The sequence below is a fragment of the Elephas maximus genome, chromosome 4 (assembly GCF_024166365.1).
Source record: "Elephas maximus indicus isolate mEleMax1 chromosome 4, mEleMax1 primary haplotype, whole genome shotgun sequence".
Taxonomy (NCBI): Eukaryota; Metazoa; Chordata; class Mammalia; order Proboscidea; family Elephantidae; genus Elephas; species Elephas maximus.
Genome location: NC_064822.1, coordinates 107,740,352 through 107,803,127, shown reverse-complemented (window position 1 = coordinate 107,803,127; position 62,776 = coordinate 107,740,352). Strand labels below are relative to the sequence as shown.

Here is a 62,776-nt window from a genome sequence, read left to right as displayed (position 1 = left end):
ATGACATAATTTTTTTTAGACATAGGCAAAACATTGGCTTAAGCAGAATCAATCTTCCTAACTTCCTGATGGAAGCTGGCTTATACCTTTCTTAGAAGGTAGAAGGGGAAGAAAGGCACTCAAGTGTTTTGGTTCAAAAGCCTCTACTTGTAGCTGAGCCTGACTGAGCATGAGAAGGGGATCACAGCCTTGCCCTTACAGCTTCTATCAAGTTAGAGGAGAAGTGACAGTCAGTAAAAGAGAGAACAATGTCAACACGTGGTTGGACTTCATCCTTAGCCATCTGAATAACTGGTCAACATGTGGGTGGCCCTTTCGAGCACTTCAATTGCCATTTCTTTACCCCTGTGAATCTAGGTGCGATTCCTGGAGCAGCAGAATAAGCTCCTAGAGACCAAGTGGAGCTTCCTCCAAGAGCAGAAATGCACCAGGAGCAACCTGGAGCCCCTCTTCGAGAGTTATATCAACAACCTGCGGAGGCAGCTTGACGCAGCGGCCAGTGACCAGGCTCGGTTAGAGGCTGAGAGGAACAACTTGCAGGATGTCCTTGAAGGCTTCAAGAAGAAGTGAGTGTCATCTCGACTGCACATTCTGAGGATGGTAGTGAGCTAGCCCCAAAAGCAGCAGCCACACTCAGATGAGAGCAGCTAGAAGGATCAGGGTTGAATGTGGGTTACAATACCCCGCCTGGGGGCAGGCAGGGGATTGGGACAGTGACATGTAACGTGGGAGGGGGAGGCTCTTGAGAAATAAGAAGACTTGAAATTGGGGGTGGGTATCCATTGCCGAGTCAGAATCGACTTGAAGGCAATGATTTTTGTTCTGGCCCATAGTTCTACCTGTGGGAATAGGTGAATTGATCCCAGAAGTAGGTGGCCTCTGATTTTGAAAACAGTGATCAGGTTCAGCCTTAAGTTGAGTCCTCTTTCCTCATTGGTCAAGTGAAATGACCATAAGTATTTTCTAACTGAGGAGCATAGCAGTGATCCAGACTTTCAGATCCCAAATCCCAATTTGAGGAAGTAAAAGGGATTTGGATAAACTGAGGGCTACTGGCTTATAAAAAGTCCTGAAGGTGGGAGAGAGAGGATGACAGCATGTGGGTGGCAGCAGAAAGCCATGCTTCTGGTTGGACCAAAGAGGTCTTAAAGGCCCACTGGGAAGTCAGAAATAATTGAGTCTCAGTTCAGAGTGAGAACTCACCGCCTCCCCCCCGCCCCAACCCCAATGCTTATCATCCCAGGTATGAAGAGGAGGTGTGCTCCCGGGCCAGTGCTGAGAATGAGTTTGTGGCTCTGAAGAAGGTAAGGGGGAGCAACAGGCCCAGGCAAACTTCCCTTCCGGATAGGCAAATGTTTTCTAGATGTCCTAGGAAACTGCCAGGTAGCCTTATGGGGTCTGGTACCATGTAAAGATAGTATAGAACCTCTAAGATCAAAACAGTTTCCCTTCAAAAGATGGATTTGGCCTCAGATTATTTAGGATTAGGTCTTCACAAAAACAGATGTCTAAAGAAATGACCTTTTAAGGGTCTTGAATTATCCAGATTTCTCCCTGCCTCTAAATAAGCATCAGAACTAAGATTGCATTTAGGGTGAGAATCCAGCAGTCACTGGGGGAGTTTTCACATTCCAGTGGGGGGAAAAACAATATTCTCTAAGCTTCATTTCCACCCTGTGACTTCATCACCCAACCTGAAAGCTCTGCGAGAATTGGCCTGATCTTCCCACCCATCTCTGGATTTGTCAAGGAGGGAAGGTGAAACAAACACAGAGGTAATGAGAATTTATCCTTCTCTCCTTTATGCAGGATGTGGATACAGCTTTCTTGAATAAATCTGACCTAGAAGCCAACGTGGATACCCTCACTCAGGAAATTGATTTCCTGAAAGCCCTATACATGGAGGTGAGGACTCATCCTCTCTCAGCCATCCATGGAGACCAGTGCTTGGCCTGAACTCCCGAAGGGCTTAGTCTGGGATGGCATATTTTCAAACATATGGTATCAACATCTTTTCTCCCACTCAAATCTATATGCTTTACATGTTGGTGTATCAAGAAGAGAAGGTAAGGTAAGCCAGCTTCTCAGCAGCCTTATTCAGGCCTTTGAATAAACTCTTTAGATCTATAGGATCCAAATCCTTATTGGTCAATCCAAAGGCTGGGATCTAGGAACCTCATGTCCCATTTATCAATTAAAAGCTCTGGGACACTTATTTTCCAGGAGATGTAAGAAACATTACCAGTTTGATCCAATTAGCCAATCCAACTTGCTACCTTTTGCTTCATAAGTGGTCTATTTGGTCTGTTTTTAAGCCAGAGCCAAATTTTTAGCACTAAGCGGGAGGGCTAAAGAAAACTCCCTCACCTAGCAGAGCAGTCCCAAAGCCCCTGGTTTTATTAAGGACTTGGAATACAGGAATTCCTAGATCATGAAGTCCTATAATACTGTCAGCTCTCAACAATCCATGGCCGGCACAGCCACTCTGTGGATAATCCAAAAAAAAAGCTTAAGCCTTAACATGGCCCCCTCTCCCCTCCGCCAAGTTCCTAGGGCCTCATGGTTTTAATAGTCCCCTAAGAAATGTTAGGTGAGTATTAGGTGAGGATAATAAAGGGATGTTTCCAAAGGTGTAACAAGGTTTCAAACTGAAATGGTTCTCAGATCTGTCTTTACACAGCCCTCTGTTTGGACTATCTACTGCTCTCCTTTGCTCTGAACCATGACATCCTGACATCCTGGGGACCCTGGGGCCCAGCCTAGACCACTGAAAGGGTCCCTGAGCCCATCCATCTTGTTGGTCCTCCAACACAGGAGATCCAGTTGCTGCAGTCACACATCTCAGAGACATCAGTCATCGTGAAGATGGACAACAGCCGGGACCTGGATCTCAATGGAATCATTGCTGATATTAAGGCCCAGTATGAGGAGATTGCCAGGCGTAGCCGGGCTGATGCTGAGGCCTGGTACCAGACCAAGGTGGGTAGCAGAGGCTTGGGTAAGGTTGTAGGCAGCAACTGGAGGGAAGACTCATGTACAACAGAGTGGGCCCAGTAGAGGTCTGAGGTCCCCAACTCAGTGGTGTCTGTGGTCTTGACCTGACCTTTAAACTCTTGGCACACCACCATCCCCAGTACGAAGAGATGCGAGTAACAGCCGGACTGCACTGTGACAACCTACGCAACACACGGGATGAGATCAATGAGCTGACCCGCCTGATTCAGAGGCTGAAGGCAGAGATTGAGCATGCCAAGGCTCAGGTAGGAAAAGACGAGTGGAAACCCCAGAGGAAAGAGGGGCAGGTTCCCAAGCTTTGGGGAGCCCCAAGTCTGATGATGTAGAGGACCAAGGATCAAGACTCAAAAACAAAGGCATGGAGGGATTCATCTAAGAAGGCTTTCTAGAGGAGAAAAATGTGGAAGGAAGGGGGAGTCTACCATATGAAAGGAAAGGCCGGGAGCAGACTCAGACAGGCAAGGCGAGGCAGAAAAAATAGGTTTTCTCTTTGGACCCCATGGGTCTTGAGGCAGAATAAATAAGGAAGGGCAAATCAGAGGAGGTAGAAACTGAAAGAAAGCAACAGTACTTGTCCCTGATGACATCAAACCACAGAGTCACCAATCTATGGAGAGGCAGCCCCCAAAGTGGCACCAAGCTGTGTTCCTACCAGCAGGGAATAGGGTTTCTAATCCCACTTGGGGATTCCCCCACTCCTGGCCCCTGCCAAAGCCCACCTGCATTCTGCCCTCCCTGCAGCGCGCCAAGCTGGAAGCCGCAGTGGCCGAGGCAGAGCAGCAGGGTGAGGCAGCCCTCAATGATGCCAAGTGCAAGCTGGCTGAGCTGGAGGCTGCCCTGCAGCAGGCCAAGCAGGACATGGCACGGCAGCTGCGTGAGTACCAGGAGCTGATGAACACCAAGCTGGGCCTGGACATCGAGATCGCCACCTACAGACAGCTGCTGGAGGGCGAGGAGAGCCGGTGAGTGCTCTCAGTGCAGCGTGACAGGGTGAGGCCAGGCTTAGGCATCTAGAAAGACTGACTAAGGGGACTGGGGAGAACCAGGTGAAGAAGTGCTGAAAAGAGCAATCTCTAGAGGTGATGATACCTCTTCTGCAAACATTAGTCTGAAGTTGCCCCTTGGCAAGGGATTGGAGGAAGGCTCCAGATCAGTGTCCCCCAAATGCAAGTTTGTAGACAAGTTGCACCAGGCCCACAAGGTGTTTTACTTGGTTGGTGAATTTATTACAAAAAAACAATAATACATTTCCTTAGATATTTTGATTCAATAGTTTTGGGGCCAGGACCATGTAGTTTTTCAAAACCCAGATGCATGCATAGCCAGGGGTGAGGGCTGCTGGTCCACTTGACCCCTTGGCCAAGAAAACCCTTTTTATAGCAAGTAGGTTTTCAGAGAACAACAGTGCTTGTGAACTGACTTGTTTCTTCCTCTCCAGGATCTGTGAAGGTGTCGGACCAGTGAACATATGTAAGAAACTTAAGTCTTTTCCCTCTTGATAAATTTCTCCCCAAATTGCCTTTAAACTCAGGCCCACCGTGGGGTCAGGAGCCTGCCAAGAAGATGGCAGGGCTGGCCCTGAGAGTCAGGGGAGGAGGGACCATGTGGTCCCTGGCCTGGGAGCACATCCTTAGCCAAAGTCTAAGGTCTGCCAAGAGCTTGCCTTGCCCAGAGCAATGCATTCACAAAGGTTTGCAGCAGCTACAAGGTAGAAGAAGGTTCCAGGAAGGAGTCAGTCTTTCTTGCTTTGAGTGGCCTTGTCCTTCAAGTGCAAAGGCCAAGGAAAGGCTCGTGCCAGGAAATTTTCTTACCACTGATGGCAGGGGAGGGAACAAGGCTGAACAGAAGTCCCACCTGCTGCTGAGGCCAGACAATCAAAGCACTGATTGTGCCCAAATCATTAAGGGCTGTGCTGGCCACTGTGGAGTGGGGGCACAAAGAAGTACAAAAGCTAGTCCCCGCTCTCTACAGTTGTAGTCTTCTTGAGGAGATGAGTCCTATCCACCATCAACCTAATCTTCAAAGGATCCCTGGAGGGAGGAGTAGGCATTTGGCATCCCTGCATACCCAGAGATAACACATGATTTGCCCAAAGCTAGTCAGTGGCACAGCCAGAATCCAAACCCAGGTTTCTGACTCCAAAATCATAAACATTCCCTAGTGTGTGGTGGAACCAAGTGCTAAAGCGGGTGGGTCAGAGCTCCTAGTGCTCAGGAAAAAACACCCACATAGAGGGGGAGGCAGCAGGAAGTGGCTTTCTGCAGGAGGTTAGGCTTACCTCGACATCACAGACGGCAGGAAGGATTCTGCTAAGAGGAGAGGGCAGAGGAAGCTGTGTCTCTGCAGATGAGGGCTGGTCTAAACCAGGTTTAGTCAGATAGGGCAGAGGGTATGCCCAGGGGAGACCAAAGAGCTACAGAGCAAAGGGGCTGCTGCTGGGTCAGAAGAGTAGGGATAGGGGCTAGTGTTGGAGGGTTTCTTGTGTGCTCATCTAGGTGGACATGTGAGGACCAGAAGGGGCATAATACTATTGGAAGGGAAAACCCTTGTGGTTTTATGGAGGTCAATGTTACACCTGCCTATATAATCCAGCTCAGCTCCCTACCCCTCCCAAACACAATTCAATGGGATTTTGGCTACATCTAATTGATAGTCAACCCATGGATATATGCACACAACTGGTGAATTCGCTGGAGTCTCCCATTTTAATCTAGATGTTTGACCTTAGTGTAATCACCCAGACTAGAGAAGGAAAAAATGGGTACTGACTGTGTAGACAATAGGGACCACTTCTATCCAGGCCACTTCCGCTGATGGTGGTCCCGGGCCGCCAGACCCCCAGATGCAGCCCAGCAGGGAGCATGGAGAACTGGGCCCCTGGGCCCGTCGGGAGCGCCCTGGAATGGGCAATCTCTCTGACCGTTTCTTCCTCCCGCAGCGGTCAGCAGCTCCCGCGGCGGCGTGGTGTGCAGCCCCGAACCCTTTGTCCCCAGCTCCGCCCTCTCCCGCAGCGGGGTCGCCTGCAGCTCAAGTTTGGGCGGGGCTCGGGTGTCCGCGGCCAGCCGGGACCTGCTGGTCTCGGGCACCAGGGCCGGCTCGGTGCTCGTGGGCGAGGCCTGCGCCCCCAGTGTCCCCTGCACCCTGCCCATCGAAGGGGGCTTCAGCAGCTGCAGCGGCGGCCGCAGCAGCGTCCGCTTTGTCTCCACCACCACCTCTTGCCGGACCAAGTACTGAGAGCCAAGCCCCAGACAGCCACTGCCGAGAGAGAAACCAGCTCAACCTCCCCTGCTTCTGTTCCCCGACGCGTAGACTCGGCGCCTGAGACATCTCCAGCCACCCTCCTGCCAGGAAGCCGCCACTCGACTCTCCCCAGCGGCTGTTCTGCCTGGCCAGGATTTGTCACCATGTAGATGCCCCATCCACAGCTCCTAACTCCCCATTTGTTTCCTTTGGACCATCCAGCTGAATAGCCTCAAGAAGTGCAAATTTGACAAGAGAATCACACAACTCGGACAGAAGGGGAGAGAAAGAACAGTTCACACCCGAAAAGAATGTGTTTGAGCATAGTCATCCTCAGTCATCATCATGCAGGCTTTGGACTAATTTGGGGAGTGGAGAGTTGACTGTCCATACACAAGCGTCTTGTCTTTAGCCCACCGCCCTTTGCTTTCTTCCTCTTCCTTTCCCTAGAAGGAGAAGGTTCTTTCCTTCTGTTCACCATCTAAAAAGATCCAAAGTCCTTGGTGGCCCAAGGGACCCCTAAGTCCCCTGAAATAGTTCCTCTCCCAGTGGCATATGTACTAGCTGTTTCTCTTCTTGGGTTCTTGGTTTAAGTCGGGCCTGTGAGTCTACACATGGGTGGGGTACATGGAGAGGTGGGCTTTGCAGCACTCAAGGTACCCTTGCCCCATTGTGGTGTAAGGCCCAGTCCTACCTACTGAAGGAAGTTTTGTACCTGCAAGCTCCAGTGAGGGCTGGGAGTGAGGGTGGGTGCCTGTCTATACTACTCTTTGTGTTCCTGGGTTTTCAATAAACTTGCCAAGCTAACTTCACAAAGACTCTGGCCTCTCCTTCTGAATCACACTGGGATTAGGGAAGATTCCTGCCTAGACTCCACCCTACTGAGGGCCTGCCAGGGGCAGAGTCTGGTGTCCTGGGCACAGGAGACACACTGAGGAAAGAGGACTCAGATCCTTCCCTGAGGTGGCTCACAGTCCAGCAAGGGAGAAGAGGCATGTAGCAAAGGCCCTGAAAGCAAGGGCCAAGCAGCCTGCTTCTCTCCAGGTATGCCTCATACCCACAGGTGTCCTCCCACCACCCAAGGCAAACCTATATAGCTATTACGCAGATCCCATCCCATCCAATTCTTCTGGGATCATTGCAGGGACCTCCCAGTCTTTCTGCCCTCACTTTTAAACCCATCCAATTCATTTACCATGATGCTGAAGGTCCCTGGGTGGCACTAACAGTTTATGCTCGACTGCTAACTGATTTGAGCTCAGCTGCTAACTGAAAGGTTAACAGTTCAAACCCACCCAGCACTGCCATGGGAGAAAGATCTGGCAATCTGCTGCCATAAAGATTACAGCCAAGAAAACCCTGTGGAGCTCAGTTCTACTCTGTAAGACATGGGGTCACCATGCTGCTAGACAGATCTTTCTCACATAGAAAACTGATCATGACTCTCGCCTGTTTATGGCCCTCAGTGGCTCCCTATTGCCTTCTAGAAATAACCTAAGCTCCTTAAGAGGGCATGCAAAGTGTGATCTGCTTAAACATTTTCACCTGCCGTCATCCTTTCCATGCACCCCACTTCCAACATTTCACCTTTTTTTTTCATCCTTTCAGCAAACATTTGATATGTGCCTACTACACAACAGGATACACAATCAACACCCATGGAAGCAGCAAGTCAAGAAATCAAAAGACACATTGCTTTGGGCAAATCTGCTGCAAAAGACCTCTTTTAGAGTGTTGAAAAGCAAAGATGTCACCTTGAAGACTAAGGTGCACCTGACCGAAACCATGGTGTTTTCAATTGTCTCCTATGCATGTGAAAGCTGGATGATGAATAAAGAAGACTGAAGAAGAATTGGTGCCTTTGAATTATGGTGTTGGAGAAGAACATTGAATATACAATGGGCTGCAAAAAGAATGGACAAATCTGTCTTGGAAGAAGTACAACCAGGATGCTCCTTAGAAGCAAGAATGGCGAGGCTACACCTCAAATACTTTGGACATGTTGTCAGGAGGGATCAGTCCCTGGAGAAGGACATTATGCTTGGTAGAGGGTCAAAGAAAAAGAGGAAACCCTCAATGAGATGGATTGACATAGTGGCTGCAACAGTAGGCTTAAGCATAGCAACGATTGTGAGGATGGCACAGGACCAGGCAGTGTTTCCTTCTGCTGGCACCTAACAACAACAGCAGCACAACAGGCATGATTCTGGGAGAATACTAGTGAACAAGATTTGATTTTTGCCCTCAAAGAGCTTATAGTCCAGTCTGATAGATGGACTGGTAAACAAGCAATTATGATTCAACATGCTAAGTACTGTATTAAAAGTAGAACCAATGCTACAACGGACAGAGAAGAAACCCAACTCAGACTTTGGGCTTCATTGAAAGCTTCCTGGAGGATGTGATATGAAGGATGGTAAGTCAGCCTTACTAAGAAAAGGAAGTATCCCAAGCAGAGGCAACAGCACGTGCAAAAGCAGGAGGTTGGAGAGAACATGACAAGTTTGGGGGCCTGTCTATAGTTGAGTATGACTATAGGATAGAATGTAAGAAAGCACACAGTGGGGATAGGAATCGGCCAAGGCACAGTCATGATCAGAACCCTGGGCATAGCTCCACTAGGGCACATACCTCGGCCAGCACTCTAAGAACCTTCAGGTTGCTCTGTTCACAGCCTAAGGCATGCCTGACCCTGGACTCATCAACCTACCTGATCTCCTGCTTCCAGGGGCTCCTGGCCTCCCACCTCATCTCCCATGTGAAAAGTCACACACAACCTTCAGACAGCAGCAACACCAAAACTGCCCCCACTTGGTCTTGGTGCCTCTTCTCAGCTAGACCTACACCGACGCTACACCACTTATCAATTATTGTCTCAGCTTAAAATTCACCCTTCATTGCCTGTACTGTGAAAATGGATATGTTCCCCTTAAGTATTTTTCCTTTGCCAGCCAGTGCATTGTTAAGCTTTGTCAGTAGATATTGCAATAGACTTTGGAGAGACATTACAGAGAAACATAAAACAGAGGGATCAAAAAGAAAACAAATAATAAAATGGTAGACTTAAATAACACCATATTAATGATTACATTAAATGTAAATTTTCTAAACATATCAATTAAATGACAGAGATGGTCAGATTGGGTTTTCTAAAAAAAAAGATTCACATGTATGCTGTCCACAAGATATTGCTATTCCCAAGATACTCACTTTAAATATAAAGACTTAGGTCCAAACTAAAAGGATGGAAACAGATATACCATGAAAACAATAATCAAAAGAAAGCTGGAGCAACAATATTAATATTAGGCCAAGTAGATTTTAGAACAAGGAATATTACCAGCAATAAAGAGAGACATTATATAAAACTAAGAGGGTCAATTCACCACGAAAACAACAATTTCTAAATGCATATGTACCTATGCATCTAACAACAGAGCTTTAAAATTCATGAAGCACAGTCTGATAGAACTGAAATGAGAAATAGGCAAATCCACAACTGTACTTGAAAATTTAAGCACTCCTCTTTTAGTAATCAATAGAACAAGTAGACAGAAAGTCAGTAAGGATGTAGGCTTGAATAACACTATCAGCTGACCTGACTTAACTGACATTTTTAAAACACTGCACTGCAAAACAGAAAAATACACATTTTTTTTTTAAATTGCAAGCAGGGAATATTCACCAAGATAGATGATATCTGGGCTATAAAACAAATCTTAGCAAGTTTAAAGACTCAAGCCAACATAACACATGTTCTCTGACCGTAATAGAATTAAATTACATATCAATATCAGAACTGTATCTGTAAAATCCTCCAAATATTTGAAAATCAAGCAACACGTGTCTAAATAACAAGTGGATCAAAGAGAACGTCACAAGGGAAATTAGGAAGTATTTTTACTTGAATGAAACTAAAAATACAATATATCAAATTCATGGGATACAGTTAAGCAGTTCCTAGAAAGTTTATAGCATTAAATTCTTAAACTGGAATAGAATAAAAGTCATAAATAAACGAGCTAAGCTTTCCCGTTAAGAAATTAGAAAGAGAATAGTAAACTAAACACAAAGTAAGCAGAAGAAAAGAAATAAAGAGTATAAAATAATGATGTTGAAAAGCAGAAAAAAATAGATAAAATTAATAAAACTAATACCTGGTTCTTTCAGAAGATCAATAAAATTGATAAATCTCTAGCCAAAATGACTGAGAAAAAAAGACAAAAATTAGCAATATTAGGGATGAACAAGGGAACATCTCTACAGACCCTATTGATACCAAAAGGAATATTACAAACAGCTTTATACTCAAAAATTTTACAACTCAGATGAAATGAACCAATTTCTTGAAAGTCACAAATTGTCAAAACTCATTCGAGAAGAAACAGACAAACTGAAACAAGGGCCGGCTTCATGGGTGTACAACCTGTGTACTCCCACAGAGCTCTACATACAAAGGCACCATGCAGGGTGCCATGGATTGAGTTGTGTTCCCCCAAAATGCGTGTCAACTTGGCTATCTATGATCCCCAGTATTGTGTGATTGTCCACCATTTTGTCACTTGATGTGATTTTCCTATGCTTGTAAACCCTACCTCTGTGGTGTTAATGAAGTGGGATTAGTGGCAGTTATGTTAATAAGATACAAGATTACATTGTATCTTAAATCAATTTCTGTTGAGATATGAAAGAGAGAAGTGAGGAGAGAGGCATAGAAATCTCATACCACCAAGAAACAAGAGTCAGAAGACAAGCACGTCCTTTGGATCTGGGGTCCCTCTAGTGAGAAGCTAGCTCCTCAACTGGGGAAGACTGATGACAAGGACCTTTCTCCAGAGCCAACAGAGAGAAAAAGCCTTCCCCTGGAGCTGGCACCCTGAATTTGGACTTCTAGCCTCTTAGATTGTGAGACAATAAATTTCCCTTAGTGAAAGCCAGCCACTTGCAGTATTTCTGTTATAGCAGCACTGGATGACTAAGACACATGATCTAACACTCTGCTGTCACTATCTTGAAATTCTTGTTAATTTTTAACAAGGGGCCCTACATTTTTATTTTTCACTGGACCCCACAAATTGTATAACTAGTCCCGCCTGAACAGTTCTATATTAAAAAATTGTGTGTACAGTTTAAAGCCTTCCAACAAAGAAAACTCCAGGCTCAAATGCTTTCCCTGGTGAATTCCACCAAACGTTTTAAAAAGAATTCAACATAGACTTTTCCAGAAAATGTGAGGAGAGAAAATTCTTTTTATGAGAACAGCATTACCTGATACCAAAACTAGGTCAAGACATTATAAGAAAAGAAAACTACACACCAATATCCCTCATGAACATACACATAAAAATTCTAAACGATGTATTAGTAAACCCAACAGCAATATATAAAAGAATAACATTTTTTTTAATATTTTACATATTGCTCAAAATATAGACAAATGTGAAACCTAAAATTATAAAACTTCTAAAGTAAAACATAGGAGAAAATCTTGGTGATCTTGGGTTAGACAAAGATTTCTTAGATACAACAGCAAAGCACAATTTTAAAAAAAAAATTACAAATGGACTTCATTCAATTTTAAAACTTTTGCTCTGCAAAGGACACTATTCAAAAAATGAAAAGACAAGCCATAGACTGGGAGAAAACATTTTCATATCTCATAGCTAGTGCTCAGTAGACGCTAGATAAACAGAGGAGCAGGCTTCACCCAGGAACTTCTGCAGAGAGGCAGAGAAGTGTCAAGATCACGGGTAATTGTGCTCTGATAGTATCTCGCTGGCTCATTAGTTTTCCTGTTTGTTGTCTGACCTCTCCTACTAGAATATAAGCTTCATTAGGGCAATGACCTTGGCTTTCAGGTCTATCCCTGTATCTTCAGGACCTAGAGCAGCGCCAGGTATGCAGGAAGTTTCAGTAAATATTTGTAGAACTATTGAATTAGGAGAGGGGTGACAGGGACATAAATTGGAAAACCAAACCCATTGCTGTCAAGTTGATCCTGACTCATAGCGACCGTGTAGTACAGAATAGAACTGCCCCACAGAGTTTCCAAGGAGCAGCTGGTGGATTTGAACTGCCAACCTTTTGGTTAGCAGCCATAGCTCTTAACCACTACACCACCAGGGTTGCCACTGGGACATAAGGAAATGCATATTCTCAGCACCTCCCACAGAAGGCCAAGCTGTCATGTTCCAGGCACTAGACAAGACTGGCTAGCCTGGAGTGGCTCACATTCCTGCCCAAAGTCAGTCACGCCCCTCATGCTCCGCCTGCTGACCAAATGTCTTGGCAGTGCTGATTACCAACCAAACCAAATCCACTGCGTCAAGTCAATTCCGACTCACAGCGACCCTATAGGACAGAGTAGAACTGCCCCGTAGAGTTTCCAAGGAAAGCCTGGTGGACTTGAACTGCCAATGTTTTGGTTAGCAGCCATAGCACTTAACCACTACACCACCAGGGTTTCCAGTTACCAACCACCTGGTAAGAATTTGGGATGACAAAGCACATTCAGGAGAACTTTCCTCTGGAAACCATGGCCACAGACTAGCAGACTCTCCTATCATTTTTTCTTCTGTGTTGGAACCCTTACCTCTATCCATTATTTAAAAAGCCCATTTCATCTGTCCCATAACAGAGGAAATGTTGTTGTTGTTAGGTGCCATTGAGTTATTTCCAACTCATAGCAACACTATGTACAACAGAATGACATACTGTCCGGTCCCATGCCATCCTCACAATTGTTGCTATGTTTGAGCTCGTTGTTGCAGCCACCATGTCAATCCATCTCTTTGAGGATCTTCCTCTTTTTCGATGGCCTATTTTACCAGGCATGATGTCCTTCTCCAGGGACTGGAGTTGAGATGAAGCTCACCATTCTGGCTTCTAAGGAACATTCTGGCTATACTTCTTCCAAGATAAATTTATTTATTCTTCTGGCAATACATGGTATACTCAATATCCTTTGCCCAACACAGTAATTCAAAAGCATCAATTCTTCTATCTTCCTCATTCATTGTCCAGCTTTCACATGCATGAGGCAACTGAAAATACCATGGCTTGGGTCAGGCACACCTTAGTCCTCAAAGTAACGTCTTACTTTTTAACACTTTAAAGAGGTCTTTTGCAGCAGATTTGCCCAATGCAATACGTTATTTGATTTCTTGGCTGCTGCTCCCATGGATGTTGATTGTGGATTTAAGTAAAATAAAATCCTTGACAACTTCAACATTTTCTCCAATTATCATGATGTTGCTTATTGGTCCAGCTGTGAGGATTTTTGTTTTCTTTTTTTATGTTGAGGTGTAATCCATACTGAAGGCTGTGGTCTTTGATCTTCATCAGTAAGTGCTTCAAGTCCTCTTCACTTTCAGCCAGCAAGGTTGTGCCATCCACATAATACAGGTTGTTAATGTGTCTTCCTCCAATCCTGATACCTTGTTCTTCTTCATATAGTCCAGCTTCTCAGATTATTTGCTCAGGATACAGACAATAAGTATGGTGAATGGATACAACCCTGACACACACCTTTCTTGATTATAAACCACACAATATCCCCTTGTTCCATTTGAACAATTGCCTCTTGGTCTATGTACGGGTTCCACATGAGCACGATTAAGTGTTCTGGAATTCCCATTCTTCAAAATGTTATCCATAATTTGTTATGATCCACACAGTGGAATACCTTTGTACGGTCAATAAAACACAGGTAAACATCTTTCTGGTATTCTCTGCTTTAAGCCAAGATCCACCTGACATCACCAATGATACCCCTGGTTCCATGTCCTCTTCTGAATCCAGCTTGAATTTCTAGCAGTTCCCTGTCAATGTACTGCTGCAGTCATTTTTGAACTATCTTCAGCAAAATTTTACTTGCAGGTGATAGTCATGACATTGTTTGATAATTTTCACATTCTCTTGGATCACCTTTCTTTGGAATGGGCGCAAATATAGATCTCTTTCAGTCTGCTGGCCAGTGAGCTGTCTTCCAAATTTCTTGGCATAGATGAGTGAGCGCTTCCAGCGTTGTATCCGTTTATTGAAACATCTCAGTTGGTATTCCGTCAATTCCTGAAGCCTTGTTTTTTGCCAGTGACTTCGGTGCAATTTGGACTTCTTCCTTCAGTACCATTGGTTCTTGATCATATGCTGCTTCCTGAAATGGTTGAATGTTGCCCAAAATCTTTTTGGTACAGTGACTCTGTGTATTCCTTCTATCTTCTTCTGGTGCTTCCTGTATCATTCAGTATTTTGCCCATAAAATCCTTCAATATAGCAAGTCAAGGCTTGCACTTTTTCTTCTGTTCTTTCAATTTGAGAAATGCCGAGCATGTTCTTCCTTTTTGGCTTTCTAACTCCAGATCTTTGCACATTTCATAACCATCCCCACAGACGCCCCCAGGCCCTTATTGGCCTTGCTAACCCTTCCAGGCCAAAGTCTCTGATGCCAGGGCTCAGCCTCCTGGAGAGAAGTGCAGAGAGAGTTAAAATAGTTAACAATTAAGACTGTACTGCCATCAACCAATAAGAAAGGATAACAGCTGTCACACTGCAACAGCATGTCACCTGAAGACCAGCCCAGGACTCGAAACTGTTTGTCTCTGCAGCTCCCTGTTCCCCTCCCCAAGGAGGCAGAAGAAAATTCTTTAAAAAGTGCAGGTGAAAAGGGTGGGCTTTCTCTAGATGACCCCAGAGGGGTTGAACCAGGACCCCTGGGGACACCGCAGAGAGAGCCAATCTACCTCAGCAAAAGGAAGGGCTTTCCAGAACTAACAATGGATTGGGCTGACATGGGTGGTAGTGAAATCCCATTCATGGAGGTATGCAAGCCCAATCAGGGCATGTTCCGGGTAGAAATCTTAAAGAGGTGTTTGGGCTAAGGTCCCATTCAAACCTGAAAATCTATGATTGTGGAAACTGAGTTCCCTTTTTTCTCTTGTATTCTTCCCCTAGAGCCAAAGATCCACCTATCATGTGTCATTCAAGGCAGTGTATAGATAGACTGGCCAGGGCAATGCATATCAGAAAATGGCTTGGGGATGGAGCCCACATGCCCCAACCCCATCCATGTACCCTTAAGCCTGGTCTTGAGTATCCCAAGCCTATCCGGGTTGCTCCTCCAGAAAGCAGACCAGGGCTCAGATCCAGTCAGAAGCTGACACTTGGAGCCTTTCCTGGGGGTAGGATCTCCTGTGGCCTAGCCTGAGGACCCGCTTAAGGGGAGAAATTACTTTATACCCCCACCTCCAAGAGTCCAGACCTTAGCATCTGCTGCCCCCTTTGCTAGGCTCTCAGCAAAGCAGTTTATTTTCATGGAAGGTGGTGTAGGGGTAAAACCCATGGACTCTGGTGTAGGCAAACCTGGGTTGAAATGCCAGGTCCTCTGTTTACTGGCTGTGTGACGAAAGGTAATAATAGGCCACAATAATACTTAACATAACTGAACTGAGCAGTGTTTCAAGTGCTTTTTGTGCTTTAATTCTCTTAATACGCTTAAATGGTAGATTCTTTTGTTATTTCCCATTTGACAGATGCCAAAACTGAGGCACAAGGAGGTTAAGTAAGTGGTGGAAGCAAAGACACTCTGACTCCAGAGCTCATACTCTTCACCACCATGTTGTCTGCCTGCAAATCTCAATAAGCCTCTTGACTGTCCATAAAATGGGGAACTATTTCCCACTTCAATTTGTTCTCGTGGAGATCACATACAATGATACAGCTACAGTGCTTAGTCTAGCACATAGTGGGTACACAACGAATGGTTACTATTGGAAACCCTGGTGGTGTAGTTGTTAAGTGCTGTAGCTGCTAACCGAAAGGTTGGCAGTTCCATCCCACCAGCCAGTCCTTGGAAACTCTATGGGGCTGTTCTACTCTGTCCTATAGGGTCACTATGAGTCAGAATCAACCCGACAGTAATGGGTTTGGGTTTTTTCTGGTTTATTGGTTTGGTGATGGCAGTGATATCTATTACTGTTATTTCCACTTTTGTTATTAATGAGAGCAGCTGTGGTCAGCAACTCGACCACTCCGGTACAAAACAGGGCTGGATATAGAGTGTCAGAAGACTCTTTCCAATGTCCAAAGTGCTGGAGACCTGAGCCACAAGCAGGCACTCTCTAACCTTTCCTGCTCCTGAAGTGAGGGCCAACCTCCACAGGGCTAGCTGTAGGAGTTTGCTGCCCTCTGCCGGCTTCAACTTCAGAAGAGACACTGTGCAGGGGGTTTTCAAAGTAGAATTGCCAGCAAGATTATGGGGTTTTGGGGATATAGTGGGGCAGTTCTACTCTGTCCTCTAGGGTCACTATGAGTCAGAATCGACTGGACGGCAGTGGGTTTGGTTTGGTTTTTTGGTATATAGTGGGGAAGGAGAAGGGAGAGGGCTTAGAGTCTTTTAAAAGTATTTTTCTCAAAAAATTGTGTTTAGGACAAAACATTTCAACAAAGAACAGCAAATTTTAAGGAGAAATTCACCCCCTCTCTCACCAGCCCAATATGGCACTATTTTTACCATCCTGTGTTGGTTTTTGTTCCTACATGCACAGAAAACTACAGCCTTGAAGCAGGAAAGAGTTGTGGAGGGATCGGGGTCCATGGTTCTCAAACGGTGTGCTCCTTGGGATTCAGGGGCCAACACTTCTCACAAAGTGACGTTTTCTGCCAAACATCCAATAAACTGTCCTAGAGATCCATTGGTTTATCCATTCAATCAGCCAACAAATATTAACCAGGCACGTACTTCCAACACTGTTCTAAGTGCTTGGGATTCATCAGCGAACAAAGCCAAAAAAATGCCTGCTCCCATGGAGTTTACATTTTTAGAGTTACTGTTGATGTTGTTTGTTAGGTGTCCTGCAGTTTGTTTGACTCATAGTGACTGTATGTACCAAGGAATAAAACATTGCCCAGTCCTGTACCATCCTCACAATAATTGTTATTCTTGAACCCACTGTTGCACCCACTGTGTCAAACCATCTCATTGAGGTTCTTCCTCTTTTCTGCTGACCCTCTACTTTACCAAGCATGATGTCCTTCTCCAGGGACTGGTCCCTCTGATAACATGTCCAAAGTGCATGAGATGAAGTCTTGCCATCCTTGCTTCCAAGGAACATTCTGACTGTACTTCTTCCAAGACAGATTTGTTCATTCTTCTGGCAGTCCGTGGTATATTCAATATTCTTCACCAACACCGTAATTCGAAGGCATCAATTCTTCTTTGGTCTTCCTTATTCATTGTCCAGCTCTCACATGCATAAAAGGCGATTGAAAATACCATGGCTGGGTCAGGCTCACCTTTAGTCCTCCAAGTGACATCTTTGCTTCTGAACACTTTAAAAAGGTCTCTTGCAGCAGATTTGCCCAATACAATATGTTGTCTGATTTCTTGACTGCTGCTTCCATGGGCGTTTATTTGTGGACCCAAGTAAAATGAAGTCCTTGACAACTTCTGGCGGCGTAGTGGTTAAGTGCCACAGCTGCTAACCAAAAGGCCGGCAGTTCGAATTCACCAGGTGCTCCTTGGAAACTCTATGGGGCAGTACTATTCTGTCCTATAGGGTCATTATAAGTCAAAATCAACTTGACGGCAATGGATTTTGACAACTTCGATCTTTTCTCTGTTTATCGTGATGTTGCTTATTGGCCCAGTTGTGAAGATTTGTATTTTCTTTATGTTGTACAATCCATACTGAAGGCTGTATGTAGTCTTTGACCTTCATCAGTAAGTACTTCAAGTCCTCTTCATTTTGGAGTAAGCAGACAGTAATAACTAAATACACTAAATAAATAATTCTACAGTGATCCAAGCCATGGCATTTTCAATTTCCTCTTATGCATGTGAAACGTGGACAATGAGTAAGGAAGACTAAAGAAAAATAGATGCGTTTGAATTGTGGTGGACTACAAGAAGAATGAACAAATCTGTCTTGAGAGAAGTACAGGCAGAATGTTCCTTAGAAGCAATGATGGCATACTTTGGATATGTTATCAGGAGGGGCCAGTCTCTGGAGAAGGACATCATGCTTGTAAAGTAGAGGGTCAGCAAAAAAGAGGAAGATCCTCACCAAGATGGATTTACACAGTGGCTGCAACAACAGATTCAAACATAGCAACAATTGTGAGGCTGGCACAGATCTGGGCAGTGTTTCATTGTGTTGTACATAGGGTCGCTGAGTGGAAACAGAGTAGATGGCACCTAACGACAACAGAGGTGTCGGAAGATGCTAAGTGCTATGGAAAAAAAGAAATAGAGCAGAACAAGATTAGCCAGACAGGGAAAGTCTAGGGGTGGAGGGGACAGGTTGCCATGTTACAAGGAAGAAACAGGGAGCCCTCTTTGAGAGAGAATATTTGAGCAAAGACTCATTCTCCCCCTCCTCCCACAGGAGTGATTGAACAAGTCAAGTGGATGAGGGAAGAGAACTCCTGGCAGAAGGAAGAGCAAGCACGAATGCCCTGAGTCTGGAATGTGCCTGGTGTTCAAGGGGCAGCAGGGGGCCAGTGCGGGTGCTGAGAGCAAGAAGACCAGTTGGAGGAGTTGAGGCCAGGCAGTGAGGGCCTTGTTGGCCATCATCAGGACTTTCTCTTTCACTCCAAGTGAAATGCGGAGTCACCGGGAGGCTTGAGTGGAGGAATAATGTGATCCAACCTAATGTTTTAAGGGGATCACTCTACTGTGTTGAGAATGGACGACAGCAGGGCAAGGGGACACAGGGAGACCAGTGTATCAATCTTACCTGTCTTTACAACTGAATATAACTAAATGAATGTATGGCTTTATATAGCTGTCTTCCTTGTAAGATTTAGGGAATGGTTCTGCTGCTCAAACGAAAAGAAGAAACATTTTCAAAACCACTGCTGTTGTTAGTCACCACCAAGTCAGCTTTGACTTATGGCAACCCCATGTATAAGAGAATAAAATGTTGTGCAGTCTGGTGCCATCTTCATTATTGTTGCTATGGTTCAGTCCATTGTTACAGCTGTTGTGTCAACCCATCTCATTGAGGGTTTCCCTTATTTTCATAGGCCCTCCACTCTACCCAACATGATGTCCTTCTGCAGTGATCGGTCCCTCCTGATGACATGTCCAAAGTAAGCAAGTCAAAGTCTGAGGCAATATTCTGTGATTCATAGGGTTTTCATTGGCTAATTTGCAGAAGTAGGTAGCCAGGCCTTTCTTCCTAGTCTATCTTAGTCTGGAAGCTCTGCTGAAAGCTGACCACCACAGGTGACCCTCCTTATATTTTAAACACTGGTGGCATGGCTTCCAGCATCATAGTAACACACAAGCCACACAGTACAACAAACTAACAAATGGATGGTGATCAAAACCATTGTTGTTGTTGTTAGGTGCAGTCAAGTCGGTTCCGACTCATAGCTACCCTGTGCACAACAGAATGAAACACTGCCCGATCTTGCGCTATCCTCACAATCATTGTTATGCCTGAGCTCATTGTTGCAACTACTGTGTCAATCCATCTCGTTGAGGGTCTGCCTTTTTTTGCTGACCCTCTACTTTACCAAGCATAATGTCCTTCTCCAGGGACTGATCCCTCCTGATAACATGTCCAAAGTATCTGAGACCTAGTCTCACCATCTTTGCTTCCAAGGAACATTCTGATTGTACTTCTTCCAAGATAGTATTGTTCATTCTTTTGGTAGTCCATGGTATATTTAATAACCCTCCAGCACCACAATTCAAAGGTGTCAATTCTTCAGTCTTCCTTATTCATCATCCAGCTTTTGTATGCGTTAATATGGTCCATTTCTTGAAATTAGAGGCTCTGTGTTGACTGAGCATTTTCCCTGGCAAACAGCGAAGCCACAAGGGAAGCTGCCTGCAGGAAGGCATGTGGACAGGGTTGAGGAGGCTAGTATGGAGTTTCTTGGTGTTTCTAGTGGGGAAGCCCTTAAGAGGAAAGGTGGGGCAGGCCAGGGAGCATCTTTGACAGCTGGAAGAAGGGCCCAGCTCACTGGGGAAGAGAGGGTGGATTCATCCAACTCCTCCCTACTGCTCCAACCCTCACTCCTCTCACATAGGGTCAATGAATCATGTCCAAATTTTGCAAAAGCCACAGGAAGTGTCGTGGGACTAGAAGACCCTGTCCCATGGGACTAGAAGATCCTGTCCCATAGTTAGGTCCCGGCACCAGGAGGTGGCATAGATTTGGATACATAATAAAAGTGTAGAAGACCAGCAGAGTTGGACGGTGATGCCCAGCTTGAATCAGCTGGGTCAACAAGGGCACATGGGGAGCCGGTCAGGGTTGACTCAGAAGAACCAGCCAGCCAGGAGGGGCAGTGAGATGGTCCTTGAGAGTCCAGGCAGATACAAATACACAAATGGGATGGTCAACAGGCAGCTCTAAGACAGATAGGACCAGGAAAGTTATCAGAGCTCCCCTATCTCCTAACAAATCCAGGAAGTCTTCCTGGAAGCAGGGGGGTTCTAAGTACACTGAAAAGAGTGGAAGGGAAAGGCAACAGTGAGCCCTGGTGTGAGAGAGAGCAAGTCTGCTCCAGACAGGCATCCCAGCTTAGGCAAAATGCAGGAGGGGGATGGGACCATCACTGAGTGGGTCTGAGGTGTGAGTGATGAGGTCACTAGGGAAATCCCAGGAGATTTAATGGTTCAGAGGGGGTCTGAGAAATTGCCTGAGACTCCAGGTGGGGACAGAAGCTTTGTCATCCAACTAGCCCTTAGAGACTTCTTATAAGAAGTGGCCACTCAGGAGCATTTTAAATATTATGGGAGGGATATAGGTTCTTGAGTGGACTTCTCAACACTGGGTGTGGCCTTCAAAAGGTGTGGGGGCAGAAGGGAACAGGACCAAAGAGGGTGATGAATGAGTGTACCTAGGACAAGAGGGTGTGGGAAGGGGTAATTGGAGTTACCTGAGGAGTGCCTGAGAGAACATTTTATGAGCTGCCTCCTGGGACAGGAGGAGAAATCACACCCTCCCTCTGATTAGTTCTCAAAGGCTTCCTGGAAGAGGTGGCCATTGCCATTCTGGAACATTCCAGGCAAAGGTGTGACTGGGGAGAAGGCTTGGGCATAGGAAGAGGAGTGTGAGGGAAATTAATAGGGCACAAAAAAAAAATTGCCATGCAGTCAATTCCGACTCATGGTGACCCCATGCCTTAGAGAGCAGAATTGCTCCATAGAGTCTTCTTGGCTGTAATCTTTAAGGAAGCAGATCACCAGGCCTTTCTTCTGCAAAAAAAGAGGGCACAGGTGAGCAGAAAATGAGGAGACAGGAAAGGAGGGTGGCTGAATGACAGGTAGAGGTAGGCATAGGGCTATAGATTATCTGCCCCTCCGTATAACCATACAGCAAAGGCCCAGCCTGGCTTGGTCTGTGAGTTTTTCCCTTGCCCTGGCAGCAGCACTATGAGAACTCAGCCTCCCTCTCCTCCTTGCCCTCACCTCAGCTTCTCCAATCCAAAGCTCTGTCTGGACAGCCATCCTGAGCAGTCCTCATGGCCCTGGGCTCACCACTGCCATCTTCAGCAATCCAAACTTCACCCAGGGCCCAGGAGCACATCCCTGTGCAGGGCTGGGCCTGTTCTCACTCCTAGTGTCCCGTGGGCGTGCTCATACCCTTTGTTCTGGATAGTTTTGCTGGTCTTGGGTGGTATCTTGTTGCTGAAAACAGTGGGGCTACCCCCAGGTCTCCTGAGCCTCCTGGCTTCCCCATCCCCATCCTCAGTGCCCAGGCCCAATTCAGGGTGGAGGTTTGGGTGGTATGTGTATACGTGTGCGTGTGCGTGTGCGTGTGCGTGCGTGAGTGCGTGTGTGTGGCATGAATGAGCAGCTGACGCAGGGCCTCTGTCCAGGACAAAGCCTTGCCTCCCCTCTCTGCTGCCCCCAGAGGCAGAAATGGATCTGTTTCCATCTTCACCAAACTGAAGGAGAACAGAGGCTTACAGAAACTGTGAAAGGCGTGAGGTTTGATGGGTTTCCAAGGCTGGCTGAGCAGAGGACCCACCCATTCTCTACCTCTCACACACAGCCCCCACCCTCCAATGCCCCTTGGCCCACACCACACCAGTTGCTGATCTATACAACAGGTGGCCAGCCGGCCAATGAGCTCACTGTCCCAAGCATCAGCATTTGTCCTTGAGCCCAGGCCAACAGGGTCACTGTTGAGGTGGGGGCTGGGACTCATCCCCTGTGCTCCCTAATACAGCCTTCTCCTCTCCTCATCCCAGATTCCACCCAAAACTTCTATACTAGTGAAATCAGGTTAAAGAAAACACTAAAAGAAGCCATAAATATACAGAGACAGTGAAGTCCGTGGGCAGGGCAGGGGCAGACCCACTGTTCACTGGATGAGGGGGCACATGGGGTGGTGGGCATGTTCTGAAGAAACACATAGTATCTTTCCTTTATACAGGGTTTATGGCCCCAGAAGCACTTCCTCGTGTATTAACCCACTCAACCTACCCTGGAAAGTAAGGATGAATTCCATTTTATAGTCAAGGAAATGGAGGCTCAGAGAGGTTAAGAATTTCTCCAAATCCACGCAGCTAGGAAGGGTCCAAGCTGGCATATGAAGCAGGTCTTCCAACTTTGATTCCACTGCCCAGATTGCTAAATCCCAGCTGCTTCCCCATTAGTGAACAGAATCTGAATATCTTTTAGGGCCAGCTGGTGAGGCCACCTGCTCCTCCCCCACCAACTGCCCAAGGTCTCTCTATCCTACCCTGAATTACAGGTGTGGGATGTGAGGTAGACATCCATCAGCTTCATTTAGGTGAAGACCTGAGATGGGCCCAGTGGTGGGAATGAGGGCAGACCCAGGGCAGAGCACAGGGCATCTCACTGAGGACTCAGAGGGAAGGCAGTACACTGGCAAAGTCTGATTTTAGAAAGCTCCCTGGAGGAGGAGTCACCCTCTGAAGGAAGCTCATCAGCTTTTCCTCCTTACGTTCCCAACATCTCAAGAGTCTGGCTAATCTCCCTGGAGGCAGACATCACATCCCCAAGGGTCATGTTCAATAAACATTAAAACAATAGCAATTATTATCCTAATAAGGGGCCCAAGGATACACAGGGAAGCAGGGGTGTTAGAAAGAGCAGTGCTCCCAGAGCCCCCGGGAACCAAAAATCCCAGCGTTCTCTGACGAGAAAAAGCCACCATCCCACACACTTCTCCATTCTAAATGTTCCTCCAGAGGTGGGAATTCCAGGGCTGGTGAAAGGAATCAACACCTCCTCTGGCGATGGTCATGGGAGGAAGAGAGACTCACAGGGCCTGTTTCTTCTTAAGGAGCAAAGGGAAGGCACCCAGAGCAAGTTGGCAGCACACAGATCATCCTCAAATTGGTTTCTCCAATCCTTTCAGCCAACTGGGAGAAAGCGGCTGAAGAGGAGCCTCCCCATTACTCACGAGCACCCATTACCGTGGCCCCTGAGAGTTGAGTGGTTTCAAGTTTTGCCGAGTAAGAAATGATGACTCTGGCACAGAGCCTTCCGGACTAGAATCCAGAAGGTTCCAAGAGACCATCTGTTCCAGCCCTCTGTCAAAACACCCCCCCTGGTCCTGAACCACCTTCTGGCAATACTGCCTGGGTTGGTTTGACATGTCTGATCAATTAGCCCATGAAACACAATGATTCACTTGAGAATGAGCCCTGGAGATAGAGACCCCGTGACCCGTTGGGGTCTCCCCCAACTTCAGATCCCAGGATTTCCTGTCTTGAGATAGTGGCCCATCCTATACCCCAAACCTAACCACCCCCAGGCTGTTTGGAGTTCAAATCCGTCTCCAGGTGTGGGTTGAGGCCATCTCACAGGCAGACTACAAGAAAATTAATTACTTAATGTTATGTAAGGGAGCTTTGAAGATGAAAAGTGCAAACCCACAGTGTCCCTAATAACATCTTCAATACCTTTACGAAGCCCCAGAGTCGCCACTGAGCTCACCTTTAAGATGAGTCCTTGAGGAGTTGCTGGCAAACTCCCCAAGCCAATAAACAACATAAAATGGCTTTTCGCTCCTTTTATGCAGCCAACCCCAGCTCTCCACACCAATAAAAGGACCAGGAAGGATCAGAGAGGCCAGAAGATTCTGAGGCACTCTCTCCACAACTCACACTGTCTTGCACCATCGCCCAGATCCGCTCAGACCTCAGACCTACACCATGTCGTGCCGCTCCTACAGAATCAGTTCAGGATGTGGAGTTACCAGAAACTTCAGCTCCTGTTCAGCTGTGGCCCCCAAAACCGGCACCCGCTGCTGCATCACGGCAGCCCCCTATCGCGGCATCTCCTGCTACCGGGGCCTGACGGGCTTTAGCAGCCGCAGCCTCTGTAATCTGGGCTCTGGTGGACCCCGCATGGCTGTCGGCGGCTTCCGCACTGGTTCCTGCAGCCGCAGCTTTGGCTACCGCTCTGGCGGCGTGGCTGGGCCCAGTGCTCCCTGCATCACCACCGTGTCAGTCAACGAAAGCCTGCTCACACCCCTCAACCTGGAGATCGACCCCAACGCGCAGTGTGTGAAGCAGGAGGAGAAGGAGCAGATCAAGAACCTCAACAGCAAGTTCGCTGCCTTCATCGACAAGGTCAGTGAGGCCTATGAGGATCCAGCTCCAAAGAGCAGAGAAGGGCCCAGTGGTCCCCTGCCCTCCGGAAAGCCCCAATCTGTTGGGGAGATAGGATGGACACAGCAGAGGGAAATAAAAGCAGACCAGCGTAGGCAGAGGGATCAATTCTCATTTAATTCTAGAAATGTTTACTGAGGTCTAGGTATGGCCCGGGATTTTTGTTGTTTGATTATTGTTGTTTGTTGCCATTAGTTGCTGCCAAGTCCATTCCAACTCATGGCGAGCTCATGTGTGCAGAGTAGAACTGCTCCATGGGATTTTTAAGGCTGTGGCCTTAGGAAGCAGATCACCAGGACTGTCTTCCAAGGCAGCTCCAGGTGGGTTTGAACCACCAACCTTTTGGCTAGTGGTTGAGTGCTTAACTGTTTGCACCACCCGGGAGTCTCCCAAGGTTCCTAGGTGACACCAATGGTTTGCACTCAGCCACTAACCTAAAGGTTTGGTGATTTGAGCCCACCCAGCAGTACTGCAAAAGAAAGGCCTGGCGATCTGTTTCCATTAAGATTATAGCCAAGAACTAGGAGGTGACCATGAGTTGGGATCAACCTGATGTCCACAGATTGACTTTGGTTTTTCAGACATGGTCCAGAAATTGAGAATGTGATCTAACGTGTGTGTGTGCTTCTGGGGCCAAAACAACACAGGAATATCAGAGCTGTCCCTGGAAAACTGGACTGGCACTGGGTGCTGGAAGAACAGGGGACAAAGGGGAGAACAGAAGACGTTGTGGCTCAGGTCCAGGGAAGAAAGGACAGCTTTTCAAGTGGTGAGCGGCACGCTCGGAGTCACGCTGCCTCCCCCAGTCCTGGCCTTGCAACTCAGCAGTTTGGGGCCTCAGGCATGTTACTGAACTCCATCTAACAGTACCTGCCTCATCGGCTTGTTGTGAGGATTGATAAATTAATGCGTGAAGAGTGCTGGCAAACATTGAGCACTCAAAAAATGCTAGCTCTTAGTATGATTTCCCAAGGACAGTAGTGGGGCAAGGAGGCAGAGCAATTAACCTTCGGAGATTAATCAGAGGGAGGGCTAAGCATGTGGAAGAGGAGGAGGTTACACTAGCACGGGGAAGCCCACAGATGCAGCCAAGAGTGGGAAAAACACTGTGAGGCTGCCTCCCAAGAAGGTCTAGGGAGGGGGGCTGAAGCCACCCGATGACGTTCCTCTCTCATCTCCTTCATGTTGACTTCTCCTGTGTCCACAAGACCTTCCTGTAGCTGAGTAGATAGGGCTGGGCTCAGGGGGCTGGGGCTGGAGTTGGGAGTGACTGTGTTGCTAACACATCACTTTAGTGATTTTGGTTAATCCTCAAAATTACCCAGGGCAGGGAGGTATTATTATCCCCATTTTTCAAATAAAGAAATTGAGGCTGAGGGAGCTTTGATAAGGTACTCATAGACATACTGTGGTGGTCGGAGGCGGAGGGTGGAAACTCAGAGGACATAGAAACCTGACACCATAACTTACTAGTAGTGTGGCCATGAGCTAGCTAGTCATTTCACGGCGTGGGGTCTCAGTTTTCCCGTCTGTAATATGGGGGAAATAACATCAACCCCTTCACAGGGTTGTGATAATCGAATGAAATTATATAAATAAATGTAAATGCACAGGCCTGACATACCACATAGTAAATATTCAATAAGTGTTGCATAAATGAGAAAATAAAAAATGACTGGTAACTATAATAATAGTTAAATTTATTGAGCACTTATTGTGTGTCAGGGACTGTTTTCAACACGTCATACGTATTAATGTGTTTAATCTTTACAACTCTAAGGTCAGTATATTATCATCTCCATTTTAGAACTAAGAAAAACAAGCATCAAGAGATTAATTAACTTAGCCACTCAAAGTGGCAGAACTCGGATTTGAATCAGACCTTTGGCACCAAGCCTAGGCACTTTCCCTTTCACCCACAACTACCTACCTGGGGGCCGGGAGTACAGCTCCTTGAGCCCCAGACACTCAACCCCATGGCTCAGCCCTTGGCTGGGTCCTGGCTGTTCAAGAAGTATTCAAGAGCAGAGAGGACTCTGGGGGACTGGACACTTCTCCATCAGGGCTCCCCCCTGAGTTTCTTTCCCCTACCCTGGATGGCAGGTGCGCTTCCTGGAGCAGCAGAACAAGCTGCTGGAGACCAAGTGGCAGTTCTACCAGAACCAACGCTGTTGCGAGAGCAACCTTGAGCCGCTGTTCAATGGGTACATCGAGACGCTGAGGCGGGAGGCCGAGTGTGTGGAGGCCGACAGTGGAAGACTGGCCTCTGAGCTCAACCACGTGCAGGAGGTGCTGGAGGGATACAAGAAGAAGTGAGTGCAGGCAGGGACCACGGGAGCACAGGGGGAAGGCTGGAAAGGTTCCATCCCTAGCCCACTTGAAGTAGCTTCTTTAGGATTCCTGACAAAGCCAGGAGCTCAGGGGGCGTCCAATAGGAATCTAAGTTTCTTCAGATTCTTTAGCTCCACTCCAGCCCTTTGAAGCCCCAGAGGTCTTAGATCTAGCTTTGGGGAGAGTGAAGACAGGAAACCCAATGGAGTTCTACAGCTGTCTATGCTCCCTGCCCTTCCCAGGTTATCTCTATGACTTGGGCTGGGTGTTCTCCCTGGCAGTGGCACGAGCTCTCTGTGGATCTAGGGTGCAGGGGATGACTTTAGACTTTAAGGATGGAGTGTGTATTCCTGGCTCTCACCCCAGAGGCAGAAGGACTGGGGTAAAATCAAGCCAGGCTGGAGCAAGTGCTAGCCCATGAAAATGCACTGAATAGGTCACTGAGAGAACCAGATAACATTTGAAGGAGGTCAGCCCCTTTTTATCCCTTGAAGAGCTTGCCCAGAAGCTGGGGTGGCATTCAATCCCCAGGGCCCTCAGCTCCTACCCCTCTCCTCCCCCATCCTAGGTATGAAGAAGAGGTGGCTCTGAGAGCCACAGCAGAGAACGAGTTTGTGGTCCTGAAGAAGGTGAGGGGGCTGCCCATGGGGCAGGGAAGGGAGACCCACTGTGCAGCCTCTAGTATGGGACATGGTTACCCCCGATCACGGGGCACCACCTTCCTTTGGGTCTTCTCTCACATACACCCCCTCTCTGTCCACCACCAGGATGTGGACTGTGCCTACCTGCGGAAATCAGACCTGGAGGCCAACGTGGAGGCCCTGGTGGAGGAGACTAGCTTCTTGAGACGGCTCTATGAGGAGGTGAGGGGCCTTGCCAGCCGGCCAGGGCAGACGGAGGGGAGGTGTGGAATCTGGGAGAGTGGGGAAAGGGGGCACATGTGTATGCCTGTCCATGTATGATGTGAGTGTGAAAAGAACATGCACACATATGCAAGAGGGGCCCATGGTACAGATGTGTTACATGGATCTCAGAGACACATGCATGTGTTTGCATAAGCCACATCTGTGTTCATGTGGGAGTCTGGCACAGGTGTTTGAGCATTATGGAGTGTATGTGTGCAGGTGGCTTCTCTGTCTGGGAATGGAGTGTGTGTGCCGAGCTGTGTGTATGAGTTCATGTGAGCACAGTCTACAGATGGATATGAGTGTGTATGTGGCAGTGGGAGGTCAGGGCATGGGTTCCCAGTTAAAGTGGTCTTCATTAGTGGACCGGTCACTGGTTCTGGCATTCAAACCCCAGCTCCCCTGCTGGGTGCCTTTGGGTCAAGCTTTTTTCACTCTCTGGGCCTCAGTTTATCCATTTGCCCCATGACTCTATGGCCCCATTGAGCTTTATTGTTTCATGATGTCCCTACGTGTGAATAAAGGTGTGGAGGGTGGAGGGGCAAATGGAGCAGGAGTCATGTAACATTTAAGACCTGTGCTCCTGCAGGGAGTGGGCACCCCTCCCCCCGCAATGGGGCCAGAACTAAATGCATTAGCTGTTGTCCCCCAGGAGATCCGCGTTCTGCACTCCAACATCTCAGACACCTCGGTCATCGTCAAGATGGACAACAGCCGAGACCTGAACATGGACTGCATTGTAGCTGAAATCAAGGCTCAGTACGACGACATCGCCAGCCGCAGCCGGGCCGAGGCTGAGTCTTGGTACCGCACCAAGGTGCGCGCCTCTTTCCAGAACCCTGTAGGAAGGATGCAGAAAGAGCTTCAACCTTTGTCTGGTAGCTGGGGAGTGGACAAGGGAAGAGCAGACAGCTGAAAGTAGGGTGACAGGTTGTGATAGGGTTAGAGCTGGGTTGGGGTTAGGGTTAAGGTCAGAGTTAGTGTCCGCATTAGGGATAGGGTTAGGTTTAGGGCTAGGGCTATGTTTGGGTTAAGGTTAGGGCTAGGGCACGGGCTAGATTTAAGTTTATGTCTAGGGTCAGCCATGGGGCTAAGTGAGATGACCTGTCCTGCTTTCCCACAGTGCGAGGAGATGAAGGCCACGGTGGTCAGGCATGGGGAGTCCTTGCGCCGCACCAAGGAGGAGATCAACGAGCTGAACCGCGTGATCCAGAGGCTGACAGCCGAGATCGAGAATGCCAAGTGCCAGGTACACTTGAATACCCAGCATGGGCAGGTTGCAGCACCGGCCCTTCTCCCCCAGGAGGGCAAAGGCCTGGCCTGATCAGGCTTCTCGGTATGACAGTAAGGAAGCAGGGACCCACAGAAAGGCAGGGGCTTTACCACATCACGCAGCACTCCAGCGGGATGAGCCTTGTACCACTGACTCCCAAGGGTGGGATCTTGCCCCTTCATTGGCCACTCTGGGACCCCCATTAAGGAGAGACAGTGAAAAGCCTACTCATCTCCTCTCTCATGTTCACAGCCCGTTAACTCCCTGGTCATAGACATGACCTTCTCCCTGGGACCCCCTGCTCCCTGCCCTTGCTCCATCAGCTTAGGTGAGGCAACATGTGTCTTCTCACTCATCCTTGTCCTCACATCTCCACCCCCATAGCGTGCCAAGCTGGAAGCCGCAGTGGCCGAGGCAGAGCAGCAGGGTGAGGCAGCCCTCAATGACGCCAAGTGCAAGCTGGCTGAGCTGGAGGCTGCCCTGCAGAAGGCCAAGCAGGACATGGCCTGCCTGCTCAAGGAGTACCAGGAGGTGATGAACTCCAAGCTGGGCCTGGACATCGAGATCGCCACCTACAGGCGCCTGCTGGAAGGCGAGGAGCACAGGTGAGGCTGAGGAGGACCTTGCAAGGTATAGAAGGTGGAAGCCCTGCTCTTCCAGGGGTGAATTTCCTTGAGCTGAAGGGTGAGCTATATCTCTGACCACTGCTAGTACAGGTGAAACTTCAAAAATAATAACAGTAATAATAATTTATCCCACACTTACTACGTGCCAAGCCTGTGCTAAGCACTCATTTTAATCCTCGCAATCCAATAAGGTAGGCATAATTTTTCCCATCCAAAGATAAAGAAACAAGGCTCAGAGAGGTTCGATGGCTTTCTCATGGCTACACAGCTAATAAGTGGAAGAGCTGGGACCTGCACCCAAGTCATGTGACTCTAAAGTCCCTTCTCTCAGCCACTTTGCTACACTGAAGAATCACTTCCTACCTGAGGTTGCAGCTTGGCCTTCCACACAGGCTTGGGTGCTATAACAATACACCCCTATATGTATTTAGCTCTTCATCATCCACAGGGTCCTTTCACACACTGCCACATTTGATTCAGCTCTCATTTATGTGAACTTGATCTGCATGGTCAGGGTGACCTGGGGTCACCTAGATTGGGGGCAGGGGGTGGAGTTCATAATCTCTCTGGCCTCTACCGGACACCGGACGTGCTTGTCACCATGGTTAAAGAACAGTTGAAGAAAGAAAGTGACCATTTAATTCAGGCTTTGGGGAAGCCCTGCCTGCCCCTCCGGAGGGGTCAAACCTGTGCACAGGCCATCCCCCCCAGTCCCCAGGCAGCCATCCAGCTCAGAAATCCCACTCAAATCCAGAGCTAATATACTTTTCTTTCCCATAGGCTGTGCGAAGGTGTAGGCTCTGTGAATGTCTGTAAGTATCTGCTTTGTCTTGTCGGTGGGCAAAGCTGAACCAGGTGGCCTAACCCATTAATCTTTGAATGATCTCCAACTGGGTGGGTGGGGGTGGAACATTTGTTCTTCCCCTGTTTCTCCATCGGAGAGCACCTAGGGAGTTACAGAAAGCAGAATGGAGCACCCTTTGCTGGGGCAACTGTGAGCTGCAGGCCATGGACATGGAGCAAGACAGATTTGCCCTTCTGGGTCCAGATGTCCTTGTATCCTTCTTTCCCTCAGCCCCTAGATGGAATGATGTCAAAAGGAACAGGGCCTGAATTACTGAGCATTAAATCCCTTTTGAAATCCCTGGGTGGCACAATTAATGCACTTGGCTGCTAACCCAAAGATTGGAGGTTCAAGTCCACCCAGAAGTACCTCAGAAGAAAGGCCTAGCAATCTACTTTCAAAAAGTCAGCCACTGAAAACCCTATGGAGCGTGGTTCTACTCTGACACACGTAGGGTTGCCAAGAGTTAGCACTGACTCCGCGGTAACTAGTGGGAAACCCTTTCTAGGAGGAGGCCCCTCCTACAATACGGATGCATTTTGGGGCCTGTCTGGGGTGGGCGAGATCCCAACAGGCCGCTCACCCCTCGTATCTCCTCTCCTCCCTCAGGTGTCAGCAGCTCCCGTGGTGGTGGAGTCACCTGCGGCAGCCTCACATATAGCACCACCCCAGGGCGCCAGATTACCTCCGGCCCCTCAGCAACCGGGGGCAGCATCGCAGTGATGGCACCCGACTCCTGTGCCCCCAGCCAGGCCCGCACCTCCAGCTTTAGCTGCGGGAGCAGCCGGTCGGTCCGCTTTGCGTAGTCGGGGCCTCCTGCCAAGTGCCTGCCCTGTATGCACCAGCCCTGGCACTGAATGGCATATGAATGGAAAATGTGTGCTTGCTTCCAGAATCTCCCAGACGTTCCAATAGAGGGAAGGACCCCAGGTGCTGTCCTCCACCTTCTCATTTTAGGGAGTTGTTTTCTCGTTCTTCTCTTGGCTTCAGTTTAGAGAGGCAGTCCCAGCCCTTTACTTAACTCCAGCTTAACTCCAAAATACCTATGGCCAACTTGTATTATTCGCCTAGACCTCTGGAACCTGGCCAGTCACCCAGAGTGGCTGGACCTATGGAAGCTTGTTCTCCCCCGGAACAAGGAATGAGCCTAACCATCCAGCCAGGTCTCCCATAACCTGAGGCTCAACCAGAGAGAAACTTCCTCCCACCAGTTCCCCTCTCCTGGCTGGAAAGCAGCGTTGCCTCTGCAGGAAGCAATTGCCCGCTTATTTTGTGTTTTGCTTGTCTCTCGAGCTGACTTCCTTCTTCTGGATAAACTTCCAACTAAACTCCTGTTTTGGCCTTCTAGTCGAGAGGCCCATTATGGTGGGGAATGCTTTTGCCCACAGCTCCCTGGTTAGGAGACGGCAGACAGGTCTTGCTATTCGGTGCACCTTTATACATTTCAAAGAAAACCATGGACACCAGGCTGCTACCGATCTCCCCTCCTCCCGCTGGGTGCAGGCGGAGTCTGGTCAAGGCAAAGCTGGTGAGGTGGAGAAGGTTAGGTCACTTCCTGGGTTTCCCTCTTGGTCATGGCTGTCTGTTGGTGCCTTGCCTTCCGGGTTGTCTTAATCTGTTTTAATAAATGCTGCTGCAATGCAAGGGATGTGATCTTGTGAACTATATAATGCCTCCGCCCCTGCAACATGTCAGACTCTTAGCTCGCTTTGGCACCATCTCCAGCCAACAGATCCTAGCCCAGCCCCATGCAATCTTTCCCCAGCCCCCGGTGATCCTGCCTCGTCCTGTGCACTCCCACAGCCTGACTCCAGCTCAGTCCTCAGGCCTGACCACAGCACCAACTCCCTATCAGACCTCTTTCTCCCCTACCCTACCCCTTCACACTCCCAGCAGCCAGAATCCTACCTTAAACTCGTTGCTCCCACCCTCTCCAGCCCTGGTTGAAATCACTAACTGGCATATGTTTGTGCTTCTTATGCCAAGTGAATGCTCCCTCCATCTGCTCTTTCCCCACCTACTCCTCAATCCTGTCCAACCCCTCCACCCAGAGACGTGGACTCCACCTCATTGGATACAAATCCAACCTCTGAGGCCACCCAGGACCTCAGGTCTCTCATTCCATGTGGACCACCCCATGCCCCTCCTCCCATTTGCCTTGGCACAGTGCTCAACTCTGCCCTTCATACCTCTCTTCCCCATCCCACCCCACAGTGTCTGGAACCCTGAGGATCTCCCTTTCTATCCTTATGACTCTGGGCCGGGGATGTCAATGAGTGAATCTGGAGCCTGGATCAGACTGGAAGATCAGATCCCTGAGGGTAGGAAGTGTCTCCTGGCTCTGACCCCGACTAAGACCAAGGATTGGGCTCTGGTCATATATGCCCTGGGATGTGCTGGATGACACAGGCAGCTGGTAAGGTAGGAGGTATAGACATCCAGGCCTCTCAGGCTCACCTCCACTTCTCCACTGGGAGAACAAATTGGCTGCCACTATGGCCAGGCCCCCTGTGCTGCCCCACCCCTCAGCCTCTTCCTGGGAGGAGAAGTTGAGGCCCTGTGCATTCTGACAATGCCTCACTTCAGGCCCAAAGGGTTGCAATCCCACTGAGGGGCTGCTGGCCTCTCCTGAGCACTCAGGTTTCTGCTCTGTCTGAGGTTTGTCATCAAGAAGGCCTCCTTCAAGCCTCTTGCATGCCCCCTCCTTTCCACCACCATTCTGGGCCTTGCAGGTGAGGCCATAATCACAGTAGACCAACCTTCAATGTAGACGCATCATTCATCCACAGGAAAGGTTGAATCTCAGAAGCCAAAAGTCAGGAGGTAAAATCTGAACCTCAACTTGGCCAAGTCTCCGCGACACCTTGGGCAAGAAGTGGCTTCCATGGTTCGGGCATCTGTCTGAGGATCTGCTAAGTGGGTGCAGCTGAGCCAGGTCATCTCAGCCCTGTCACCTCCTGTGTCTCTAGGGTGCTGGAGTGAGTCTGTGCTTGGGGAAAACAACTCCATGTTACCATGGACATAGGCCAGGCATAACTAAAATGTCAAATCTGATACCCCGAAAAAATGACACAGTGCATTGAAAAATCAAAGAGCCAGGATATGTGAGATTTTAATAAGAATTTTAATAAGTTCCCATGCTTGGTGTGCAAAGACAGTCAGCTGATCCAGCCCTCTCCTCCAGCCATCCTCGTGATCAACAGGAAAAATCTAGAGCAAGTTCTTCTGGTCCAAGGATTCAGAAGGTCCCTCAGCCCTCTCCCACTAAAAGAGCTATTCCTCACATAAAGCAAAAGGTATAATCCAAGGATCACCAAGGATTGATGTTTTATTAGAGAAAAAATTTAAAGGAGACGTCAAGTGATCTGAAATCTAGAGTCAAGGAAAAGTCAGAAGAGCAACTGGCCCAAACAGCCTGATTCCACATCTCTCTCCTAGGCTCCCTTTTCCTTTGAAAACATCACAAATATCACAGGCCAAGCTAAGAGCTTAATCAGAGAAAATCAGAGCTGCTGTCCCTATTTGACTCTTATTTAAACATTCAAACCACCCCTCCAAAACACACACACGCAGTTTCTATATGGCTTATAGTTCTTTGAACACACATACACACACAAAGTAGATAATCTTAGGCTCTGTAGTCTTCTCCTTCCTCTCTGAGACTATTAGCACTCCCCCACCAAGTTCCAAATCCCCTCTGCTTCCCGCATCCTCACAAACACCTACTTCCAGGATGAGGCCCCTTCCAGCCCCAATGTCTGACCATTCCCTGCTTCAGTCTTTGGGACCAGAAACCAAAAAAAAAAAAAAACCCAAACGCACTATCAAGTCAATTCCAACTCATAGTGACCCTAAAGGACAGAGTAGAACTGCCCCATAGGGTTTCCAAGTAGCAGCTGGTGAATTCAAACTGCCGACCTTTTATGGTTAGCAGCCGAGCTCTTAACCTCTGTGCCACCAGGGCTCCAGGAAATACTAATTTGTGTTATGACTCACTTGAGCAAAGCATAGGGAGAAAACTAAGTTAACCACATTATCAAGAAAATTATGAAGTGTATACCTACGGAAATGGAATTCCCCCTTGTCTGGATTATCCGCATCAGTGGTGCACTCTGGGAACATGAACATGGAACAGCGACTGTACTAAGTTTTCGTTCACTGACTAGAGCACCTGGGACATCAGCACCAAGCGCACTTTCCTTGAGTTGGGGGTGGGTCAGAAAGATCCAGAGATAAGGGAGAGGCTTAGTCCCCACCACCTGCCCTCCCACCCAAGGCACCTTTGTGCCCCTGGAAATCCCTGCCCATTTCTGCCTTGTTCAGAAACAGTGGGGGCCCCCAGTGCACCCACCATTATTCCTTTGGTGCTGCCGCACAGTGATGGTGAGAGGTGAGTAGCCAGGGAATGGAGGGAGGGGGCAGCACTCACAGGTTGAGTCTATGCATTAAAAGGAGTCCTGGGTTGTGCAAATGGTTAACTCGCTGGGCTGCTAACTGAAAGGTCCGATGCTCAAGTCCACCCAGATGTGCCCAGGAAGAAAGGCCTGGCAATCTACTTCTAAAAAATCAACCACTGAAAACCCTATAGAGCATGGTTCTACTGACACATATGGAGTTCCCATGAGTCAGAATGGATGAAAGGCAACTGGTTTCTGTATGCTTTAAAAACAAAGAAAACACACCAGAGGCACAAAGGAGTACATATACACCCCACCCCACCACCACCATCAAAAAGGAGCCACAGCCTCTCCCCCAACCCCACAGTTCACATCCCTTGCCCCAGAGCAGCAAGTGCCCGTGGAGCTCCTTTCCCTCTTCAAAGCGGCTCTGGTGGCCCTTGACCCTGACTTTACCTCTGCTCACACTTGGTGGGATCCAGGCCGTGATGTGCCCAGGACACAACCCCCTGCGGGCCCTCTCAGGAGGAGGCAGAGGACAGGGGAGCACCACTAAGAAAGACTTTGGTCCTCTTGGGTCAAGGCATTGCCTGACCAGTTGTGGTCCCTGGACGCAGTCTGAAGGCGTTGGAAGGACTGCATTGCCAGAAAGGACCGCTCAAAGGCTTCTACATCTTGAGATCAAATATACATTCTCAATGCAAAAATGTCCCCTACACAGTCAGGTCTTTAAAGAAATCTTGCCTCAGAGGGGACTCTGAGCGGGGTTCTTCAGGTGGGACTTCCCTGGGCAAAGACTTCTTGGGGACTGTCAGGTCAGGAATAAACCAGAGACAGAATTTACCCAGTAACCGTCCCGGTTCAGGCCATCATGGTAAATGTCCTCCCACCAGAGGCCTGATTTTTTTTTTTTTTTTTTTTTTTATAATAACTTTTATTAAGCTTCAAGTGAACGTTTACAAATCCAATCAGTCTGTCACATATAAGTTTACATACATCTCACTCCCTACTCCCACTTACTCTCCCCGTCTTGAGTCAGCCCTTTCAGTCTCTCCTTTCTTGACAATTTTGCCGGCTTCCCTCTCTCTCTATCCTCCCATCCCCCCTCCAGACAAGAGTTGCCAACACAATCTCAAGTGTACACCTGATATAATTAGCTCACTCTTCATCAGCGTCTCTCTCCCACCCGCTGACCAGTCCCTTTCATGTCTGATGAGTTGTCTTCGGGGATGGTTCCTGTCCTGTGTCAACAGAAGGTCTGGAGAGCATGGCCGCCGGGATTCCTCCAGTCTCAGTCAGACCATTAAGTTTGGTCTTCTTATGAGAATTTGGGGTCTGCATCCCACTGCTCTCCTGCTCCCTCAGGGGTCCTCTGCTGAGCTCCCTGTCAGGGCAGTCATCGATTGTGGCCGGGCACCAACTAGTTCTTCTGGTCTCAGGATGATGTAGGTCTCTTGTTCATGTGGCCCTTTCTGTCTCTTGGGCTCTTAGTTGTCATGTGGGCTTGGTGTTCTTCATTTTCCTTTGCTCCAGGTGGGTTGAGACCAATTGCTGCATCTTAGATGGCTGCTTGTTAGCATTTAAGACCCCAGACGCCACATTTCAAAGTGGGATGCAGAATGATTTCATAATAGAATTATTTTGCCAATTGACTTAGAAGTCCCCGCAAACCATGTTCCCCAGACCCCCGCGCTTGCTCCGCTGAGCTTTGAAGCATTCATTTTATCCCGGAAACTTCTTTGCTTTTGGTCCAGTCCAATTGAGCTGACCTTCCATGTATTGAGTGTTGTCTTTCCCTTCACCTAAAGCAGTTCTTATCTACTGATTAATCAATAAAAAAACCCTCTCCCACCCTCCCTCCCTCCCCCCCTCGTAACCACAAAAGTATGTGTTCTTCTCAGGTTTACTATTTCTCAAGATCTTATAATAGTGGTCTTATACAGTATTTGTCCTTTTGCCTCTGACTCATTTCGCTCAGCATAATGCCTTCCAGGTTCCTCCATGTTATGAAATGTTTCAGAGATTCGTCACTGTTCTTTATCGATGCGTAGTATTCCATTGTGTGAATATACCACAATTTATTTACCCATTCATCCGTTGATGGACACCTTGGTTGCTTCCAACTTTTTGCTATTGTAAACAGAGCTGCAATAAACATGGGTGTGCATATATCTGTTTGTATGAAGGCTCTTGTATCTCTAGGGTATATTCCGAGGAGTGGGATTTCTGGGTTGTATGGTAGTTCTATTTCTAACTGTTTAAGATAACGCCAGATAGATTTCCAAAGTGGTTGTACCATTTTACATTCCCACCAGCAGTGTATGAGAGTTCCAATCTCTCCACAGCCTCTCCAACATTTATTATTTTGTGTTTTTTGGATTAATGCCAGCCTTGCTGGTGTGAGATGGAATCTCATCGTAGTTTTAATTTGCATTTCTCTAATGGCTAATGATCGAGAGCATTTTCTCATGTATCTGTTGGCTGCCTGAATATCTTCTTTAGAGAAATGTGTGTTCATATCCTTTGCCCACTTCTTGATTGGGTTGTTTGTCTTTTTGTGGTTGAGTTTTGACAGAATCATGTAGATTTTAGAGATCAGGCGCTGGTCGGAGATGTCATAGCTGAAAATTCTTTCCCAGTCTGTAGGTGGTCTTTTTACTCTTTTGGTGAAGTCTTTAGATGAGCATAGGTGTTTGATTTTTAGGAGCTCCCAGTTATCGGGTTTCTCTTCATCATTTTTGGTAATGTTTTGTATTCTGTTTATACCTTGTATTAGGGCTCCTAGGGTTGTCCCAATTTTTTCTTCCATGATCTTTATCGTTTTAGTCTTTATGTTTAGGTCTTTGATCCACTTGGAGTTAGTTTTTGTGCATGGTGTGAGGTATGGGTCCTGTTTCATTTTTTTGCAAATGGATATCCAGTTATGCCAGCACCATTTGTTAAAAAGGCTGTCTTTTCCCCAGTTAATTGACACTGGTCCTTTGTCAAATATCAGCTGCTCATACGTGGATGGATCTATGTCTGGGTTCTCAATTCTGTTCCATTGGTCTATGTGTCTGTTGTTGTACCAATACCAGGCTGTTTTGACTACTGTGGCTGTATAATAGGTTCTGAAGTCAGGTAAGGTGAGGCCTCCCACTTTCTTCTTCTTTTTCAGTAGTGCTTTGCTTATCCGGGGCTTTTTTCCCTTCCATATGAAATTGGTGATTTGTTTCTCTATCCCCTTAAAATATGACATTGGAATTTGGATCGGAAGTGCGTTAAATGTATAGATGGCTTTTGGTAGAATAGACATTTTTACTATGTTAAGTCTTCCTATCCATGAGCAAGGTATGTTTTTCCACTTAAGTATGTCCTTTTGAATTTCTTGTAGTAGAGCTTTGTAGTTTTCTTTGTATAGGTCTTTTACATCCTTGGTAAGATTTATTCCTAAGTATCTTATCTTCTTGGGGGCTACCGTGAATGGTATTGATTTGGTTATTTCCTCTTCGGTGTTCTTTTTGTTGATGTAGAGGAATCCAAGTGATTTTTGTATGTTTATTTTATAACCTGAGACTCTGCCAAACTCTTCTATTAGTTTCAGTAGTTTTCTGGAGGATTCCTTAGGGTTTTCTGTGTATATAATCATGTCATCTGCAAATAGTGATAACTTTACTTCTTCCTTGCCAATCCGGATACCTTTTATTTCTTTGTCTAGCCTGATTGCCCTGGCTAAGACTTCCAACACGATGTTGAATAAGAGCGGTGATAAAGGGCATCCTTGTCTGGTTCCCGTTCTCAAGGGAAATGCTTTCAGGTTCTCTCCATTTAGAGTGATATTGGCTGTTGGCTTTGCATAGATGCCCTTTATTATGTTGAGGAATTTTCCTTCAATTCCTATTTTGGTAAGAGTTTTTATCATAAATGGGTGTTGGACTTTGTCAAATGCCTTTTCTGCATCAATTGATAAGATCATGTGGTTTTTGTCTTTTGTTTTATTTATGTGATGGATTACATTAATGGTTTTTCTGATATTAAACCAGCCTTGCATACCTGGTATAAATCCCACTTGATCAGGGTGAATTATTTTTTTGATGTGTTGTTGGATTCTATTGGCTAGAATTTTGTTGAGGATTTTTGCATCAATGTTCATGAGGGATATAGGTCTATAATTTTCTTTTTTTGTAATGTCTTTACCTGGTTTTGGTATCAGGGAGATGGTGGCTTCATAGAATGAGTTGGGTAGTATTCCGTCATTTTCTATGCTTTGGAATACCTTTAGTAGTAGTGGTGTTAACTCTTCTCTGAAAATTTGGTAGAACTCTGCAGTGAAGCCGTCCGGGCCAGGACTTTTTTTTGTTGGGAGTTTTTTGATTACCGTTTCAATCTCTTTTTTTGTTATGGGTCTATTTAGTTGTTCTGCTTCTGAATGTGTTAGTTTAGGTAGGTAGTGTTTTTCAAGGAATTCATCCATTTCTTCTAGGTTTTCAAATTTGTTAGAGTACAATTTTTCATAATAATCTGAAATGATTCTTTTAATTTCATTTGGTTCTGTTGTGATGTGGTCCTTCTCATTTCTTATTCGGGTTATTTGTTTCCTTTCCTGTATTTCTTTAGTCAGTCTAGCCAATGGTTTATCAATTTTGTTAATTTTTTCAAAGAACCAGCTTTTGGCTTTGTTAATTCTTTCAATTGTTTTTCTGTTCTCTAATTCATTTAGTTCAGCTCTAATTTTGATTATTTGTTTTCTTCTGGTGCCTGATGGATTCTTTTGTTGCTCACTTTCTATTTGTTCAAGTTGTAGGGACAGTTCTCTGATTTTGGCTCTTTCTTCTTTTTGTATGTGTGCATTTATTGATATAAATTGGCCTCTGAGCACTGCTTTTGCTGTGTCCCAGAGGTTTTGATAGGAAGTATTTTCATTCTCGTTGCTTTCTATGAATTTCCTTATTCCCTCCTTGATGTCTTCTATAACCCAGTCTTTTTTCAGGAGGGTATTGTTCATTTTCCAAGTATTTGATTTCTTTTCCCTCGTTCTTCTGTTATTGATCTCTAGTTTTATTGCCTTGTGGTCTGAGAAGATGCTTTGTAATATTTCGATGTTTTGGACTCTGCAAAGGTTTGTTTTATGACCTAATATGTGGTCTATTCTAGAGAATGTTCCATGTGCGCTAGAAAAAAAAGTATATTTTGCAGCAGTTGGGTGGAGAGTTCTGTATAAGTCAATGAGGTCAAGTTGGTTGATTGTTGTAATTAGATCTTCCGTGTCTCTGTTGAGCTTCTTACTGGATGTCCTGTCCTTCTCCGAAAGGGGTGTGTTGAAGTCTCCTACTATAATTGTGGAGGTATCTATCTGGCTTTTCAGTTCTGTTAAAATTTGATTTATATATCTTGCAGCCCTGTCATTGGGTGCGTAAATATTTAATATGGTTATGTCTTCCTGATCAATTGTCCCTTTTATCATTATATAGTGTCCTTCTTTATCCTTTGTGGTGGATTTAAGTCTAAAGTCTATTTTGTCAGAAATTAATATTGCTACTCCTCTTCTTTTTTGCTTATTGTTTGCTTGATATACTTTTTTCCATCCTTTGAGTTTTAGTTTGTTTGTGTCTCTAAGTCTAAGGTGTGTCTCTTGTAGGCAGCATATAGATGGATCGTGTTTCTTTATCCAGTCTGTGACTCTCTGTCTCTTTATTGGTGCATTTAGTCCATTTACATTCAGGGTAATTATAGATAAATAAGTTTTTAGTGCTGTCATTTTGATGCCTTTTTATGTGTGTTGTTGACAATTTCATTTTTCCACATACTTTTTTGTGCTGAGGCGTTTTTCTTAGTAAATTGTGAGATCCTCACTTTCATAGTGTTTGACTTTATGTTAGTTGAGTCGTTACGTTTTTCTTGGTTTTTGTCTTGAGTTATAGAGTTGTTATACCTTTTTGTGGTTACCTCATTATATACCCCTATTTTTCTAAGTAAAAACCTAACTTGTATTGTTCTATATCGCCTTGTATCACTCTCCATATGGCAGTTCAATGCCTCCTGTATTTAGTCCCTCTTTTTGATTATTGTGATCTTTTACCTATTGACTTCCATGATTCCCTGTTATGTGTATTTTTTTTTTAATTAATCTTAATTTGTTTGTTTTTGTGATTTCCCTATTTGAGTTGATATCAGGACGTTCTGTTTTGTGACCTTGTGTTGTGCTGATATCTGATATTATTGGTTCTCTGACCAAACAATATCCTTTAGTATTTCTTGTAGCTTTGGTTTGGTTTTTGCAAATTCTCTAAACTTGTGTTTGTCTGTAAATATCTTAATTTCGCCTTCATATTTCAGAGAGAGTTTTGCTGGATATATGATCCTTGGTTGGCAGTTCTTCTCCTTCAGTGTTCTGTATATGTCGTCCCATTCCCTTCTTGCCTGCATGGTTTCTGCTGAGTAGTCAGAACATATTCTTATTGATTCTCCCTTGAAGGAAACCTTTCTTTTCTCCCTGGCTGCTTTTAAAATTTTCTGTTTATCTTTGGTTTTGGTGAGTTTGATGATAATATGTCTTGGTGTTTTTCTTTTTGGATCAATCTTAAATGGGGTTCGATGAGCATCTTGGATAGATATCCTTTCGTCTTTCATGATGTCAGGGAAGTTTTCTGTCAGAAGTTCTTCAACTATTTTCTCTGTGTTTTCTGTCCCCCCTCCCTGTTCTGGGACTCCAATCACCCGCAGGTTATCCTTCTTGATAGAGTCCCACATAATTCTTAGGGTTTCTTCATTTTTTTTAATTCTTTTATCTGATTTTTTTTCAGCTATGTTGGTGTTGATTCCCTGGTCCTCCAGATGTCCCAGTCTGCATTCTAATTGCTCGAGTCTGCTCCTCTGACTTCCTAGTGTGTTGTCTAATTCTGTTATTTTATTGTTAATCTTTTGGATTTCTACATGTTGTCTCTCTATGGATTCTTGCAACTTATTAATTTTTCCAGTATGTTCTTGAATAATCTTTTTGAGTTCTTCAACAGTTTTATCAGTGTGTTCCTTGGCTTTTTCTGCAGATATCCTAATTTCATTTGTGATATCATTAAGCATTCTGTAAATTAGTTTTTTATATTCTGTATCTGATAATTCCAAAATTGTATCTTCATTTGGGAAAGATTTTGATTCTTTTGTTTGGGGAGTTGGAGAAGCTGTCACGGTCTGCTTCTTTAAGTGGTTTGATATGGATTGTTGTCTCCGAGCCATCACTGGGAAACTAGTTTTTCCAGAAAATCCGCTAAAAAAAAACTGCAGTCAGATCCCTATCAGAGTTCTCCCTCTGGCTCAGGCTATTCAGATGTTAATGAAGCCGCCTGGGGAGGGTGGGGGAGGGAACAGAGAGATAGGAGAGTAGCACCTCAGAATATAGCCAGAGTTGCTTGTCTTGCTTGGAATGACTCTTATATCTGAGATTCCCGCGGGCGCGTCGCCTATGTGTGCTGTCTGTGTGGAGATTGCCCCCGGGGGGTCTGGCCCGCTGGAGTCACGGTCAGATCCTCCGCTTCCAGCCCCACGCCCAGCGTCAAGGCTCCCCTACTGGGACGGTGCACTCTCGACTCCAAAATCAGTCGCTGCCTCCCGGGGACTTCTCGTCCCTCCAGCCGCGTGGCCGTGCCGCCCCCGTGAACCAGGTGGGCCCCCTCCCGGGGTTAGTTCAGATGGGTGGAGTAGCTCCCCGTGCTTGTGCCGCGACCGAGTGTCCCGGCTGGAACGCTGTTCTCCCCGCTCCAATACCAGTCGCTGCCTCCCGGGGACTTCTCCTACCGGCTGCGTCCCACGCCGCCCGCGCGACCCGGATGGTCACCTTCCCGGGGTTAGTTCAGGGGGTGGAGCAACTCTCCGTGTTTATGGCGTACCTGCGTGCAGTTCAAATCCCTGTGGGACGGTTCCCCGGCTCGGATGCTGCTCTTTCTGCTCCAAGATCAGTCACTGCCTCCCGGGGACTTCTCCTAACGGCTGCGTCCCACGCCGCCCGTGGAACCGGCTAGTCCCCCTCCCGGGGTTAGTTCAGGGGGGTGGAGCAGGTCTCTGTGCTTGTGCCGTACCTGACTGGTATGCTGGCTCCAGGCTCTGGAAACAATCGCTGCTTCCCCGTATTAGTTCGTTCTCCGTCTCTAAATCTGTGTTTGTTGTTCAGGGTTCGTAGATTGTTATGTATGTGATCAATTTACTTGTTTTTCCGTGTCTTTGTTGTAAGAGGGATCCGAGGTAGCGTCTGCCTAGTCCGCCATCTTGGCTCCGCCTCCAGAGGCCTGATTTTTAATCCTGGGTTTCCACATAGAAGCCTGTGTCAATCGCTGATATCAGGATCTCCTGGAGATGGCGGCCCCTCAGCCAGGATCCTTGGAGAGCAGAGGCTAAGGGAAGTGTCTTCTTCCGCCTTTCTTTTCCAAAGTGCAGACGATTCTTAAAGTGGAATTCCTCCTCCGGAAGCAACTACTCAGACCAGTGAATCCTTAAAGTGGAATTCCTCCTCCGGAAGCAACTACTCAGACCAGTGAATCCGAATGTTCGGCTTGAGGGAACAGCTTGGGGAATGCCGTGGAAAAGCATGTGAATTTTGTACTCCCAAGGCACAAGGGTTAACTGCTCACTGTTAACCAAAAACTTGGTGGTTTGAACCCACCCAGTGGCTCTGAAGGAGAAAGACGTGGCGATCTGCTCCCGTAGAGACTGCAGCCTGGAAAACCCTATGGAGCAATTCTACTCTGCCACATGAGACTGCTAGGGGTCGAAAATCAACTCGATGGCCTCTGGCAACAACTGACCTGACTTGGAGTCCCTGGGTGGTGCAAATGGTTAACATGTTCAGCTGCTAACCAAAAGGTTAGCGGTTCAAGTCCACCCAGGGGTACCTCAGAAGAAAGGTCTGGTGATCTGCTGCTAAAAAATCAGCCATTGAAAACCCTATGGAGTGTAGTTCTACTCAGACGCACACGGGGTTGCCATGAGTCAGAATCATCTCAGTGACAACTGGTCGCCGGTTAGACCCGACTTTGGATCCCAGACTAGCTGTGTGACCTTAGTAATGTTACTTAGCTTCTTTGAGCCTTAATTTCCTTATCTGTAAAATGAGGATAATGACAGTGCTCTGTGAGAAGTGAATGAAAAACATATATAACATCCCAGACACATAGCAAGTGCTTAATGGATGCCCGCTCGCTTCTCCTGCCCCCTATACCTTTGTGCTCTGCCCACACAAATCAGGAGTTGTCAAACCTTAGTTCTTATAGGAACCGCCTGAGAGGTTGTTAAAATGCAGATTCCCGGGCTCATCCCTAGGCTTTTGTTTCCATAGTTCTGGATGGAGCCCTGGAATCTGTATATTTAACAAGTACCCATGGTGATCCTGATGCAGATGGTGGTCCATGGAAGCACCAGAAACAATCAGATCTTTAGGTGGGTTGGAAAAAAAATAAATAAACGAGGCAGGCATTAACTGGGTTATCAGGGAGACAGCCTTTTGCCACATTTAATCACACACCAAAGGAGAGAAGGAGCCAAGGTGAGAACCACCCAAATACAATAAAATTTCAAACAACCAGTAATAAAAAGCTCAGCTGGTTAATCTCAGTAAGTGTTTCATTCCTGACATGAATAGTTAGGGGATGCTCTGGGGATAGCCAATCTCTCAGACCAACTGGGGGCCTCCCCGGAGCCCCTGCTGACCCCTCCCTGCCAAGGCAGCCCCTCTCATCCAAGGCTCCAGCCTGGGCAGTGATGGCCCAGCAACACACATCCCTCTACCTGGCTCCCTGCCCCGAGGGCCGGGCACACAGTCAGACTTAATATATGTCTGCTGGCCTGAAGTTAATCAGGGAGAAAAGGACTAAACCATTTATATAAAAAAGGCTTTACATCCTTCTCCTGAATGGCAGGGAAAGGGCAATTAATGGAGGTGACAATGATGCCAAACACAGGATTTACATTCAAAGAGTAAAAAAACTCCAGTGAGAAGGGAACTGGAGAGTTGGTTTTGCGTTTCCTGCAAGGGGAAATTACTAAACTGACATTTGGATCTGACAGAAATGATTTCCTCCTCCTGCTCCCTCCCACCCCCGTCAGATCCAACCTGTCCAGAGTCCCGCTCCCCTCTACGCGAACCGCACAGATCTTGTACTGGGGTAGCCACCCACTACAGAGGGGGAGCAGAGAGCTTCACTGCTGATGGTCACGTCCCCCAGGCCACGGGAAACGGCGGAACTGAGGTCCCCGCACACCACGCCACCCTGGGAACGGCTCACACCTGTGGACAGAGACATCAGGTCAGAATTCACTCCTTCCCGGGCATGGTATGACTCAGAATCTTTTAGAAGCAAGATTAATTCTCTTCACACTCAGAGGGATCAGCAACATGAATCTTTTAAATCTACAGACAAAGCTAAATGCATTCCCATCTGCTTCTCAAGGAATGTGGTTAGCAAACAGAACACACGACTCCACTTGGCCTAGGCTGATGTTGACATGCATTTATACAATCTTTACAGCAAAAACTAACGAATCACAGTAGAGAAACTAGAAATATGATGGTTGGAAAGGTGAGGGGAATAGGTGGATCAGAAGCAGACACCTAGCCTGGGGTCTGTGTACATACTGGGATAAAGATTTAAGAGTTGCCTGCAGTGACCCCAAATGACTAGAATATAAATCTAGTATTCTTTATTAAAACTGGTACCACTTGAGCAGTATTGTGTGTGTAGTAACTGGAGAGCTTAGGCTATTTTTGCAGAATCCAATAGGGGATCAGAAGTTGCCATGCTCATTACCTTAGGCTTCATGTATGTCCCAGGTGGATCTATAGAGGGGTCAAATATTTAAGAGCTGTCTATTTGTCCAGATCCCAGAGCCCTGCAGCGCCAGCCTCCCCCACCCAGTGCCCCATAGACAGAGGCTCAGCCACCCGCCAGGTGCATCCATCCTGATGTTAAGACTATTGACACCCAAGAGAGCCATGGCCACACACCCTCCCAACTTACAGATGTTGATGGAGCCCACGCCTTCACACAACCTGCAGGGGAGAGGAGAGAGTGAGCAGTTAGAGCCAAGTTCCTCTGCTTTTGAGGCGATGACCCACTCTCCCCCATCCTGAAGGAGGGGCAGGTGACATGCTGCCCGCCTGCTGTAGGCAGCATCAGTGTTGGCACTGCTCACTGGCACCCCCAAAAGGACAGGGCATGTTGAGCTGCAGCATCCAAAAGCTGACTTTATGCCTCATTTGCTTCTAAGCCATGGAGACTCCAAGAACTGAAAGGTAGAGATGAGGGTATCATCCTCCTTGTTGCTTGGCTGGAAACTCTAGCAAAGTCAAAGAACAGGTGATGGAAGAGCTACTGCCTAGCAGGACAGCTCTGGGTGGGGAAAAAGCATGGCTATTATGCACTTTGATTCATTTTTAATCCCATGATTTTCAGTGGTGCCCCAGACATCCACCTGATTTCTTTAAATGCAGGGGGAGGCTGGAAGGCCTGGTGGTTAAGTGCCTGGACTCAAGCCAGACAGCCCGGGGTCAAATATGGCTGTGCCTCCATTTTCCCATAAAATGGGGATGATAATACCTGCTGCATAGGATTGTTGTAAGATTTAATTGAGCTCTACATGTGACATGCCTAAAATAGAGATTGGCGCATAGTCTGCCCCATGTAAATGTGTGCTGTTAACACTACCTCATTAATGGTGAGGGACATGTACCACTAAAGTGGGCTTGTCATAAACGCTCCCTCCTCCCTCACACCTTCCTGCACTTTCTGTTCTACCTCTCCCCCTTCTCTAATCTCTAGCTTCAAGCCTTTTTCTCCAGGAAGGCTCTACTCGGATTCATTCTGTCCAGCTCAGAATACTTCTTTAATCCCCACATTTTCAGTGAGGTTATATTCATTTGGTTCACTTTCCTGCCAGGTGAACCTGACTTTACTACAGCTTTGTAACTGTGCCTTTCTAGAAGATTCTAGCCAATGCCCATCATGGCACCTGTTGAGCCAAAATGCTGGCAGAGGCCATCTTCAAATTGAATGATTATAGCTTCTTTTGTTTGTGTAATCAAATTAAACATTTTAAACACCAAGAGGAAAAAAACCTATCAAAAGATCAATGGCCATAATACACAAAACACTATAAAATATGGCAACCTGTTAAAATCTCACATGTTGGGGACAGCGGACCATTCATTTTATGACTGAGTCACTAAAACATTAATTAGTATTTTTATGGTGAAAATAAGTTTCACAGTATAAATGCCAAGTGCCTCAGGGAATGCTGGTAAGTAGGTTGAGGACTTAAGGGTCCGTAGGGGGAGATAGCTCTGGTGGCTTCCCCCAAAGCCCTGAGACCCAAAGCCCCAAAGCCCCAAAGCCCCAAAGCATGGCACAAATCCAGCAGCATGGTTCTACTACCTTCATGCTACTTCACGCCAGATTTCTAATGTCAATTGGGTTAATAGCCTCTCTGTGGATATATTCTCACTATAATAACAATCCGTTCCACCCTGTGCTTACTATGTTCCATCAACTCGTTTAATCCTCACAACAACCTTAAGAGGTGGGTATTAACAGTAACTCTGTTTTATAGACGAGGACACTGAGACATAAAAAGTCACATAGCTGGTAAGTCATAGAGCCAGTATTTGAACCCAAGTGGTCTGGGTCAGAGCTATGATCTTAATCTCTACGCTCCACTCCCCAATCTAGCCTGCTCCGTCTGAGGGAACCTGCCCTGGGTTATAATAATGATGTGGCCGCTTCTAGACTACAGACCCATTGTACCATCCCAGGTGTACGTCCACATTGCTTTTCACATGCTGACCTCACCTGCCCCAAATTCTTGGCTGAAACCGTCAGCACAGCCTGAAGTGTCCATCCTTTTCCCTCTCTCTCAGCTCCTCCAGTTCCTCCTCTAAGAAGCCCCTGAGAGCCCCCAGTCAGAATCCATCTCTCTGCTCCCTGTTTCTCAGAGCCCAAAGGGACACTAACCCAGTCACTTGCAGAAATTACTTATGTCTGCTCTGGTCTTTCCCTGGAAGACAAGTAGCCTGTGCTGCTCATTTCCAGTCCCTGGTTCTGAACATCAGACTATCTAGGTTGAAAGAACTCTTTGTCTGTGCATCCCAAATCAAATGGCCTTCAACAGATTATCTGAACAATTCCAGCTTCCAGAACCCACTGAGGAGTAATCACAGAGATACACTTTTGGCCAACAGGATAAAGTAGTTGCCTTGGAATGAGCTTTAGATACAGTATGAGGGGACGTTAGGAGGGAAAACAACGCAGAGGTGCCAACTAGGAGACTGGTTTAATGCCAGCTCAGCCAATAACTAGCCATGATCTTGGACAAGCCCCTTGCTCTCTGAGCCTAAGTTTCCCTATCAGTAAACTGGGGAAATGGTTGAACTCTATGATCTCTAGAGTCTTTTCCGCTTTGAACATTCTCAGCCAGGAGGCTTATAGTCCAAAACTAGTTCTCTCAAGTCAATTCCAACTCATGGTGACCTCATGTATGTCAGAATATAACTGTGCTCCACTGGGTTTTCAATGGCTGATTTTTCAGAAGTAGATCACCAAGACTTTCTTCCAAGGTACCTACTTCTGGGTAGATTCAAACTGCCAACCTTTCAGTTAGCAGCTGAGTGTTTAACCATTCGTGCCACCCAGGGATGTCAGGTTATAGTCCAGGGAGCCCTGAGAGGGGATTCAAAGTGACCCTGGAGCCCTCTTTCTCACCGGCTCTCCTCGCCTTCTAGCAGTTTGCGGTAAGTGGTGATCTCCACATCCAGGCCCAGCTTGGAGTTCATCACCTCCTGGTAGTCCTTGAGCAGGCAGGCCATGTCCTGCTTGGCCCTCTGCAGGGCCTCCTCCAGCCCCGCCAGCTTGCAGCGGGCATCGCTGAGGGCCGCCTCGCCCTGCTGCTCCGCCTCAGCCACCGCAGACTCCAGCTTGCAGCACTGGGGGAAAGAGAGGAGGGAAGAGGCTTGAAAATGGAGTAGCCTGTGGGGACCCTGGCTGGTCTCTAGTGGCCTTGGCCGTGCTATTTCACCCCATTCAAAATAGCCAACATTTGAACTTTGTACTTTTTTAAAAGAAATACATCAATGGGAAATTAACTAGGCAAGAAAGTAATAGCTTATCTGGAGTTTTCCTCTTCATTTTACACCACTTCGTGATGAAACTCAAACCGTGGAGAGCTGTTAGAGAAAGGAAATTTTAGTAGTAGAATAGGAATGAAGATAATTAGTGATATCACCTTATATTTGTATATTGTTGTTAGTTTACAAGACACTTCCACAGATGTTATCTTATTTGACTTTAATAATTACTCCATTAACTTGTCAGGACAGGTATTATTATTCCCATTATGCAGATGAAGAAATTGAGACTTACAGAAGCCGTGGCTTGCCATAGGCTACGCAGTTAATGAGTGCCAAGCCCAGGTTTTCAGAGGTCTTTGCCCAGGGCTTTATTCTTTGGGCCACTGAGATCAAAAAGCTGAAACAATTTCCCATTTACAACAACTCTCAATTTACCTACAACTCCTCCGTTTGCCCCACTTAAGAAAGTCTATCAGAATGCGCTAGTGGCATAGTGGTTAAGTGCTATGGCTGCTAACCAAAAGGTTCGCAGTTCGAATCCGCCAGACGCTCCTTGGAAACTCTACAGGGCAGTTCTACTCTGTTCTATAGAGTTGCTATGAGTCGGAATCAACTTGACGGCAGTGGGTTTGGTTTTTTTGTTGGTATCAGAACACCAGTGAGAGCACTGTTATTATGAGGAAAACTTTGAATCATCTCTAATTTCACTATTAAAAAGTCAACGATTTTCATATTTCAGTACTTCAGCTATGAATAGTAACAAATGACTTGTGACACATCTTACACGATGGTTCACAACAGCTACCCAGAAGGAAGAGGACAGAAATTGAGCCATGTAGAGTATCACAAATCAGTGGGGAAAGAATAGATTATATAATACGTTTTCTCACTATATGGAGAAAAATTAAATTTGAACCTTACTCGTTACATATACAAAATAAAAACAAATTTCAGATGGCTACAACCAAAATGTGAGAGATAAAACCATAAAACTAAGCGAAGCAAAAAAGCAAGAGGACACCTCTATGATCTGAAAACTTCACAAGTCTAAACCATTAAGGGCAGAACTGATAGGTTTGGCCACGTCCAAGTTGAAGGGTTCTGTTTAATGGACACCAGAACAAAGCAGACAGACTAGTGACGGACTAAGAGAAGAGTAACTGACGAAGGGTTACCATCTAGAATGGACAAGGAAATACTGAAAATTACCAAGAAAAAAGAAAGGGATGCCCTTTTTTAAGCGGACAGATGATATGAGCAGGCAAATTGTTAGAAGGGAAGGACAAATGATTAGTGAGTATATGAGGAGACATTCAATGTCACCGGTGTCAAAACAAAAATCTTATTAAGCTAATAATGGAAATTGATACGTTTATTTAATATACGATTTGCAACTCAGGTAACATTTCGACTAGAGAGTCAAAAATGTTCTAGAGAGCAAAGAACTTCCCAAGATTCTTATACCCCATCTTATTGATATTGCCATGGAAACTGACCAGAATAGACCTGATAAAACAATTTCTGGTCTGGAAGGAATTCACACAGCATTGTCTTGAAGAACAATTAAAATAATTACTGATTTACTCCAAAACATAGCTCTCCTCTGCCCTTTGGAGTTCCTGTTTCTCTAAACTGACTGCATGTGGCTAATTCCTCAGAATAGCACAATGGCTAAGGCAAAACGCAGGGGCAGATTATCCAACAGGCGAGGTAAGCACAGTGCTCACTTTGCTTACCAGATCATCTGTAGTGAACAATTTCACCTTTCTTCACCACTTTAAAGATTCTGCTTCTAGGTATGGCTGGCATCTGTCTCTCTCCCAACCCCACAGCACCTTCCCGCAAAATCAAAGCCTCTTCTAAAATTTACAATCCCTGACAGAAGCAGATGACCGAATAAGCAGTTAAACAGACTTACCTGTGCTTGGTTACTAATCTGTATAGAACAATTTCTTTTGGGTTTCCCCAAACAAAATGAAATTGTTCACTACAGATGATCTGGTAAGCAAGATAAGCACTGTGCTTACCTTGCTAATTGGATAAACCACCCCTGGCAAAACGGTCTTGACTAAAATTTATCCACTAGGCTCTTGTTTGACTTAAAGGTGACCTTAGGAAACCAGTTTCCTAAAGACTCACAGTTCAAAAGAACATCTCAGGGCAATGGCCTGGGTAGGTCACCCCACTCCATGGGCCCCAGAAATCTGGATTCCAGGAGAATTAAAACTCCATTTCTCACTAGTAACCAGAGACATGAAAATTCAAATGATGATTAGATACCAGTTTACCCGTATTGGATCCACAAGAATTAGTCTGATAATAGCAAGTGCTGGAAACAGAGGCCTTCATGTGCTGATGATGGGAGTGTACGCCAGCGTAGCACTCCTGGGACTCAGTGCATGCATACTTATTCCCCAACAGTGCCCTTTCTTGCTTTAGACCTCCAAAGCATTTCTCACACAGGTGCACATAGAAACACACATACTTACTTCGCTTCCAAGTCTTTATAAGCATGCATCAGTAGGCGAATGGATAGGAAAGTATGGTTTATGCATATTACAGAATACCATACAACAGGCAGAAATAATGAAACAGATGGTTTACAGCAACATGCATGGATTTCAAAAGCATAACGCCAAATTGCAAAGGTAAGAAACAGAATGAGATTTATAGTATAATATCACTGCATAAATTTAAAACACCAAAAAGCTTATGTAAATGTATTTTAAAGTACTTACGTATGTAAATATACACATGAAGATGGACTATCCAAAAAACCAAAACTCAAACCAGTTGTTGTCAGTTCCAATTCATGGTGGCCCCATGTGTTTCAGAGTAGAACTGCACTCCAAGAGGTTTCCAAGGCTGTGATCTTTCAGGAAGATCACCAGGCCTTTCTTCCAAGGCACCTCTGAGTGAATTTAAAACACTAACCTTTAAATTAGTAGCCAAGTGCTTAACCATTTGCGCAACGGAGGGCTCAAGGACACATATTAAATACATGAGAATGAGTCCTGGGGATGGGGAGGGGAATGGGATTGAAGATGGAGGAAAAAAAATTTTAAACAATGGAAGTGCATAGGTAATGATAACATTCCCTTTGAACAGAGTTCTGTGCACTTCAAGCCCATCGAGAGAGTTGTGAGGATGGAGAAGGAAATAATAGAGAAAGCAGGAGACAACCACTGCCCTGTACCCTATCATCCCAGATGAGCTTAGAGGAGAGAAATGGTCAAGGGAGAAAGCAAGGGAGCTGGATGCAGAGAAGGGAGTCAGGCCAGTCTTCTGCCTGAAATAGCTTGTGCGCTGTGGTCCTTCAGAAGCATGAGGTTAAAATATAAGCTTCTTCAAAGGTAATAGCAGCCCCTGGAGGTAGGGAGAAAGCAGATCGGAAGCAGAGTGGGATCTCAGCACCCCCCTAACCTGCTGCTTGGCATTCTCCACCTCGGCCGTCAGCCTCTGAATCAGACGGTTCAGCTCACTGAGCTCATCCTTTGTTCTGCGGAGGTTCTTGCCCTGCTGGGTCACTGTAGCCTTCATCTCCTCGCACTGCAGGTTGGGAGACAAACGTGGGGAAATAGCCAGCGGTTGCAACATGGCTGGAGGGTGTGGTGGGTTATCCCTGTGGAGAGTCCACTTTCCCCCACCCAGAGGAGCCAGCCTACTGTTCTGCAGTAGTTCCACTACCTTCCTCTACTTGCTCAGGACATCGGCTACAGCCCCGCTGGAGTGCATGGGTGCACTTCCCAGGGAAGGTCCAGGTTCGTTGTGATCTCTCTTGCTCATGTGGAAGCCTGGACTCAAACACACCCCCAGCCCTCCTGTTTACCTTGGTTTGGTACCAGGACTCAGCCTCAGCCCTGCTGCGACTGGCGATATCATCATACTGAGCCTTGATCTCAGCCACAACCGAGTCCATGTTGAGCTCCCGGCTGTTGTCCATCTTTACCACTACTGAGGTGTCCGAGATTTGTGACTGAAGGAGGCAAATTTCCTGTAGGAGACAACAACCAGAACCCTCATCTCCAAATCCCCCTCTTATTCTCCACCGTCAATCCAAAAAACAGCCCCAAATCTGAAACCTTAGGAAAAAAAGTATAAAACTACCAGCAGTTCAGGAAAATTCAAAAAGTGCAGCTTTAATTAAGAGAAGGTTGGGAAGGAATTTGGACCATGGACTCAAGGCAATGAGTAAGGTGAAGGTGTATTAACGCCTGGATCAAGAAAAGCAGGTATCTGGATCATTCTACCTGGGGCCTGAATTGTCCAGATCAGCTGGAGTTATCTGTAAACTTCCAATAACAGGTGATGGCCAGATTTAGGTCCTGAGTTTTCTAATGGGTATTTCGCACTACCTGAATTAATAATTGTCACATCACCACTCATGTCATGCTGTGTAGACAGGGAATTAATCATGGTCTTCCAAGTTATTTAAAAGGAAGGGCAACACCCATGTCCTTTTGGAAGGAGAACTAACAAGAGAAAACCTCTTCTAGTCACAGGAGGAAAGGGTGTTCAGGCCCTAGGAGAGTCAGGAACTTTCCCCAGAACCAAGGACACAGGACAGGCCACACCCCAGGCAAACCTTCCTCTGCCTCCTCACTCATCTGCTCTGCTAGATGGGTAGAGACTTACCTCCTCATAGAGGGACTGCAGGAAGCCAATCTCCTCCCTCAGTGCCTCCACGCTGGCCTCCAGGTCTGCCTTGCGCAGATAAGCACAGTCCACATCCTGGTGGAGAGAGACAAGGAGAGGATGGGGGGTGGGATAAATGCCCCTCACCGTGCCTAGGAGCCCTCTTCACTCCACTGAAGGGAACCCTGAGGCCATCTTCTGGCTCTCTGGCCCTGGCCTGTCCCTGCCCATCTAACCTGCACTTTTCAAGCCTAATCTGGACCTCTCATCTTCACCTTCAAGACCCCTCTAGAAGTGACAGGGCCTTTAATGTCTGCCAACCCACCGACATTATCTCTCAACACATAAACATGAGCAGGACCAGGAGTTTCTACCAGGAGAGAGGCAGAGGAGAAAAGTCTGACCCCATCAGAACTAGGGACCTTGATGAAGAGTGAAGCCTCATGTCAGCCCAGAATGTCAGGGTGCTTCCTCTAAAGCCAAACTGGCCCACACAGCATGAACATGTGGTGGCCAACAGGGCCATGGGTGCACCTTCCAGCGGGTCTCCCGGGCCAGGCAACACCCACTCCCCAAATAGCTGACTCTCCTGCCTGAGATCAAGATCACTCCTCTATTAGCAGATTTTTTTTTACCACCCTCTCTTCTCCATTTAGAGTCCCTGGCTGGTGCAAATAGTTAAGGCAGTCAGCTGCTAACTGAAAGGTTCGAGATTCGAGTCTACCAGAGATGCCTTGGAAGAAAGACTTGGCAATCTACTTCCAGAAAATCAGCCACTGAAGACTCTATGGAGCACAGTTCTTCTTTGATACACGTGGGGTCACCATGAGTTACACTCAACTTGACAGCAACTGGTTTGGTTCTCTCTACCCCGTGATTACTCACAAGTAAGCACCTTATTACTGAAGACTATATACGCTTTCACTCGCCAACTTGACACCAAAGGGAAATCATAACAGTTTTTCTCTAGCTTGTTCATCCTCTGCAGTTGTACTGAGTGAGGGCCCCAGCTCAAAAAATCACTAGCAAGTTGAGAACGAGAAACCTCTGATACGGATGAATGGAGGGGCCCGCATTCACGTGAGAGTGAAACAGATTTAAAAGCAAGCATTTCAGTTAATCAGGTAGTTTACAAAAAGCCAAACGGCAACATGTGAGGTTTTCTTTTTAAGATGCCTCTATCAGCACAGTTTGGGTCCGTGTATGGAAGCCAAGATAGCATCCACAGCTGAATCAATGGGCCTTCCTTTGCCAGGGGACCCAAGTGCCTTCCAACCAACAAGTTGACTGATATAAACATGACAGTACACCTGTGTGTCCAAAATTTAATTCTTCCCTGTATAGGAAGGTAGGAAGACTCACTTACCTTCTTCAGCACCACAAACTCATTCTCAGCCGTTGCCCTGAGTGCTACCTCTTCTTCATACCTGAAGAGAGAGAGCACAGGTGGAAATGTCCCTGGGACTGAGGGACCTGGCCTGTCCAGCAGAGTCCTAGGTTTTCAAAGCTCCCTGGTCCTGCCCCCTGACTTTCTTTGTGCCTTGGGAGAAGAGGCTTGGCCTCTCTGGACTTCTATTTCCCAGCCATAAAGAATCCATCAAAAGGACACTGGACCTGGAGTCCAAGTTCCTGCTATCTGGTCCCAACTTTGACCAAGGTAGCTGTAAAACCTAAGGCAAGTCATTTAATCTCTCTGTATCTCGGATTAAATTGCCTGGTGTGCAGTAAGGCACTCAATAAATGTTTGCAGAATGAATGAAAGACTAGATGCCCCAAGGGTCCTTTCAACTCTTTTGTTGTTATTAGCTGCCGTCAAGTCAGCTGCGGACTGATGGTGACCCCACACACAATGGGATCAGACCATTGGGATCCACAGTGTTTTTGTTGGTTGATTTTTCATAAGTAAATCACCAGGCCTTTCTTCCTAGTCTGTCTTAGCCTGGAAGCTCTGCTGAAACACGTTCAACAACATAGCAGCACACAAGACTTCCCTGACAGGTTGGTGTGACTGTGCATGAGGTACATGGGCTGGGAATCAAATCCATGTCTCCCACACGGAAGGTAAGAATTCTTACACTGAACTGCCACTGCTCTGTTTCAGCTCTAAAACTGTATAAAAACATAAAGCTTTATGAAGCCACCCCCTATGACGTTCTGTTCCCCTTCCTCCAACATACAAGTCTGGAAATAACCCATGGCCTGGAATCTTACCATGGTGCTCAGACTACTCAGGGTATTTTCCACAGCCATCCTCCACCAGCCTGGACCCGTTCCTCTTGCCCATGAGGCTTTATCTCTGGAGCAGCCCTGTCCCAGCCAACCAGGAAGACCAGAGTTCCCAAAGTATGGTTTTCATAACTTTTTAATTATAGGGTAATTTGGGCTGCTATAAACTCTCTGTCTAATTATTGGCCCTCACACCCCCAGAGTGGGAGACAGCACCTGCAAATTGGGAACTGTATCTGCATTTGCATCACCCCAAGTGAAGCCCCACTGCTGGGTCCATCTGGATGGTAAAACCTGGACTTCCGAAACCAGAATTCCAAGGAAGGTTACATCTACCAGGACTGGTTAATGTCAAAATCACCCTTCACTTTGTCTATAATTGCAAGGTAAAAGGGGTCAAGTTGACAGTGACCCAGTGAGTATAGAGTGGGTAATGGCCAAACTAAATAATTCGGGTTAAAACAAAAGGTTTACACTATAAATTGTGGAGCCTTGTAGAACAAAAGCTGGAGTAAGTAAAGGAATCATCCAAGTGTCTTGAATTGCACCAGTCAGATCGTTTTCAACATGTCTCTTCCAGGACCTTTCCCTTTCAACCCCACCTAGCCCTGTCTGTTCCCAAATTCTGCTCTTGAGCCCTGTTGACCTAGCTCTTCCTGTTGCATTTTTCCTCTCCAACTCTGTGTCAGCCTGTGTCCTGGATGTGTGTCCCATCCCTCTCAGACCTGGAGCTTTTCTTCTAGCCAAATCTTTTCCCTGTCCCCTAGATGGGCTTGCATAAGGTGGGAGCCAAGACAAAAAGGAGGAGACCAATGACGCAGAACAATCTTACAGGTAGTCTGGGATGACTGATCTTCAGTGATCTCCACCTCTAGCAGAGTTCTGTGGGCCCGAACCAAGACCTACTCCCACTTCCTATAACCACCCAGCCCTGTTATGCTCACTTCTTCTTGTAGCCTTCCAGCTCCTCCTGCACGTGGTTGAGCTCTGAGGCCAGCCTCCCACTTTCGGCCTCCACACACTCGGCCTCCCTCCTCAGTGACTCGATGTAGCCATTGAACAGTGGCTCCAGGTTGCTCTCGCAACAGCGCTGGTTCTGGTAGAACTGCCACTTGGTCTCCAGCAGCTTGTTCTGCTGCTCCAGGAAGCGCACCTGCCATCCAGGGTGGGGGAAAGAAACTCAGAGGGGATCCCGGGGAACAGTCCAGTTTCCCAGAGCTTTCTCTGCCCTTGAGGATGACCCCTGGCCTGAAGCAGTCCCTGACCTTCCCCAGGAGGCCAACTCATTTGGCAAAGTCCGAAAGTACAGGTCACAATCATTACCCCAAGTAATCCCCCCACCCCCTGCAAATTCCATCTCCGCCTCCCAGAAAGATCACACAATTCACAGCAATGTGCTTATTCTGCACAGAATGAAATAATATCTGACCCTGGAAAAATACTCCAGACCATGTGTGGTAGGCTGAACAATGCCTCCCAAAGACACAAATGCCATAATCCCTGGAACCTGTGAATACACTACATTACATGACAAAAAGGTCCTTACAGATGGAATTAAGGTTATAGATCAGGAGATTATCCTGGATTATCCAGATGGGCCCAACGTAACCATATGGGCCCTTTAAAGTGGAAAAGGAAGGCAGAAGAGTGAGAGACATGCTTGAAAGAAGGAGACGGGGAGGGATTTAAAACTTGAGAAGGACTCAACCAGCCATTGCTGGCTTCGAAGATAGAGAAAGGGGAAGTCATCAACCAGGGAATGCAGTCAGCCCGTAGAAGCCGAGAGCCAAATGAAACTCAATTTTGCCAAAAGCCTGAACAGCCCTGGAAATGGATTCTCCTCTAGCTCCCAGAAAGAAATGTAGCCCTGCCAGCACCTTGATTTTGGCCTTGTGAGATAATAAATCTGTGTTGTTTTAAGGTGCTAAGTCTGTGGCAATTTGTTATGCCAGCAATTAAAAAACGAACACACCATGACTCACCCTCACTCTGATCCTGAGGCACTGGCACACAGGAGGGGGACTCTGGACCAGGAGCCAGAAGCCACACACTGGCCTAATTCTGCCACTGGCTAGGTCACTTTGCCTCTCTGAGTCTCCGATGTAAACCGAGGAGTAGGAATGGATCAGAAATTGTGCCCTGGTAGCCCCCAGGCCCTATCTGGACCCCAGATACATTTTGTTTGGTCTGCACCCTGCTTTACAAACATCTGAATTAGTTGCCAACGTTTAACACTTGAATGATTTCAGGCAAGAATCTGGATTTTTCTGACTGTTAGAGGTTGAATTGTGTCCCCGAAAACATGTGTTGGAATCCTAACCCCTATACATGTGGATTTGATCCATTTGGGAATAGGGTTTTCTTTGTTGTGTTAATGTGGACGTTTTGGTGTAGGGTGTCTTAAGCCAATCACCACTGAGACATAAAAGGAGCAAATTAGGCACAAAAGCAAGCAAAGATGAATGGGGGAAAGACTAATGCCACATGGAAATCACCAAATAGAGGAACAGAAGCTGAAAAAAACCAAGGACTCTCCTCCTGAGCTAACAGAGACAGAAAGCCTTCCCCTAGAGCCAGTGCTCTGAATTTGGACTTCTAGACTCCTAACTGTGAGAAAATAAATTTATTCATTAAAGCCACCCATTTGTGGTAGTTCTGTTATAGCAGCACTAAGAAACTAAGACAGTGGCCTTCTTGACAAACCACAAGCTCTGGCAAGGCAGGGCCTGTGTCTGGAGGTGAGTAGGAGCAGCTGCACCTCTCTGCAGGCCTGCCCTCTGCAGCCTGTCTTCCTGCACACGACCCTGGTGCATGCCTTCTTGCGCCCTCCTGGGTGTAGACATGTAAACCATTCAGCCCTCAAAGATGAGTCTTTCCCCCGTTGGACTTCAGTAGCTGTTGTCTCCCAAAGATCAGATTGTGGGATCTCAGAAGGGGAATCATGATGTCAAAGGGAGCCAAAGTTACATACCCAACCAGAAAAGAAACTCAGAAACTGCAGCATCAGAAAAGTGTAACTAAACAGCCTCTCCATGGACCATCCCTTAAGTTTCTCCACTGCCTGTCTTTTACCTGTGTGAGTGTTGACAGGTTGGTGTCTTGGGCAGAAGCCCTGAGAATTCACAGCCTTCCTACGATGTTCCCACCAAAAGGAGCAGGAAAGGAGCCTCTGGTCCCTCTTGGCCCTGGCTCCCCTCTCAATGCTGGGAGGGACGGCATCTCCTCTAATAAGGAAATCAGCCATCAGCCTAAGCAGAGATGCCCGACCACCCCACTCTCTTATTGTATATGACTGCTATCTAGAAGATGGAGGACCTGTGTGTTTAGAGCCACAAACACACATTCAGCTCTTACTGGGCAGTATAAATAGCAACAATAAACCCTCCTGTTCTGTATTGTGGTTTCAGTTGACTCGCGCAGCAACATTTGAAAACCAAATCCATGATTCAACCACATTCTCACTCTCAGAGTTTGAACCCAGCCAGTTATCGGGCTCCAAGTCCAACGTACCTTCCTATGCCACAGCCCCAGGGAACAACACCCAGACCCACCTTGTCAATGAAGGCAGCAAACTTGTTGTTAAGACATTTGATCTGCTCCTTCTCCTCGTGCTTCACACACTGCACATTGGGGTCAATCTCCAGGTTGAGGGGTGTGAGCAGGCTCTTGTTGACTGTCACAGTGGTGATACAGGGGGGGCTGGGCCCACAAAGGCCCCCTGCCCGATAGCCAAAGCTTCCCCCACTTCTCAGGGGCCGTCCATAGTTCATCACAATCCGGGGGGACCACACTGCACACAGGCTTCGGCTGCTGAAGCCACCAATGCATCTGTAGTCCGGCCCCCCAGGACTGCCCCCACGGTAGGCAATGGCACTGACACAGCTGTGAGCCCCAGGCTTGGGCAGGATGGCAGAGCAGGAGCTGAAGTTCCAGGCACTGCAGCCAGAGCTGATGCGGTGGGAACGGCTGCCCATGTCTCTGCTCTGCAGAACGTTTCAGGGAAAGGAAATGGCCTGAGAAGGTACGAGATCTCACCTGGGCAGTTAAGGCTCCTGCCTTTTATCGGGCAGAGGACAGGCCTCCAGACAACATAAGCGGCAGGAGAAAGTTATTAACGCCCTTTATGAGCGTGAGAATCTCCAGCTAGACAGACAGAGGGGAAAGCTGAAACTTGCCTCTTTTAATAGGCATATCAAGGAGACCCTACATCACAATAAACCTGCCCCCTGCCTTTTCAGTCCCACAGGCCTGGACATATTTGTTAAGTCCCTAATTCTCTTCCAGTCCTGGGAGTAGACCAGGAATCATTATCTCACACTGAAAAGTGGAGGCTTGGGCCCACACAGTCCTGAGACTCGAGGGTTCTATGTCCCACTAATGTCCTGCCTGGTCCATCCTCCCAGGGTGAGCACATTTCCACACACTGCTACAGAGACACCCAACCCATCCTTCTGGATCAAGCACAAACGTCCCACTACGGCTGCAGGGACACCTGGCCCATCCTTCAGAGTTGAGCACACATGTTCCAGTAAGGCTGCAGGGACGCCTGGCCCAGTCTTCTAGGTTGAGCACGTGTGGACAATATCTCCTTAAGTCCTTCCTTACTATCACTTTTAACAGCATTCTGTCTATAGCATGGCTATTGGGACTTATCTTACCTCCTTGAAGGCAGAAATAATGTCTTGTGCACTTTTACATCCCCCATGGCAATTAGCACATATTAGGCCCTCAGAAAGCATTGGCTGAACAGGCTGGACATTGGAGAAACCCAGTAAACATTGGAGGGATGGCTGATATCTGCATAGCTTCTTCTATCTAGTCCATAAGTATTTATTGACCCTCCACTATGTGCCAAGCCCTGTAACTGCCCTCATAGAGCTGCCCTGGTGGAGGCCCAGGCAAATCAATAAGCAAGGCCTTCTTTCAACAGGCAAGGGCCCACCAGAAGCAAGACTCCAATCTAGGTGCTGAGGGGAATAAAGCTGGTGGAGAGGACTGACCCTTGAGGAGCCTGTGATCTCAGTGGAGAGGCCAGACAGAGACAGGAAAGATCCATATCAAGAGAGGGAAAGATGAACACAGGTAAAGGTCACGGTGGTGTGCTATCCGCTTTCTGGGGAGGGACACTCACAGCAGGCTGGAGGATCACCAAGGAGGGGGCCCTAAGCAGGTCCTAGAGGATGGTAAGATTTGGTGGAGAGAACAGAGGTCAAGGGATGCCAGTCCTGATTCCCAGAGAAATTGCTCAGTGGTCCAGATCCTGCATAAAACCAAGGCCCTCAGCCAGAGGCTGCTCTCCTCGGCCTCTGGGGGCCTCATCTATGAGCCTCACCCTGCACCCCACTCCCATCTTCCATGATGCCCCATTCCCCACTGGGAAAGTGCAGGGTGCAAATGGGATTGACTGGTTAAGCACCTGCCTTTTTTATATAGTGCCAATGGCAGACCCACCTGTAATTATGCCAAACTACTCAACCCCCCAAGCCCTTGAGTAAAGCCCTCATTACAGAGTATCTCTGTGCATGAAGACAAGAATGGGAAATAACCTTCTGGAATTCCCTATCAGAGAAACAGACCAGGGATAGGAGAGGGGACAAAAAAAGAGCCAAATGGAACAGTAGAGAATGGTGGGTTTCTCTGGTGCCTTTCATATCCACACACACACACACACAGAGAGAGACACATACTTCACTGCAGAAAGACAGTGAGGACAGACTGACATTCTGTATGTGGGTGTAGGGGTGGACCCAGAGGGAGCAGGTCCCAGCCCGGCCTCAGTGAGTATTGGCCTGAGAGGAGGGCCTTGTTTCTTCATCTGGTGGACAAAGCTCTGCCCGAGTCAGCAGGGCATGGACTGGAGAGACACCCCAGGAACTGAATTCCTCCTGAAACAACCAGGGCCACATAGTAAGGAGCACAGCAACTTTGCTGTGGTTGGGCGCCCTCAAGCAGATTCCAACTCATAGTGAGCCCATGTAACAAAACAGAACTGCCCCACAGGGTTTCCTAGGCTGTAATCTTTACTGAAGCAGATCACCAGGTCTTTCTCCTGAAGAACCACTGGGTGGGTTCAAACTGCCAGTCTTTCAGTTAGCAGCCTAGCACTTAATCTCTAGCCACGGCAACTTGAAGCACAGAAAATTGCCTGGGAATCCTTTCCTCAGAAGTGGCTTAGTACTGGGCAGTCAGAACTTCCTGCATTACTGTGTGTATTCCTGTATTACAAAGAAGGCTAAGTGTTTAATGCAAACATACATTAAGCCAAACCAAACCCATTGTTGAGTCGATTCCAACTCATAGTGACCCTATAGGACAGAGTAGAACTGCCCCATAGGGTTTCCAAGAAGCAGTTGGTGGATTCGAACTGCCGACCTTTTTGATTAGCAGACAAGCTCTTAAGCACTGTGCCACCAGGACTCTGATACATACCTCAAATTGTATAATGCCTCCTGTGATGAACCAAGGTGTGTGGAGGACTGGGAGTGGGGAGGTAGAGAGCAGTGTGCCCTGATGAGGAGGAACAGTATTTTATCAATGACATTGTTTAGAATTGCTGATGCGCATAGTAATGAAAAGTAGGCTGATTTTTTTTAGTTTG

General features: G+C 46.9%; 3 protein-coding genes across 3 annotated transcripts in view; 2 read left to right on the top strand and 1 right to left on the bottom strand.

Moving 5' to 3' along the window:
- Positions 1-6,249, top strand: part of KRT84 (keratin 84) — a 7,998-nt gene extending 1,749 nt beyond the window's left edge. The window contains exons 2-9 of the mRNA XM_049883202.1: positions 358-566; positions 1,244-1,304; positions 1,810-1,905; positions 2,815-2,979; positions 3,135-3,260; positions 3,757-3,977; positions 4,454-4,485; positions 5,954-6,249. Coding sequence (XP_049739159.1) covers positions 358-566; positions 1,244-1,304; positions 1,810-1,905; positions 2,815-2,979; positions 3,135-3,260; positions 3,757-3,977; positions 4,454-4,485; positions 5,954-6,249 — 1,206 coding nt within the window. The remainder of the gene's footprint in view (positions 1-357; positions 567-1,243; positions 1,305-1,809; positions 1,906-2,814; positions 2,980-3,134; positions 3,261-3,756; positions 3,978-4,453; positions 4,486-5,953) is intronic.
- Positions 6,250-24,399: 18,150 nt separating this feature from the next.
- Positions 24,400-31,643, top strand: LOC126075454 (keratin, type II cuticular Hb5). Its single transcript, XM_049883209.1, has 9 exons — positions 24,400-24,819; positions 26,962-27,170; positions 27,758-27,818; positions 27,957-28,052; positions 28,747-28,911; positions 29,218-29,343; positions 29,752-29,972; positions 30,774-30,805; positions 31,447-31,643. Exons 1-9 carry the CDS (start codon positions 24,400-24,402, stop codon positions 31,641-31,643), a joined length of 1,527 nt encoding a protein of 508 aa, XP_049739166.1.
- A 13,691-nt stretch (positions 31,644-45,334) lies between these two features.
- LOC126076332 (keratin, type II cuticular Hb5-like) lies at positions 45,335-60,152 on the bottom strand. The gene is made up of 9 exons (XM_049884883.1): positions 59,730-60,152; positions 57,123-57,331; positions 55,319-55,379; positions 53,953-54,048; positions 53,147-53,311; positions 52,741-52,866; positions 48,953-49,173; positions 46,217-46,248; positions 45,335-45,486 (listed from the first exon to the last, which is right to left on the bottom strand). The coding sequence occupies exons 1-9, from the start codon at positions 60,150-60,152 to the stop codon at positions 45,335-45,337; spliced, it is 1,485 nt and encodes a 494-aa protein (XP_049740840.1).
- Between the last annotated feature and the right edge of the window lie 2,624 nt (positions 60,153-62,776).

Excerpts from the sequence above, each read along its gene's own strand:
- LOC126076332 (XM_049884883.1), bottom strand. The coding sequence starts at position 60,152 with ATGGGCAGCCGTTCCCACCGCATCAGCTCTGGCTGCAGTGCCTGGAAC. Across the intron at positions 57,332-59,729 it reads TTGCTGCCTTCATTGACAAG|GTGCGCTTCCTGGAGCAGCA; the intron begins GTGGGTCTGGGT and ends CCTGGATGGCAG. Across the intron at positions 54,049-55,318 it reads AGTTTGTGGTGCTGAAGAAG|GATGTGGACTGTGCTTATCT; the intron begins GTAAGTGAGTCT and ends TCTCTCCACCAG.
- LOC126075454 (XM_049883209.1), top strand. The coding sequence starts at position 24,400 with ATGTCGTGCCGCTCCTACAGAATCAGTTCAGGATGTGGAGTTACCAGA. Across the intron at positions 28,053-28,746 it reads TGAGACGGCTCTATGAGGAG|GAGATCCGCGTTCTGCACTC; the intron begins GTGAGGGGCCTT and ends GTTGTCCCCCAG. Across the intron at positions 29,973-30,773 it reads CTGGAAGGCGAGGAGCACAG|GCTGTGCGAAGGTGTAGGCT; the intron begins GTGAGGCTGAGG and ends TCTTTCCCATAG.